The sequence below is a fragment of the Coffea eugenioides genome, chromosome 3, assembly GCF_003713205.1.
Source record: "Coffea eugenioides isolate CCC68of chromosome 3, Ceug_1.0, whole genome shotgun sequence".
In the NCBI taxonomy this organism is placed as follows: domain Eukaryota; kingdom Viridiplantae; phylum Streptophyta; class Magnoliopsida; order Gentianales; family Rubiaceae; genus Coffea; species Coffea eugenioides.
Genome location: NC_040037.1, coordinates 44,280,061 through 44,352,149, shown reverse-complemented (window position 1 = coordinate 44,352,149; position 72,089 = coordinate 44,280,061). Strand labels below are relative to the sequence as shown.

The 72,089-nt window shown below is 35.3% G+C and overlaps 4 protein-coding genes, 1 long non-coding RNA gene and 2 pseudogenes across 6 annotated transcripts in view; 4 read left to right on the top strand and 3 right to left on the bottom strand.

Moving 5' to 3' along the window:
• LOC113764490 (L-type lectin-domain containing receptor kinase IV.1-like) overlaps positions 1 to 297 on the top strand; it is a 4,689-nt gene extending 4,392 nt beyond the window's left edge. The window contains exon 2 of the mRNA XM_027308406.1: positions 1 to 297. This exon is cut by the window's left edge and continues 2,069 nt beyond it. Within this exon, the coding sequence (XP_027164207.1) occupies positions 1 to 77 (77 nt within the window). The 3' untranslated portion in view covers positions 78 to 297.
• A 19,826-nt stretch (positions 298 to 20,123) lies between these two features.
• On the bottom strand, positions 20,124 to 21,557 carry LOC113766859. The gene is made up of 6 exons (XM_027311018.1): positions 21,452 to 21,557; positions 21,142 to 21,348; positions 20,948 to 21,037; positions 20,751 to 20,846; positions 20,368 to 20,673; positions 20,124 to 20,285 (listed from the first exon to the last, which is right to left on the bottom strand). Exons 3-6 carry the CDS (start codon positions 20,993 to 20,995, stop codon positions 20,190 to 20,192), a joined length of 546 nt encoding a protein of 181 aa, XP_027166819.1. The 5' UTR covers positions 20,996 to 21,037; positions 21,142 to 21,348; positions 21,452 to 21,557; the 3' UTR covers positions 20,124 to 20,189.
• Positions 21,558 to 22,690: 1,133 nt separating this feature from the next.
• Positions 22,691 to 26,450, bottom strand: LOC113766722. The gene is made up of 4 exons (XM_027310884.1): positions 24,154 to 26,450; positions 23,797 to 24,081; positions 23,619 to 23,718; positions 22,691 to 23,515 (listed from the first exon to the last, which is right to left on the bottom strand). Exons 1-4 carry the CDS (start codon positions 26,448 to 26,450, stop codon positions 22,691 to 22,693), a joined length of 3,507 nt encoding a protein of 1,168 aa, XP_027166685.1.
• Positions 26,451 to 44,021: 17,571 nt separating this feature from the next.
• On the top strand, positions 44,022 to 46,945 carry LOC113767046. Of its 2 annotated transcripts, none has more exons than XR_003467844.1 (3): positions 44,022 to 44,184; positions 45,860 to 45,968; positions 46,470 to 46,945. It is a non-coding gene; the product is annotated as an uncharacterized LOC113767046 (long non-coding RNA). The 2 variants fall into 2 exon arrangements; XR_003467845.1 differs by having other exon boundaries at positions 45,860 to 46,005.
• Positions 46,946 to 52,734: 5,789 nt separating this feature from the next.
• Positions 52,735 to 53,192, bottom strand: LOC113766721. The gene is made up of 2 exons (XM_027310883.1): positions 53,091 to 53,192; positions 52,735 to 52,971 (listed from the first exon to the last, which is right to left on the bottom strand). The coding sequence occupies exons 1-2, from the start codon at positions 53,190 to 53,192 to the stop codon at positions 52,735 to 52,737; spliced, it is 339 nt and encodes a 112-aa protein (XP_027166684.1).
• A 7,640-nt stretch (positions 53,193 to 60,832) lies between these two features.
• LOC113766720 lies at positions 60,833 to 62,301 on the top strand (annotated as a pseudogene).
• Positions 62,302 to 66,070: 3,769 nt separating this feature from the next.
• Positions 66,071 to 67,977, top strand: LOC113766719 (annotated as a pseudogene).
• The last annotated feature ends 4,112 nt before the right edge of the window (positions 67,978 to 72,089 follow it).

The window sequence follows — 72,089 nt, the reverse complement described above, 5'->3', positions numbered from 1 at the left end:
AATTGTCAGCTGCAACTTCCACCGACAATGGTTTCTCACATTCTGTAGCAGACTCTCTTCTCTCTGGTGGTCGGTAATTAAGATGCTTCTCATTCTGATTTTGTCAATATAGAAAAAAATAAAAAAATAGAGTTTCTACTGCTGTGATTATTCCGCTGAGTGCGTTTCCTGACATTTCTGTTCTGTTTTTATTGTCTTTCTACCCACCAGAACTCCTTGTATTCTTCATTAGTGTGGCATCTCAAACATGCAATGTTTTAATATTGTAAGTTTGCTCCTTTCTCCTTTTCTGTATCATCTATTTTCTAGTTTCTGTATTCCTTGTAGAATAGATTCATTAAAAGCAGCTATTCATTAACATCTTTTCTCAGCGCAAAACCAAATCGTTGCACTAAAACATTCTGTAAATCATCCCACCACACCTATGAATAAGGGCAAAGATAGCCCAGAGCACAGAAGCCTCAACAATTAAATGCCCAAAGATTGGAACTATCTTTAAAATTCTTTGCTCCAAAACGTCTCACATTTTTGTCACATATTGAAGAACTCAATAAATCTTTAAAGTTCTTTGACGCTTACATTAAACTTTTCGTCCATTACAAAGCACACGTCGTTTTACAGCATCTTGACAGAAGACCGTAGACAGCCACTGAGCTTGGCTCAATGCCCATTAGGAAGGGTTTTAAATTCCTCCTTAGGCTGTAGGTGAGGGTTCAAATCTCATTGCAGTAAAAAAAATCCAATAATTATATCAAAACACTCTTTTGATTTAGTAAAGTTTGTATACCTGCTAGCCTCAAACACGATCTCTTTAGGCTACTTCTCCTTTTTAGTTTAGATAAATAAGTTATATAATAATTGTCGCCTCAAAAAAAAAAAAAGACGGAAGACCGAAGACAATTCTTTAATTAGTTTAGTAAGAAAGTCTTCGGTCTACAAAGAGTATTCCTCTGCAATGAATGGCAATCCGGCGTGGAACCCCAAAAAAAATTCACTCTTGAAAACGGAGCTCATTATATACATGTCTAAGGAGCTAAGAAAAGAAGAATGAAATTCGTAGTGTAATCAAAGAAAGGAACCGTTAATCATGGCAAAAGCTTAGAAGCTACCCATTTAATTTGCATGGAACATGTATAAAAGACGCACAATATGTCAATCATCTTTATATTGCACCCAGCTAGTTAACTAACAAGTTTGGCACTTGGACGTTACCCCAGTAATATCACATTCCAGTTTCCAGCATCTCACGAATCACGAGTAAATTCCAAAAAAGAGGGACTTTTAATTTAACTTCTCAAAGGGTGGTAATTTTTTAACTTCTTCCCAAAGGATGAAAAACGTATCCAAGAAATGCGTTTTTTCACATAAAAACGCATTCTTCAAATGCGTTATTTTTTTTCAACTACTTGGTTTATTTTTTTGTTAAAATAACGCATTTGAAGAATGCGTTTTTATGTGAAAAAACGCATTTCTTGGATACGTTTTTCATCCTTTGGGAAGAAGCTTAAGTTAAAAAATACCTCTTTTTGGGAATTTACTCCACGAATCACAGAAAAGTACTGGACAATTCATTGACTCGTCGACGATCCCAGTCTTTGAACTAACATTCTCGATTTGGGACTAATCACCTTAAACGCCCACAATTGACTGACAATTACAAAAACCCTTATGCCCTAACGTGCACGGTTTTAATTTGAATCATTTGGTACAATACAAGGCACGTCATTTTACAAGATCTTGCGGATGAGCAAGGACTTAAGACAAAGTTTTCGGACCACTAAGATTCTTCTACGTTTGAAAGGCAATCTAGCGACGTCCGGTCTCACGTGCACCACCCAATGTGGAAAAAATCTGACCCTATGGCCCCCAATCCCAGTTTATTGTAGCAGTTCTCTGCCGGCATTGATTTTTTATTAAATTTTCAAATTTTTTTTTTAAATCATAAGAATTATAGCAAATATCATGTCAAAAGAGATGATTGGTCTATTTTGGTGAATCTTGTGATTATTAGTATAGTTTCATTGCTTATTGATATTGTCTAATTTATTGAATTTAAACTTTGTGAGTGGTGAAATATGTGTTTTAATTGTTTCTAATTTTTAATTATTTTCATTCTTTAATAATACAACTTATATACATACATTTGGGGTATTTATAAAATAAAAGTTTCATCTCTCTCTTTAAAGTACTTTTTTAATATTACTTTTTCTAATTGGACTAATTTTATTATCAAAACTTTAACCTTAAGGGAGGTCTAATTTTAGGGAAGGTTAGTGAGATTGTTAGAAACCTTAGGAGAGGTTTTTGAAATTATCCCTAAGATTTACTCTTGATTTTTTATTAAACTTTTCTTTTTTGGAAAATTAAATTTATATTATACTTATATGACCAAAAAAATGATGTTACAGTCCCTGTTTTCCAGCGATTTTTGCATGTGTTGACTATCAAAATAATAGCTACAATTGTGTCATACTTGCATGACAACAATGTCCAACTTGGTGGGTTCCATCCCTCGTCAACTGTCCAATCTTGAAATAGTTTCCAATGGTTCTTCATGGCCGTTGATTTTTCTCCAACATTTTTTTAAGAAAAAAGTATTAACTAAACTTATGAGGAAAAAGAATCAATCCAAATGCTCAACTATAATATTAAATAGTAAGAAAAAAAATTAAAGCTCAATCTAAAATTCAAAGTATCACAAATCTTTACATAAAAGGTAAATAGCTAGAGAAAGAAAGAATCGAGTGAAGTTCAACAAGCATGGGGTAGGGTTGTCCATATCCGCACCCCAATACAATCCTCAAACGTTTCTTTGGCCTGAAAATGAAACATGACTCACTGAAACCTATCTGCCCATAAATGAATAGCCTAGTCGTGGAAAAGGTTAGGTGGTAGATTTGAATCATATTAGCATAGTGATTTACTAGTAAATTAAGTCACACACTGTGTTTGTGTGAACTCAATAATTCTCACAAATTATGTGGGTGCAAGGCATTTGTTGAAAATAAAAATATTTATACATGAGTAGTTATAGAACAGTTGCCTACAAGGACGGGTTGTTGCTAACATAATTGAACATTTTCTAAAAAAAATATAATATCAAATACAATCAATTCTCTCTTAAAAAAATTAAAATTATAAAGTAAAAACCCTTTTCTCAGAAAAAATTAAAAAATTTTGAGTTACAAAATTTTGTAGCTTGTGGGTTCTTTTTTATGTTATAATTTTAAAATTTTTCTTTTTTTTATGTTGATTTAATGATATTTTCTCAAAAAAATTTAATTTTATATGAATGGGTTTATTTTTTAGGTTATGATTTTAAATTCTTTTCCTTTTTATGTTGATTTAATGTCATATGCATATCAAGTATAACTAGATTTGAAAAAAAAATTAAAGTGATGTTCCAATTTTACCTCTCAAATCTATATTAAGTTACCATTTTAGCAATAATCAGTTTCATTTTTAGAATGTGAAAGACTAATTTGCTTCATTTTAAAAGTGAGAAGGAAAAAATTTTTTTTGCCAAAATGTGAAGGAGTAAACAACCATTGACTTTTGATGTAAAAGTAAGAAACCAGTAAAAAGAATAACAAAGCAATTTTTGCTGTTAGAGCGACTCTATACTGAAAGATAGAATTAACCCTTAAAAATTAACATTCATCGCCAGCAGCAAACAAATTTCTCGTCACTTTCTGTCTATGCTGTCGACCATTCTTCATGCTCCACAACGGCATCACCATCCTTCTAGAATCCGTCATGTTTTGTCCACCCCAATGCTAGTGTTACTATCGTCATAATTATTGTCTCTAGTGGTTTGAGTTTGAATGTTTTTATGAAGTTGAAAACTATGGTAGCGTGGCTATGATTTTCAGCTTACTTTTAATGGCTTCACCAATGGTTTTTTTTTTTTTTTAAAATGTAAGATAGTATTCTTAATCTGAAACTCATTCATGTGATTCGCACTGAAAATACTGCATGAATGAAAGCTTTCTCCGCTTTTCACTTGAATTAGCGTTATGCCCCGTGCAAGGCACGGGATTATTTCGTTGTTAAAAGAAAAATACTTCTTAAAAATTTGACTTCCAAAAGTACAATAGTTTTTTTTTTTTTTATCAGTATGATTAAGTTAAACCAAAATCTCTACTCTACTATACATAAAGTCCGTAGCAAGCTTTGGTGTTAAAAGAAAAGCGTTATTTAATATATTTCCAAATTAATTCCTATTTATGGACAGGCACCACACCTCCTTTTTTTTTTTTGGCAAAATGCCTCAATGGCCCTCAAACTATTACGAAATTTAACTTTTGACCCTCCAATTATTGACTGATAAGTTTTAGCCATCCACGTAATTAAAACATATAATTCAGGCCCTTCTATCAATTTGAGTCATTATTTTTAACAAAAATAGCACGATGTTCATAGCAGCAATCCTGAAACTATTATAAAGTTCAACTTTTGGCCCTCCAACTGTTAAATGATAAATTTTACTTCACTAACTAATTAAAATATGTATAATTCTAATCCTTCCATTAATTTGAATCATTATGTCAAATAAAAGTATCATCACGTGTGCCTGGCGCACGTCTAAGAGGCGTTTTCGTCTTTATAGGATATGTGTTAGGGTAAAATTGTTTTACCCTCATTTGACTCATAAAACTAATTTACAAAATCTCTAATTGCTGAACTTGACCAAAATCAATTGAAAACCCATAACCCAAAATCTTGAATAGAGAAATTCCAGCAAGGATAGGCAACTTGAAGAAATTGAGTTGTCTTCATTTGGAATTTTACTCATTTTTAGGTGGTGTTCTAGATTCATTGGCTTCATGTGCTTCTCTTAATGACGTAAATCTGGCATATAATTAATTTTTTGGGAATACTCGAACAAGCCTTGGTTCCTTTTTAAGTTTGAACTTTCTAAATCTCTCAAATAATCTATTTTTTAGTAAGATTCCTTCAAACTTTACATCAATATATCTAAATGTTTTTGATTTGTCAAACTATCAATTAATTGGGTACATCCTGGATTCTTTATCAATAGATGTTTCGGTTCAACATAACAACTTAAGTTGACTAAAAGCTTATACATTTTATTTGGTTGGAAAAAAATCTCACCCTACAGTGCCCAATGCTCCCAGTCTATTGTAGCAGTTTTTCGCAGGCATTTAATTTTTATTAAACTTTTTTTTTTGGAAAAATTAAAAACATCTTTGGGCCCTGTTTTCTAGCGTTTTTTGCATGTGTTGACAATTAAAATAATAGCAACAATTGTGTCATACTTGTATGACAACAAAGTTCAACTTGGTGGGTTCCAACCGTCCAATCTTGAATAAGTTTCCCCTTCATGAGCCCACGCACCAGATCTCTGTTTTTCCAATGGTTCTTCATGGCTGTTGATTTTTCTCCAACATTTTTAAAGAAAAAAGTAATAACTAAACTTATGAGGAAAAAGAATCAATCCAAATACTCAACTATAATTTAAACACTAAGAAAAGAATTAAAGCTCAATCTAAAATTCAAAGTATTACAAATCTTTACATAAAAAATAAATAGCTAGAGAAAGAAAGAATCGAGTGAAGTTCAACAAGCATGTTTAAGAATGGAACATGACTAACTGAAACCCTATCTGGCCATAAATGAATAGCCTAGTCGTGGAAAAGGTTTGAATCATATTAGCATAGTGATTTACTAGTAAATTAAATCACACACTGTGTTTGTTTGAACTCAATAATTCTCACAAATTATGAGCGTGCAAGGCATTTGATGAAAATTTAATATATATATATATATATATATATATATAAATGAGTAGTTATAGCACAGTTGCCTACAATAACAGGTTGTTGCTAACATAAGTTAAGAGTTTCTAAGAAAAAAATATAATATCAAATACAATCAATTCTCTCTTAAAAAAAATTAAAACTATAACGTAAAAACCCTTCTCTCAGAAAAAATTAAAAATTTTTGAGTTGCAAAATTTTGTAATTTTGGAGTTTGTTTTTTATGTTATAATTTTCAATTTTTCTTTTTGTGCTGATTTAATGATATTTTCTAGGAAAATTTTAATTTTATATGGATGGGTTTGTTTTAGGTTATTATTTTTAGTTCTTTTCCTTTTTATATTGATTTAATGTCATATGCGTATCAAGTATAGCTAGATTTGAAAAAAAATTAAAGTGATGTTCCAATTTTACCTCTCAAATCTATATTAAGTTACCATTTTGTAATATTCTGCTTCATTTTGCTTCATTTTAGAAGTGATGGGCAAAAAAAAAAAATTTCGCCAAAATGTGAGAGAGTAAACAACCGTTGACTTTTGATGTAAAAATACGAAACCAGTTAAAAGAATAACAAAGCAATTTTTGCGCTTATAGCGATTCTGTACTGAAAGATAGAATTAACCGTTAACAATTAACATTCAACGACATCAACAAACAAATTCCTCTTCCCTTCTGTCTATGCTGTCAACCATTCTCCATGCTCCACAACGGCATCACCATCCCTCTAGAATCCGTCATGTTTTTCCACCTAATACTAGTGTTACTATCGTTCTAGTGGTTTGAGTTTGAATGTTTTGATGTAGTTGAAAACTATGGTAGCGTGGCTATGATTTTCAGCTTAATTTTAATGGCTTGACCAATGGTTTTTTTTTTTTTTTTTTTAAATGTAAGCTCGTATTCTTAATCTGAAATTCATACATGTGATTCGCACTGAAAATACTGAATAAATGAAAGAGATTACAATGGCGAATTGATTAGTTAAATTGGAGCAACATTTGGATCTTTAGATTGGACGTTGTTTTTGAGTTTGGAAACTGGGTTGTGTAGATTACGGGAAAGGGTTTGGATTTAAAACCATTGACTTTTAAGCAGCATGCATTGTATTAGAGAAATAAAAGAGTTATCTCTGTCAGGTCGAGAAATTAAATTCGTTGTTCGTTGTTATACCTTCGTGAGGGTAACTTGGCAATTTAACTAAAAGTAGCTTTGACTATGAAATTTAATAGTTCTGGTAGTGTTGCCAGCCTTCTATGTATAGTGAAGCATATACATAAGTTGCTCGAGCTCAGTGTAAATAAAATAATGTCATGCACTCTTCCACGTGTACATGTACATGCACTTCCCTATTTTTTATTTTTTTTTGAGGAAAATGTACATGCACATCCTTAATTAGGTTCTGTGCTTCCTATATCACAAGCAACATTTTTTTGCCACAAGGATTAACTATATCAATCAAAGTAGACAATCATGGATTAGTTCCATTACATACTTGTAGCTTTAATTAAGTCATTCAAGACTTGTTCAATCAAAAGTTTTATGCACTCCACATGTACATTTTCTCAACCAACTTGATCAACAAAAATCCTAGTGGACGAAATTCAAGCACCAATAATGGTCTTTAATCTTTTATTGCTATATTTAACATTGAATGAAAGCTTTCTCCGCTTTTCACTTCAATTAGCGCCCCGTGCAAGGCACGGGATTACTTTGTTGTTTAAAATTTGACTTCCAAAAGTGCAATTTGACTTCCAAAAGTGCAATAGTTTTTTTTTATCAGTATGATTAAGTTAAACCAAAATCTCTACTCCACTATACATAAAGTTCGTAGCAAACTTTGGTGTTAAAAGAAAAGCGTTATTTAATATATTTCCAAATTAATTCCTATTTATGGATAGGCACAACACCTCTTTTTTTGGGCAAAATGCCTTAATGGCCCTCAAACTATTACGAAGTTTAATTTTTTCCAATTATTAACTGATAAGTTTTAGCCGTCCACGTAATTAAAACATATAATTCAAGCCCTTCCATCAATTTGAGTCATTAGTTTTAACAAAAATAGCACGACATGCATAGCAACGACCCTGAAACTATTATAAAGTTTAACTTTTGGTTCTCCAACTGTTAATTGATAAATTTTACTCCACCAACTAATTAAAGTGTGTATAATTTTATCCCTTCCATTAACTTGAGTTGTTATGTCAAATAAAAATATCACCGCATGTGTGCCAGGCGCACATGTGAGAGGCATTTTCATCATTATAGGATATGTATTAGGGTAAAATTGTTGTACCCTCATTTGACTCGTAAACTAATTTACCAAATCTCTAATTGTTGAACTTGACCAAAATCAATTGAAAACCCATAACCCAAAACCCTGAATAGAGAAATTCTAGCAAGGATAGGCAACGTGAAGAAATTGAGTTGTTTTCATTTGGAATTTTACTCATTTTTAGGTGGCATTCTAGATTCATTGGTTTCATGTGCTTTTCTTAATGACGTAAATCTGGCATAGAATTAATTTTTTGGGAATATTCCAGCAAGTCTTGGTTTCCTTTTAAGTTTGAACTTTCTAAATCTCTCAAATAATCTATTCTCTAGTGAGATTTCTCCGAACTTTACATCAATATATCTAAAGTTCTTGATTTGTCAAATTATAGGTTGATTGGGCACATCTTGGATTCTTTATCAATAGATGTTTCGGTTCGACAAAATGACTCAAGTTGACTGACGAGCACGAGGTATACATATATCAATTAACTCATCCATAATCAAAATTTACATTTATAAAATTCTAAATATCCTACACGCAATTTTTCACAAGTATATGAGTCGTTTATTGAGCATAGGGGTATTAAGTATCGATCCCATAGAGAAGATTGTCAATTACCGATATTTTTCGAACTTCTTATTATTTAAACTATGACAAGTACAAGAAATTAAATCTATCCTGTAAAATTAACAAAAATACAATAAAAAGCTTCTACAGGTATGAAATTCCTTACTATTCTTGCAAGTGAAGTTACCAATTAAGTGAATGCTATTATCTTGGCTAGTTATGACGTAATTTCCTCATGTATGTGAAACCTACTCTCGTAGTGAATCAACTATATTTGTAATTAAGTCATACCTACTATCGTGGTTATGAATGATCTACAAGTTCATTTTTTCTATTTAATTATATGAAACAAGTCATTAAAGCCACAAAGGTGCACCTCTACTTTCGTGAGTGTACTCCCTAGATCTATTACTTTTTTGAACTAATATTAAATTTCAATTCTCATTGCAAACTTAATACCTTAAGATTATCACAATTAATGGCCAGTTAATTTTGATTAGAAAAGCAAAAGTGATAAATAACATGTTCAAAATAATGTCATCAAATAACCAAGTAAAAATCACAAACAAGATATAGAAAGTTCATCCATAACTCTAAACATAAACTTTAACTAAACATGAAGAATAAGATCCAAACTTGTATTATAGTTAAACATGAACTTAAATACAAAAGAGAAAGTGATAGGAGAGAAATTACCCTTATCACATGAGTTTCAAACTCTCCATCTTTGCTTTTCAAATTTTCATCCAAATCTACCTACAAATACAAGATGGATAAACTATACTACCTATACTATACTGCTCTAACTAATGAACTAATGAAATTCTAGTAAAGACTACAATTTTGTGAAGTTTCTCTAGCCTTCCAAAGTTGTGAAAAATGTTCCCCAAAGGCTACTATTTATAGAGAAATTCCATGCAAAAGACAAAGTGTTAAATCATGTTAAGATTCCTCTTGAGCCCATAAACAAGCTAGATTTGAGTTGTAAAGCTTCTTTGGTAGCTGTTTTTGTCTGTTTCCACCGAAATTCTTGCAGGAAAATGGGTCAAAAAGCTTGTGTGAACATAGCACAAGTTACAGAGCAAGTTGCAGCCAAAATTGGAGAATATACGACCTCGAAAATGTGACCTTAGGTTGTGTATTGTACCCACGTTTCGCTCTTTTACAGGTTTGCTCATTCTGGGCAGATTTCATCCTTGCTCTGTTTTTGGTCCAACTTCAACTGATATTTTCTCAATGATAGAGGATGAATTGGCTCTTGTACAAAGAAGGAAATTGCAGCCCTTTGAGTTGGCTCTCCAATGCATCAAGAATCATCCAATTTGGAGTTCTGTGGATCGAGAAATGACAAAATACCATCGACTGGTCAGAACTCTGTTTCAGCTTTCGACCATGAAGTTGACTTCTGTATTTCGACTTTTTGACAAGGAAAATGACTGAACCGGACTTCGATGTCTTCATACCAAATGTAGATCTATCTCTTAGCTTCAAAATGGTTTAGGAATTACCTCAATCCAATGCTTGTAACTCAAGATATAGCTGAAATACCACAAGGTATCAAAGTTGGAAAACTTGCATTCCATCCTTTGAGTATTTTGCACTTCATGTCTTCTTTAAATCACTTTAAATCATCAATAATCATTTAATTATTTTCTTAATTCACTCCAATTGATGATTGAATTATTAAACCTATAAAAACATGAAATTTTCACCATTAAAATCCATAGAAATACAATTTTTACCACTTAAACTACAAAATGCATATTTTCACTAAAAACTTAGTTCATTAGCTATAAAAGTAGTTAGAACACATCAAAACTAATTAATAAAACACACTAAAAACACTCAAAATATGCACTTATCATTGACTAAAAGGCTTATACATTTTATTTAGTTGGAGAGTTAAAAATTATCAATTAATAGTTGAAGGGCCAAAAGTTAAAATTTGTGGTAGTTTGCGGGCTGCTGGAGCATTTTACCTATCTCATGAATCCAATAGCTCTGTTAGACATAACGACTCAAGTTGACAGCAGGGTTAGAATTGTATGTTTTAATTTGTTAGAGAGTTAAAACTTTTCAATTAATAGTTGGAGGGTCAAAAATTAAATTTGGTAATAGTTTTAGGGCCACAGGGGCATTCCTACAATAGTCAGGCACAAGAATCAAATCTTGGAGAAGACTCTAAGAGCTCTCTCCCAGCAGTTAGACCAACTCCAGCGGTTTGGCACCTTGCCACTTAAAAACAATCCAATGATTTAGTCCAAAAGATTTCCTACTTTAAGTTTTAACTATCTATGCATAACCAACTAAAAACACAATCAGTTGAGTTAAAATGGAGAAAAGAAAAAAAACACTTGAAGTCAATAAAATCATTTCATGTAAAATTAACTTTCATTCATTTTTTGGGGGTAAAATCATAGAAAACATTGGTAATTGGACACACACCAGTGTGGCAGTATCACTAGTGTTTAGTTGAATATTATGAAAACATGAACCTTTAAGCAGTCCAAAAAATTAATTGTTTGATACAAACTATTCAGAGAACTTACTTTCCGAATCCTTTTTGTGGAATACATTTACTCACAATTTTACACAAAAGCTTCTAATCCTACCGGAAGAGGGAGATACACATTTACTTAATTGAGATGTAAGAATGAATGAGATTTAGTACTTGCAAGTTATATAAATTGCTTTTTTAGTGGTTCATCAAATGCTTGGCATTACAATTTGTAAAATACCCACAATTCTTCATGCACCCTAGTTTGTGCTAGTTTGCTATTACGCTATGAAAGCGTATGTCCTACGCTACTGCCTTCTGTAGTAATTTTCATTCAGATGCATTGCTCTCTAATATAAACTGTACATGATCCCGTCTTCATGCCTCCTCCATTAGTGGAACTAGTTCATGGATATCTAGACATGTTGAAAACACATAGTACAAATTAAAAGAACAAACTGATAATGTCCAAATGTAGATTGACATATTTATGTGCAAAAACATATGCATAGAAAATCAAGAGAAACAAAAAACAAAAGTGCGTATTGTTGAAGCTGTATTTCCTTCTACCAAGTTGAATTAGACATGTAAGGAGAGGGCTTGATCACATGAAGACATAACTCTCTAGAAAACTTGCAAGGAAATGACAGCTTGTGAGAAGCCTCTGGTTCAAGTCCCCAATGTCACTCTAACACCCAAGTTAGTTTCTGATTAAGAAAAAATATATGAGTTTTTGAGTGGGTGTTATGTATCTCCAAAAGAAATCCCTCACCTTTAAGGCTGTACCTCCATATATAAGTTTTCGTACGAGAGAAAAAAAAAAGAGATAATGAGGTAGAGGGATAAAGATTAATTCTTTCTGCTTGGTTGGATAGACATTGGTTTAGTTGATGATCTTCCATCCTTTTTAAGATAAAAATAGTCATTGTCATTTACCAACTAAGATCACTCTTATCTTAGTGACGTATCATTCATAGTATGAATGTGGCGTATCATTCACAGTTTCGGCCCATCTCACTATGCAATGTGGCGTATAAAGTAATTACAAAAATTCTGGCAGAAAGAATCCGACCTTTGATGCAAAAATTGATAGCACCAAACCAAAGCAGTTTTATGCTGGGAAGGCAAATCAGTGATAATATAATACTAGCCTAGGAGATCATTCATAGTATGAAACGCAAGCAAGGGAGGAAAGGATACATGGCAGTCAAAATCGATCTTGAAAAAGCATATGATCGAGTCAGCTGGAAATTTCTTCAGGAGACATTGGAAATGGCAAGGTTCCCAGAAGATTTAATCTCCCTGATAATGAGTTGTGTTCAAGCCACAAGTATGGAGATTTTGTGGAATGGCGAACGAACTGCTGCCTTCTCCCTGACGCGGGGTTTACAACAGGGCGACCCTATGTCGCCCTACCTGTTTGTCTTGTGCATGGAAAGATTAGGCCATCTCATCAGCATGGCAGTGGAAGAAGGAAGTTGGAGGCCAATCAAGGTTGCGAGAAGAGGTCCGGCAATATCACACATGTTCTTTGCAGATGATTTGATACTGTTTGCAGAAGCGAGTTTGCAGCAAGCGGGTGTTTTACAGAGGTTACTGGAGCGATTCTGTGAGGGTTCAGGGCAGAAGGTAAGTATTGCTAAATCAAAGATGTATTGCTCAAGGAATGTTCCAACAGAGGTAGCTGAGCAAATTAGTAGGAAAACGGGAGTTGGATTAACAAATGATCTAGGAAAATATCTAGGTATGCCGCTACTACACAACCGAGTGAATAAGGGGACTTATGAAGGGATTCTTGAAAGAGTTAATAAGAGGCTACAGGGGTGGAAGAGCAAATGTCTATCCTTTGCTGCTAGAACATTACTTGTGAAGACTGTAGTGGCCACGATACCTATTTATGCTATGCAAACATCATGGCTGCCTAGCTCTCTGATAGATAAGATTGAGAAGAAGATTAAGGGCTTTATCTGGGGGAATGGAGATTCAAAGAGGCAAATGCATCTCATGAATTGGGACAGTATAACACAACCAAAGAGGAAAGGGGGACTGGGAATTAGGAAGTTAAGATCAGTAAATAGAGCTATGTTAGCTAAAACTTGTTGGAGGTATCTGACACACCACGAATCCTGGTGGGCAAGAATTTTAGGAGGCAAATATGAGGACAAAAGTGCAGGAGCCAACCTATTCAAGAAGAAAAATGGTCAATCCCATACATGGCGAAGTTTGAGAGAAGGAGCAGAATTGCTGCTGAAAAGGATACGATGGAGACTGGGGAATGGCAATAGAATCAACTTTTGGACAGATCCATGGATCACGAAAGAACCATTGATACAGTGGGCAATTACGGTAGTGCCAGAAATGGAACAGGCTAAAAAGGTGAAGGAGTACTGGATTAATTCCAGTTGGGACTGGTGTACACTAAGTAAATACCTTCATCAGAACCAAATCAACTTGATTAGAGCAACCATGGTCTACAGTAAAGAGGACAATCTGGACTCGATTACTTGGGCTCCGGAAGCTAAAGGGACTTTCACTACTGCTTCGGCTTATGAGTTAGATGGGCAGTGCGCACCTGTAACGAAGCAAGACATGGCATGGGAGAGGCTATGGAAACTCAAGGGCCCAGGGAGATGGCAATTTCTGTTATGGATTGTAAAACATGGGCGACTGCTTACTAACGCTGAGAAGCATAGGAGACATATGTGTCCTACTGGGCAGTGTGAAGTTTGTGGGGCAAAAAGTGAAACCATTCTTCATGCACTACGGGATTGTGATTGGATAAGCGCTATCTGGCGCAAGCTAGTTCAGCAGAAATATTGGAGGATATTCAAGGCTAAAACTCTGGACCAATGGGTCGATTGGAACGTTAAGGAAGGAGAAATAGGCAGACATCAGGAGATCTTCTGGCCTATATTGTTCCAGCGGGTGGTTCATTGGGCATGGACGGCAAGGAACGAATGGATGCATCAAGGCCTAGATAGGAAAATGGGAGTCAATGCAGAGCAACTTGTGAAGCATGTGATGGATGTTCAGGAACTAAATTCAAATTTCCATGAGTCTAGCAAAAAGCAGCTGCAATACATCAGTTGGGGTAAACCCAACCTAGGATGGGTTATGCTAAATGTAGATGAAGCGTCGAAGCACAATCCAGGGAGGGCTAGTGTGGGAGGCTTGATCAGAAATGAATATGGGCAGTGCATTGTAGGATTTAGTGCTAACCTGAGGCATGCCAATAATGTGGCTGCAAAATTTTGGGCTATGCTTATGGGGTTACAAATTGCTTGGAATTCGGGATATAGAAAAATTGTCATTGAGTCAGATTCTAAGACTGCTGTTTCTCTGCTGGAGTCAGCCTCAAAAGAGAGTCTACATTGAGATATAATAGCAGAGATTAGAGAAATGTTGAGCTGGAATTGGGATTGTAGACTGGAACATATCTGGAAAGAAGAGAATATGTGTGCAGATCACCTAGCTAAATTGGGGAGAAGTCTAGACTATGGTTTGACAATGCTTGGGGACTCACCGCAGACGGTTAAAGAACTCCTAGGCTAGGACGCATGTGGAGTGGCTTTCCCTCGTTTGACCAACTTGTACTGAGCCATTGGCTCTCCTTAGCACCCAAAAAAAGATCACTCTTATCTTTGAGAAGTCAGAAACTTATCCTATCCCCAAGGTGAGGGCTCGAGATTAGTTCAATTTATATCAAGTTGGGATAGCTTCAATGGTCATGTGGCATACATGCAATGTATACCTCTTTACTAGGCCTCCAAATCATTTTTTATTCTTATATAAACGAATTTGACCTTTAATGAACCAGACACATGGCAATCCGTCCTTAGCAGAGTTGGATCATTATTACTTACTGGATGCCTCGATCGGTACTCCTCACACCAATTGAAGACATAAAGCTGTCAAAACAATTCTTTAGAAATTGCAGCTTTTCTTTCATTAGAAGAGAAGGAAATGTTGCAAGTCAGAGTTTGGCAAGATTTGCCTTGAACTTAGTAGAGGATGTTTACTGGAAGGTTTCCTTCCCTCTCTGGTTAACTAGATTAGCTAGGGAAGATTTAGGAGCAGCTGCTCCTCCAATTTTGTAAATAAACTTTGACTCCGTTTGAATTAATTATTTTTTAGCGTGTTTTTTGTAAAGTTGTTATGGTGCAATTTAGTATATTGTTTACGTTGGAAAAAAAAAATAGAATTACCCTACTCATGAACTTCAATCCCGAGATAAAGGTTGAAATAGTCAAGCCCAAAAGGTTAATTTTGTCTGCAAACAAGTTTGAACAGTACTACACCAGTCACCGGCATTTACTTAGCTCCGTCTTTCTAAGCCTATCGAAGGGAGCCATTTAGGAGCCTGAAACACCCCAAAGGCCCGAACAGAGCAACTCGGCCAGGCAACGGCTGCCCACTACAAGAAAACTGACTTTTCACGACGCCAAAAATATGCTGCAAAAAGTCCAAAAACCGCCGCGAAAACCTTTTTGCGGCACAAATGCGACGGAATTAAATTGTGTCACAAAAGTAGCCGTTACAAAAGAAAACGACACAATTTTTCAACATGTCACATGCATTTGCATCACTCTTTGCGACGCCAATTTGAGTGTCACCACTCTACTTGCGGCACAAAAAATGCGCTACAAAATGTCCACAATGTCATGCGACAAAAACTTGCGTCGCAAAAAAGTCACCAATATAAAGACCAGAAATCAATTTTTTCATGGTACAATAATTATCATGCTCAAATATTATAACAAAATATAGTTCCACAATACACTAGAATAAAGTATCATACATTGTTTTAGTCAAATTCTACAAACTTTATCATTTAATATTGTTCGCTCCAATTACAAGATGTTTCATATATTCCAAAATGTGCTTGTCTTCAAAAGTACAACACTTCATCATACATCTCTCAAAAACATCTTCATATCTCCCAATCCGCGTGCTTCCTATGTACCATCAAGTCCAGGGCTGCAAAGTGTATTCTATTAATCTCCTGCTCATATAACCCCAGCCCATTAAGCATGAAGAAAACGTTAATATAACAATAGATACTGAAACGGAATTTGTAATTCAACCTTTTCACAGACACTGAAAATTAAGACCACTTCTACTACATTATGTCCCATAAATAGCTGGCTAAATCTTAACAAAAACAGCTCGTCTTCCCAATCATACAAATACTCAATGGAAAACTTGACAGAATAGAGTTATTTCAAGAAACTTTTCCAGTACCTCAAGCAAGTCGTTTGCAAGTAGTCCTGCTCCTTTTCTTCTTTGTATGGTGGTTCTGATATAACAAAAGACTAGTCAATTAAATATCAAGAAGGAGCTCATGCACAAATAGTTATCAACAAGGAAGTCATGCATAATTCAATATCAACAAGGAACTCAACAAAATTGGTCTTCTATAGAAGGACCAACTCAAAGTACGCATATTATACCTCAAGAATATCAGCAATTGAAGAAACTTTTTTATTCATTTCACACTTGTTTATTTCAGCATCATTTGTTCCAACTTTCTTGTACATTTCAGCATCATTTGTTCCAACTTCCCTATTCATTCTATCACCAACCTGTTACTGTGACAGTCCCACCTCCCCCTAAGGCGAACCAAAGGGTTCGGCGGACCGCCTGCCCAGCTCTCCCCGGGACTCAGTCGTTCACTCAAGCAAATCAGAAATAAAACCACCAGAAAGAGCAAAACAAGGATCCAAAACTTAAAACAAAATTATATACATTGTTATCTCAGAAGAAAGTACATCCGTCGAATATACAAAGGTTCTTAATTCACCATACAACCAGCCCGTGCTAAGCACTAGGGCGAGAACCATTACAAAACCAAAGAACTAGACCAAGTTAGTCTATACAGAGCTCTCGTCCTTGCTCGCCTTCCCTTGTTAAGGAAAACAAAACTAAAGGGATGAGCTAAAAACTCAGTGAGGTTCCGAACACGTAAGCAACAATCCATCCAAAACATTAAATATAGAATTTCAATAATTCAAGTAACATTTACAATGAAAAACGATAATAACACATACATTAAAAGGATACAGACTCACAAGGAGCCATTTGTTTGTTCGTTCGTTCATTCGTTCTCCTGACATTCCCCTTATTCCTCCATTTATTCACTTGAAAATACATTTTGTAAGTAAAACCCTCGTTCGTTCGTTCATTTCATTCACCCCCTTCCCAGACATTGGTCGTGTTCCACCAGATTTCAAGGTAATACTCGAGTATACCAAACGTTCACCCAGGTCACCATATCGCCTGACCGAATTCGTTTCTGGCTCGAGTCGATCGGTAACAAGGGGCAGTGGTCAGTTCAGCCAAAAGGCTTACATTCATGCACAAGTAACATTTCAATCGTTCAATCATTGAAAATTTCACAATCATTTAGGCTGAGTGCGATAAAGTACACACTCGCCTAGAAAATTCGTTTTGGCTAATCATTGAAAGCGTTTAACATGTTATCAGTCATATATACAAGCCATATAATCAAGAAACATAACAAACAAGGAACACTCACCTATTTACGTAAAACAACGTGTAAATATCCTTCCGGATATTACCTCAGTCACCGAGAAAATCTAAGAGTAAATGAGAAAGAATATTACAGTCTATCTAGCACAAACAAGCAAGTGAAATCAAAGAAAAACCGGCAATTGATAAGTAAAACGTATAAAGACGCCTTTATAGTGAAAAGGGGATATTTGGATCGGAGGACGAAAATAACTAGGGTTTCATAAACCAAACACAAAACTAACTCAAGCGGGTTATAAAATGTCCGGCGAAAAACACTTGGACCAAAGACAACTCGAACTCCAACGAGATAGGCTAAAAATATTGTTTTCGGAATCGTTTAGATAGTTCAAAATCACCTCATACCCAAGCAGCTAGTATAGACTACACGTCATGATAAAATCATGTGAAAAGGAGGACAATACTACCCTACGTTCACACTTAAAACCTCCCTTAAACGTGGTTCACTTGTGGCCGAGAAAACCCTAAATCATACCTCTATATTTTGGGTACGGAGTAAGTAAACATCTGGCGTTTCAAATCGAAGAGGCATCATGTTTTGGAATGGTAAAACGGAATGGTAAAATGGAATGGTAAAACGGTCATAGTATTTGCCAAACGAAAATATACAAATTCAAATAGAAACTTAGCCCTCGAGCGAAAATTTGGGCAGCACGCCCTTTGTATTTACCTATTTTTCCAGCCATTTATGGCTTCATTATTTTTCTCATTCAAGCCCAAGTTTATACACAACACAAATGCATTTCAATAGCCGTTCCATAGGCTCAAGACAATACAAGGACATAAATCAACTAATAACAAATGCGGAAATGAAGTTTACAAAAGACAGATTTGACGGATTTTTACGGAAAGAACACATCTGAGGCTAAGTTTATCGGATTGGTGTGAAACTTATACCATTTCGAAGCTAAGACAAAATCCTACAACTTTCATGAAGATCACTTGGTCAAATTTCCAGTGTAACCTGGTCAAATTTCCAATTTACAGAGCCAACTTCCAACTATACGGCTAATTAACCGCACTACACTAGAATGGTCATATCTCCGTCTACCAAGGTCCGTTTAAGACGTTCTTTGTGGCGTTGAAAAACTAAGACAGATTACTAAAACTTTCATGTTTTGGCAAATAGCTAAATCAGCACGGAACCTAGTGAATAAACATGATAAATTGGATGAATTGACTAAAACGGAACACTGGAAACATCCTAAAATAGTGAGGGTATTTTGGTCTTTTCACAAGCTACATTGATCCGATTGAGCTGAAATTTTGTAGGCACCTATAACATATCATTGTCTACAACTTTTATGTTTTATGCTAAGCCTAATTTGGCTTCTAACATGGTGCAATAAAACCGGACAGAATAGAGCTGAAATTTTCCAGAAACTTGGAATTTTGGGATTCAATGCAACCTTTCTTGATTTCTTGCTCCAATCATCACCACAACCACTTATATAAGCTTAAATACCACATATATCATCCATATAGCAAGGATAGGCAGCAAATATCTCAAACCTTAACTCACATAAATCACCTTTAAATCCTCATAACAACTTGTATCACCACTAATCCAACCAAAACAAGTATTATATAACTTCTTAAACCAAAATAAAAGAACCAAAGCCATGGTTTAGCCTTATACCTCAACAAATGAAGCTTGTAAGAGTAATACTTCACCTCCTCTTGGACTTCTTGGTTCCCCTAGCTTCTCAAGCTCACAACTCATCCTTTAATCGGTTTAGAATTTTAGTTCCTCACTTAACACTCACAAACTCAAGATAAAAATGGCAGCTCTCACTTGGGTTTTTCTCTCCCTCTCTCTCAGCCAAATAGCAGAAAAAATGAAGAAGAATTGCAGCTCCAAGGTGATAAGAAGGTTGGACAATTGGTCTTGGTCAAGACCCTTAATGGTGTGACACTTGTCACTACCAATTACCAAGCAAAATTTTCTTTTTCTTTCTTGCAATTTCTGCCCCAAAATTCGGTCAAGGCTAGCTGGAAATTAAGGAGATATTTTGCTCAAATATTAATGAGCTTGTATGGTAAGAAAGTGGTGGTCAAGTGGTGTGTTCAATCGGTAGTGCATGGTTCACGTCGGTTCGCACCGTTTTTCCTTAAATCACACGTACTAGGGTTTTTACTTCCTATTCACTAACTTTTTATCATTTCTTCTAATCACATATTATTTCTCACCCAAAAGTCACTCTTAAGCATCAAATTTGATCCTCGCTCCGTACCCGATAATTACACGACGGATACACGAAAAACCCTATTTCACTTCGAATTGAAATTGGAAAGGAAAACCCTAATTTTCTATGATCATTGGCACTTTTTCTAGGGTGATTAAGTAGCAATATGGTATAGAATAATAATTTCCAAATAATTTTCAAATAAAAGGAAATTTTCAAGAAATATGTAAGGAATTTGCAAGTCCTCACAGTTACATTATCAACAAAGTGTGAAGAAAAGAAAATCAGGCCATAGCTGCTGATATTTCAGAGAGTTTGAACACAAAATCGAATTGTATGAATTAATATACAACCTCTAATGAGTCCGAAATTTGAGATTGTTTTGCTGCATTCATTTCTCTTCTTTGGAGTGATGCCAAGTCACATGTGGATGCCCTCTGGAAGAACAAAGATAATAGTAACTAAAGCAATAAAAAAATTAGAAAAACTATAATATTTAACAAAATAGTTATCCCAAACCATTCTTGCTTCAAATTGAGCAATCAACTCCTCCTTAAAATCTGCCAATTTCGAATTCATTTCTTCTCGTAGTTCACCACGTATGATTTCCACTTTCTCATTCACTGCATCCTCAAATGCTTTCTTTTGTCCATCATTCATGTTATCTGACATCCTATACACGTCTTTTGGAGTCGCACCTACCCCATAAGTTCGAAGACGACCTGGTTTTTCAGGTCCAAGAATATTTTCATAGAGTATATCTTTCACAAAATTATCATCCCTGGATGTCTCTGGCAGTTTTTGTATTTCCTCATTCATAGTTGCCTAAATTGAAAAACAGACAGAAGAAAGAATTATTTATGAAGTAAAACCAATAAAAAGTGACTAAAAGCTATTCTTACAATTGTTTGTGAAGTCAACTCATCCATTTGTTTTCCTTGTCTTGAATGAATAAAAACGTCTAGTTTCGAAGGCTCTTTTCCAGTTTTAATCCGAAGCTGCCACATATTCAATGTACAAACTAAAGTGTTAATATTTCTAAATAAGACTATGTTCCAGAAAAAATTGCTAGAAACATAAGCATTAGAATTTAATATACCTCTTCCCTGAGGTTCACATGATCTTTTCGCCCTGTTCGATGTGGCATCTTTTATTTTTTTCGATTCTTGCTATTAATCTTGCTTTGCTTCTAATTATGTACAAAACAGAAAAAGGTAGTTAACAACACATCAAAATCATAATAGCACTAGAATTTAATTCAAAAGCAAAAGAGATGTGACAATAAATACATGCCTTGACATCTTCTGAGCTCCAATAATCAACCAAAATAGGCCATTGATCCTCCTCAACTCTTGCAGGACAGTGTGCTAATAGCCATGACCTGTGCCTCCTATAAGGAGTGAAATACATGCTCTTGACTTTTGATTTCCAATTTCTCCACAATTTGCTAACCCTTATCATTTGTACTTTCTTGCATGTATCATCAATATTTGTATTTCTCTATCAAAAATTACAAAACAAAAGTTTAAACATTCACAAGCTACAAGATTGTATGAAATAAAAAGAAAAAAATGTTGCTAACTTTGATAGTGAGTCAAAATACCTTAATATCTTCCCAAAATCTCTCCTTAGATCCTTCAGGCATGGCCCTCCAATCTGTGTACGTGAGTGGTAATTTATTACCATCCTTTACTAAGATTCCTACTTGACTTATATACTATGTAGCATTAGGACCAATTACTTGGCCCCGTGCATTCCAAACTAACTCCAATTTCTTTCCACCACCCCAACCAGCACTTCGTCTGGCTAGTCCTCTACCATTATTGTCTCCTGTGTACAAAAAACACATACACATACAAAAGAAGAAATTGTGATTCATATAATTTTTTTATGAATATTATACAAAGCTTATAATAAGGAATGCTAGACTCAAAACTATTTGTGGTAATCTTTTCTTTTCCAACCGACCTTCTTCACTAGAATCATCATCATCAAAAGTACCATCAAAGACATCCTCTATGTCTTCTGAATCATATGAAGAACCTGATCCAGCTTCAAAATCATTATTATCAAAGGAATCTGGTTGCTCACGATGGTCTACTAGTGGTTGAGAATGAAAGCCTTGACCGATATGTGAATTAGGATGGGAATTTAGTTGAGAATCAGCCTTGGAGTTCAACTGATATGAATTGGCTTTAGAGTTGAACTGAGAAGCAGAAATAAAGCTAGAAGCTGAGTTTGAATTTGAATTGGAGTCATGTGATTTCGCTTGACAATTAGGTCGAGAAACAGAGTTTGAGCTAGATGTAGGGTCTATGCGTATTCCAGGCATTGCCCCAATGAATTTATGTGCTGGAGGCTTTGAATAATGATTTGGGTGAGTCTGATAAGATTGAGAGCTTGACTGTGAAACAGGGTTCAAACTATTAGTGGACTCAATATGCGCTCCAGACATTGGCCCAACAACTTTGCGGGGCCCCTTCATACTTGGTGCCATGGAAAACCTATAAAAGCAGCTTCTGATTTTTGAAGGCAAAGTTAAGTAAGATGATTAATTTTACTGGCTTTTTTTAGAAACCAATCACTTAATTCAGCAAGAGAGTGTTGTATCATCTTACTTTTGGAGTTTAAATTTCTAAAATATGCAAACACAAAGAATATATTCATATTAAGGAACTATAACCCAATGAAACCAGCATTACCAACTTGCTAATATGAACATAAGGAATCATAAATTGACATCCAAGGCAGTGAAAATGATCCCACAATTAATATTTTTCATACTAATCAGTAACTTCATCTAATATTGGCATTCTAAACTTCATATAACAAAATGTTAGGATTATATTCCAAAATTAGAGTCAATCATCAGCCTTGTCTCCTTGTTGGGCTTTATCAAAAAATCATCATCATCACTTGTATCATCAATCGTATTGTCAATCCCAAGATTATCCTCATCAGAGAAGAATCCATCATCAACGTCAGCAACGTGTGCCTTGGATTTTGTAGTTTGTGCATCAAGTATAACTCCATCAACACCTTCCCTAACCCATGAAACATTACTATCCTCAGAATTATTGTTATTAACATGTTGCCAAGCAGAATGCTCATCCTGGATATCTTCACATATGTTAATTTCTGGATCAATAATGAAAAGATCTTGAGGGGTCATCTTGACAACTATATTCCATTCAGGTTCCAATGCATCCCGAACATACCAAGCTTGCTGTGCTTGAGAGGCAAGGATGAAAGGCTCATCATTCTTCGTGTTTTGCTTGTACAATATATGATCAAAGTTAACAAGTGTGAAGTTGTGTTCATCTTGTTTCATTCCAGTGACATTATCAACCCAATCACACTTGAACATCAAAAATTTAATGTCATTTGAGTATCTCAACTCAACAATATCCACTAAGACCCCATAGTATTCTAAAATTCCAGATATAGGGTTCTTATCCTTTGTACTAGCGAAACTATTGGCACTAGCATTCACAAATACACCACTATTTTGAGTTTGCCTTCTCATCTCACGCTTCTTAGTATGAAAACGAAAACCATTAACAATGTAACCAGAATAGCTTTTTGCCCATTTATCAGGACCAGCAGCCAAATAAGCAATTTCTTTATAATAATCATGGCAACTATTAGATTTTTCCAAATCTTCAACCTACAAGTTTTGAACAAAAACTGTTATTTTATGTTAACTCTAGAGAATATTAAATATATGAAAATGAAGCTCAATTAAATTCATTACTGAATTTAAAACTTACATGCTTCTTAAACCACTTGTGAAATGTTTCACTATGAATTTTCTCCCTTTCATAGTTTGACATGCGTGGCTTTTCCAGTTTTAGCAAATGCTTATGCTCCCTACATTAGTCATTAAATACTTTAATGAAAGCAATAATTCATGAGTTATTGATTAAGTTTGATAAACTGTGAACTTACCTGCGAAAAGGATCAACAGTTTCAAGATTTCCAAGAACATAACGATGAGCTTGAACCCAAGAGACATCATCTAAATAGATGACCTCTTCTTTTCCTAAGGGACGGCCAATCTGTCTATTTAAATATTCACCTTCATAGTTCCTAGGTGGGCAATTCAACTTTGATTCAAAATTTTCCAAGTACATGGAACAGAATGTCATACATTCTTCCGCCAAGTAGCCCTCTGCTATTGAACCTTCAGGGTGACTTCGACTCCGTACATAATTTTTCAAAGTACACAGATACCTATGCATAGAATTTATATTAATATCGGTGGTGATTTTTCAATGTACATAGATTAAGTTGGTAATCTTTTACCTCTCAATAGGATACATAGACCGAAATTGAAATGGTCCACCAAGTTTCGCCTCTTCAGGCAAGTGAACAAGCAAATGCTCCATGATATTGAAAAATGGAGGTGGAAACATCTTCTCAAGTTCACAAAGGGCCAGTGGAGTACGGTCCTCCAAAGTTTCACAATCTGCTACAGTAAGCACTTTCGAGTATAATTGCCTAAATATATCTCGTAACTCAATGATAATTCTGCAAACATGTTTAGGCAATATTCTTCTCACAGCAATGGATAACAATTGTTGCATTAATATGTGACAATCATGACTCTTTAACCCAGAGATTTGTCGTTCTTTAATATTCACACACCTCGAAATGTTTGATGCATAACCATCAGGGACCTTGACAGTTTTTAGCACATTACAAAAAATTTCTTTTTCATCTTTGCTCATTGTGAAGCATGCAGGTGGAAGAAACACTTTGTCACCCTTAGATTGTGGGTGAAGTGCCTTTCTTATCCCCATTTCTTTTAGATCATATCGAGCATTAATGTCATCATTTGTCTTGCCCATCCCCAACAGTGTCCACAAGAGATTCTCCAAGAAATTCTTCTCAATATGCATTATATCCAGATTATGTGGAAGCAAATTATCCACCCAATACGGTAACTGAAAGAATACATTCAATCTTTTCCAATTATACCTACATATGGGACTTTGTTCAAAGTCATTATTATCTTTAGTCCTCCTTTTCCTTTTCCTAGCTGAGGAAACTGGTTGATCCTTTCCAAATTCATTTCTAAAATCTCTTAGTTGTTCTAAAATCTCAAACCCATATAATCGAACAGGTCTAGAATGTTTCTCAATTGTCCCATCAAACTGCGCTCGATTTAGACGATAAGGATGATCAATAGCTAGAAATCGACGATGACCCAAATAGCAATGTTTTTTGCTATGCATCAACCATTGACTTCGAACATCTTTATTACAACAAGGGCATGCATACTTCCCTTTGGTACTCCAACCAGATAGATTTCCATAAGCTGGAAAATCATTGATAGTCCAAAGTAGTGCAGCACGTAAGTAAAACATTTGCTTACTAGCTGCATCATAAGTAGGCACCCCTGGATCCCAAAACTCATTCAATTCATCAATTACTGGTTGAAGATATACGTGAATATCATTACCTGGAGCTTTAGGCCCATCAATTAGCAAACACAACATAAATGATGTTTGCTTCATGCACATCCATGAGGGTAAATTATATGGCACTAAAATCACTGGCCAGGTGCTGTATTTATTGTTCATTGCTTTGAATGGGTTAAATCCATCCGCTGCAAGTCTAACACGAACATTGCGAGGATCACTAGCAAAGCTTGGGTGCCGGTCATTAAAATGCTTCCAAGCTAAAGAGTCTGCCGGATGCCTCAATTTACCATCCTTGATGCGCTCCTCTTCATGCCATCTCATTAATGAAGCAGTCTTTGATGACATGAACAGCCTTTGGAGACGTGGTTTCAAAGGAAAATAGCGAACAAGCTTTGCTGGAACTTTGTTAGCTTGTTCACTTGAATCATCGGATTGTTTTACAATTTGCTTATACCTAGGAGTTCCACACTTTCTGCAAAAGGTTTCATGTTCTGTCTCCTTCCAATAAATCAAGCAATCATTGGGGCATGCATGAATTTTATGGTAGCTAAGACCCAAGTCTTTAACAATTTTCCAAGCATCACGATAAGAGCTTGGAAATAATTCATTCTCAGGAAAAACTTCCTTGAGAAGCTCCAGTAATATTGTCATTGAGTTGTTGCTCCATCGACAAAGAGACTTGACATGCAACAACTTGATGACAAATGATAGAAGAGTAAAATTTTTACATCCAGGGTATAACTCTGTTTCGGCATGCTTCAGCAACTTAAAAAACTTATTAGTCTCTTCATCACAGGCTCCTCTAAGTTCTTCTAAATTTATGTTAGAATTCTCTTCAAGTGTTCTTCCAAGTGTTTCGTGTAGCAATTCATTCATGTCATCATTTTCAGTCTGCCTAAACACTCCATTGTTCATATTTTCTTGATTGAAGTCCGATGGATCTTCACCATGATAAATCCAATTTGTATAAGTGGTCAAAAACCCCTTCATTGTTACATGTGCAAGCACAGTTTCTTCCTTTCTTCGTTCTGAGTTTTTACATCTCCTACATGGGCAATATATTCTACTCCCAACCTCCTTCTTTTTGTAGGCAAATTTAAGGAAGTCACTCAGACACTTTTCAAAGTATGGATTATTGACTCGGTCTTCAATAAAGATCCAAGACCTATCATCCATTCTACAAGAAACAAGATTGAGAAGGCAAGAAAAGAGACCTTATAAACAGAATTGAAAAATAGCAAATTTATTAACATGCAAAAAAAATAAAAAATAAAGTGCAGCATGTGCATCCCAGTTTGCTATGCTCATAGTGGAATGCGATGTTAACAGTTAACCCAATTTCTCAATGCCAAAAGAATGTGGTGAATTTATGTCAATATGCAAACCAGTGTTCTGTTTGCAAGAAAAAGAAACATAGATAAATTAGGGGAGCTAGATTGTCTTACAAATTCCTAGTTGCAACTTGGTAGAACATTTAATTGCTAGCAAGCTACAATTGCAAGGCAGATAAATATGATGGTTATGGGCAATTCAGATAGTTAGATTGCTGTTCAACTATGTACAAGAACTTGTATACTGTATTGAAAAAGACATAATCCGGATAAAAGTGGCAAAAAAAAAGGAGAAGTAACAAATGCATGACAACATAACAATCTACACAGAAGTCCAAATTTTCAAACTGAAACTCTAGAATTCCACCTTAAGTCACATTAAGTCTCAAATAATTGAAAAAAACCATTAAAATCCACATTTAAAAATCATATAGTCGTTCTCCATCTTAACCCAAAAAAAAGCATAAATAACTCAAGTTGACCATTACTAATCACTAAATTCCTCTTAGTTTTTTGGGAGAACTGATAGTTCTTATTTCATATTAGGAATACTCCACATAGAATCAAGAAAAGAAAGCTTTCAAAGTTTCCAAACGATAATCAAGCACTAGCATGTGCAGTACTATAACTCACAAGCAACAAGCAACATATTGGTCAAACAACCACTAAAGATCAAATCATAACCAGAATGACGCATAACGAAGGACAATGAAGATGTGATATTATGAGAACAACATCTTAGCTTGTAACAAAAAGTAAAAAGTAGTCACTGAAACGAAACAGCATATGCATACGATGTGGCATATCCAAATCAGGTAAGAGAAGAGGATAAAAAAAGCAAGCAAATTAAGTATGAGACCAGATAGCCCCAGAAATTTAGGAGGAGACAAACAAAGGAATGTCAAAGAGCAATTAATCAGCAATATTGATAGCAAATACCACAAGTTGAAATGAGTAAAGTGAAAATATCACAAAGAAATTGAGCTTAATTACCTCGCTAGTACAGCTTCAAAAGTTTCGCTCAAATTAGATTGGTTTCATCAGTGGAGACTTGGATAAGAACAGAAGAAGAGAAAAAAGTGCACCGATTTTGATAGAACACGGCATCGTCTTTGATAAAACAATACTTCAGGTGCTATTGCTACTTCTCGTCATCGCTATTAATTGTAAAAACATCATGTGTCAATCTGCTACAGGATTAAGTAATTACCTGTTTCATGAAAAATAGAGAGATAAAATGAGAAATTAGGGATGAGCAGAGGCAAAATCGAAAGTTTTGGAAGAGAAATTTGAGGCATATGGTTCTCGGACTATAGAAGAAATTTAGAAAAATTGAGAGGGGAGAAGAAGTGGGAGGACTGAGAAAATGGAAAGATTACTTACCATGAATATGATTCAGCAATTATTCGTTTAATGCTTGGAGAGCTCACAACAACGACATCGTTTAGTTGCGCAATTAGTGGTGGAATTTAATTGTGCCGTTAATTTGCCACGAAAAGGCAAATACGGGGTCAATATTTCAGCATAATCAAAATAATACCACTTTATTGCAGCAAATTAGCTATGTGCCGCATTGAAAGTGCCGCAAATGGCCAATTCTGTTGTAGTGGCCCATTACCATTTACTTATTCTTATACTTTAGACAATAAGAAATTTTACAATTATGTTTCTTACAGCATTATAAAATTTTGAAGTACAAAAAAAGATAACAGTGTTGGGAATCGTGTAAGAATGACGGATTGTTCCTGGATAATTTATTTACATATCAACTAAATACTGAAAAGAAATGAAAAGAGAGCCTTTCTTCGTTTGGATTATATAGGAGGTATTTGAATTTATAATTTATCGATTATTATAGTATTTAAATACTCGGTGATGTATAAACTCAAATGTCCCCTAGGTTTTCCAAATAATGAGAAAAATTTGAAAGGATTTCAAAATTCAAATTTTTTATCAAATCCTTCAGTACAAATGCCGTAAGCAATTCCTTAGAGTAATTTTTTAAGGAAATCAATTACACAGCTACCTAGTCATAAAAGCCCACCCAAAACCTTTTGTAATAGACTTGACCAAACAATTAAAGCCTACTAGCCCAACGCCGTATACCCACTTGTCCTTCCTGTCGTTGCCCGCTCTGGCTGGTTCTAGCAACGGTTTCTGAGCAGACAAGTCTGGGCCGAAGATTGATATGTAGATTATTTGCTTCTCATTGTTTTGGTAAATTTCTGTTGCCTTGAATTTTTATCCAACGAGGTTTACCATTCTCTTTTCATTAATTTTAGTTAATTTTGTTGGCCTGATTTTCACAAAATACCTGATTTCATCATAATGTATAGGTTAAGGGAGAATGTAGAGAAATAAATGGGTAAGCATGGACCAGCATCATTCATCTTTGTATTAATTGTTCCTGGTGCAACAGGAAAAGACATGGCCGGTAAATTATTTTGGGGCGTTGAGAAGTGCCGGCATCTCCTCCCCCGCCACACTCCCCCGTTGGAGGTACTTGGAGTGGGGGGGGGGGGGGGGTGCGCTGCCGAACATTTTCTGCTGGGGGGTGGCAAGCAAAGGAGGGCTCCAAAGGTGGTGCAGCTGCTGAGGCTCCAAAGGCATCAATGCCCAACACAGAAGTCGAGTCCATTACGGTAGTTGGAGCCAATATTCTCAAGGATGGAGCAGTACCGAAAATCTTGCCAGACTCAAAAGAGTACCCTGAATGGCTGTCACACCTACTTGATGAGGTCTTTACTCTTGGATAAGGTCTTTATTCTTGTTTTAGAGAGATCAATGCTAAATAATTTCGCAAGTTAGCAAATATGGTTATGACTTGTAAAGCAATAAATTTCTACATTTTCTTAAAAAAAAAAAACAAGCAGACTTATTGCCAATGTCTTGAGTTTCTTACCATCCCCAAAAATGCATTTTTCCTTCATTATATTGCCAGAGGGCATTACTGCGTGCATGTCGTTCTACTTCCGTATAACTAGAAAATAGGCTTATTGTGACGCCAGAATTATGTTGCAAAAAGTCACAAAAGCGCTGTAAAAACCTTTTAGTGGCACAAAAGCGATAAAATTCTATAGTATCACAAAAGTAACTGTTACAAAGGAAAACGATGCAATTTACGAATGTTCCGCATGTATTTGTGTCACTTTAAAGCTAGCTTGAGTGTCGCCATTCTACTTGTGGCACAAAAAATGTGCCCCAAAAATGTCCATAATGTTATGTGACATAAGCTTGTGTCCAAAAAAACCACTAATATAAAGGCCAAATTTTTTGATGGTACAATATTTATCATGCTCAAATATACTAAAATCGAATATCAGAATAAAATTAAAGTTCCACAGTACACTGGAATAAATCATCATATACTGCGTCAGTCAAATTCTACAAACTTAATCACGTCATCATTTCAAAAAAAAAAAAAGGATAAACTTCTTAAAGAGTAATATAATTCACTCCAATGACAAGATATTTCATATATCCCAAGAAGTGCTTGTCTTCGAAAGCACAGCTTCATCACACATCTCTCAAAAGCATCTCCATATCTCAAAATCCTGAAATAACACAAAACAAATAGTCATAACCATTCTTGAATACTAGAGTTTGGAAATGTCTGCATTAATTCACTTCCAAATTTGGGAAAGTAACCCATATCCACTATCCAATAGAACTACACTCAATAAAATTTCAAGGTGGGAGGAGGAGAATTTAAGAAAAAGAATGAGCAGACTCCAAGATTAGGGTGTGCCCCACCATCTACAAAAGAAATACAATCTGAGGACCACACTAATCAATTTCAGAATGTTTTACCTATGAATTCAGTCAAAGAGTTAGGACCACCAGCAACGTGAAAGAACATGCACATAAGGAATGAAAGTTCCTAAAACATGTAATCAGTAAATTATGCAGTACGAACTCGGCAACCCCTTGTTCAATGCATGTTACAGTGAAGAAAGCAATGAAAAATTGTTAATCTTGAAGATAGGAATGAATTGTACCCCCTGTCACTTCACAATCTACAATTACAGATAGTACTTCTTCCTTAGTAATCAAGGAATGTCGTCCAAGATGGCATGCAGAGCTCGAGATAGGCACAGTCTCATAGCACAAAACGCAGGGTCTATGAACTAGGGGACTCTTTGGCTTACAACTCATCAAATTAATTTATCCATATGATACATTATTTTGTTTTCGATCAGGAAAGAATATGAGAAATGACATAGCAGAATTTTTTGCTTAAAGTATTGACAAGAATAAGTTCTCCTTGGTGTTCAAATTTGATAAGATTAAAGAAGACTATCATGCAAATGAAAAACAAGAAAAGAAAAAAGGAAAAGGAACAGATATATTGCCAACAAAATAAGCAAAATCCTGTCTCAATTAATGCATGAATAGAACATGAATTCATGTCTGATTAAGAAAAGGGCTACTGCTATTGCTATTGCAACTTTAGTTGAGAGATCAAATCAATTGAAAAATTGTGGGCAAGCATGCAATCTCAAGGTGTGCTTTTCCTTGAGAGCACCCAAAGTAGAATTGCAGAGCTTGGAAAGGAACACATTAGAGGATGAAGCTGGAAGGAAGCCATGTGAGGCCAGTGCAAGTCTGAAACTTACTCCTATTAATGTCAACTTAGCAAGACAGATATTTCAAGGTAAATATTCACTTATAGTGTAATTGTACCCAAAACCTCAAGGTTACTAAATCAGAAGCTTTACAGCAATTAGAATCTTCAAAACATAACACAAACTTCATAAATGAACTGATTGTTAATCTCTCACATTCAAAGAACAATAAGAAGAAATCATGTGCAAGAAAATTGTCAAAATAAGCATGGGGAATTATATCGACAGCAAAATAAGCATATTCTTAGTAAGTAAAATTGTTCTTTTATCACAAGCATGAAAAGAACAAAGTTATTTCCAGAAACTTTTCATGAAAGAGCAGAGAAAAGGACTTGAAAAAGAATTCCAATCACATAATTGACTCATATCCTGAACATATTTTCCATCTGTAGCGTTGGGAATCAAATGTTGTAGAACTTTCTTCTTTCTCCTAATCCGTTCCTTTCATATCTGCCAAATTCTATATAAGACCGAAAATCATTTAACTTTTAAAATAGAAAACCAAAACTAGAAAATACAGGGCAAACAAATAAATCTCAATTATTTTTAGCGGGCAATTAGAACTCTTCCATTTCAACAGTAACATATACAAATGAAACATTAATTATTGTTCATAACCATAATCGGGATTCTTGAAGAAGTCTCAAGAGAAGATAATTGAAAGAAAAAGGGCTTTTAAAACTTGGAATAGAGTGCGATTGTCCTCCCACGGGAAGAAGTATGGCAGGAACAAGAAATTGCAACAACAAAAAAGAATCAGAAATATGTGGTCAAGACTCATGATTATATGTGGTCAAGAAGTTTTCTCATAATTACGGACACAAACCTGTAGCATAGTCCTAACAATCCACATTTAATAACAAGGGAGAAACATTACAGTTCTATAGAAATTCAGTGAGCCAACAGAAAAGAAGGAGATAAAGCAATTTTCTTGGTACAGAACTTCAAGAATTCTGTCAAAACATCTGGGAGAAAGTACGCAACATAGTACCAGCAAGTGTAGGCTTCCATCAACATCTTCATTTTTTGTGGCTGTCAAACTACCAAAAATAAAATTTATATTAATATCTACCCTCAAAACTAAATGAGTATAGTGGTGAGTAGGGTCGTCTCCTCAGGGAATTGGCAGATTTATTACACAGATAATTTGGGGGTTTTAGGAAGGGAGATATAAAGAACAAATTAAAGATGTAAGGGTACTGAATTTCCACTTCGCAAATAGTGCAGTAGCTAAAGGATATAATAAATAATTAATTGACACAACCTAGTCAAAGAAATAATTTCGGCACCGACTCACGCAATTGATCATGGATACTTGGAATAATTCACACGTTCGTAAGTAAATTGGTTATAGCAATTTAGCAACCGCCAAACTACCAATCTCTCCTTAGTTATATGGTAGTCCAGAGACGCTCTTAAACTACTCCCTTGTAAAATAGATAACCCCAGAGACGCTTGTAGGATTTAATCTATTCATAGCTTTAGAAATTAGAGAGACCCAATTCTAGTTAACAAACACACATGCAGGTTCATTTAAACTAGATTAACTATTCCTACGACACAAATTAAATTACTTGCGAGGCAATTAAATTGTGCCGTTTGCCACTAATTTTAAGACGAGCAAGTGATACGCACCACCGTCTTAATTGGCAGTGTACCATTCAGACAATTGAATAACTGGCCACATTAATCCAATAGATCCAAATAATAATAGCCTATTAAAACAAGGAATAATTAAATACCCACAAATGCAGAATTTAAAAAACCGCTGAACAATTAAAAAGATCTCACAATTGTCCGTGCACCGGGCCTTGATTATTCCTCAACTAGATTAATGAACCTAGCCTTGCCTCATAACGATGCTGCAATAGAAAACTTGAATCGAATTGAATTGATGAAAAAGTAAAAGGTATATCTGCTAGTCTCTAACTCACGTTCCGAAGTAAAAGACAGAGACAAAAGATAAACTGCTAGTCTGTTGCTCTCCTATTTAAAGTTTTTCCGCCGCCGCCTCCTTTAGCCAAATACGTGTTTGTATCTATATGGGATGTCTTCCTTATTTTTCTCCTTGAGTTGTTGCCAAAAGTATTCTCTGAAGATGTCTCCTAATCCCACGCAACTTCAAAAGACATCTCCCAAAAATAGTGGCCAGCTTCCAGGGATAAGTTCCGTGGTCCGTCCTTTTGGACTTCCCTTTGCGGTCTTTGGCGTGGGCACGCTCTGGAATGAAAAGTTTTCTGGAAATTCGTCTCTTTTCATCATTTGTTAACACCAAGCACCTGCAACTGACACACATACCAATTATGAGCAGAAACCATTACTCTAGACAATAAGTGGCCAAAATCAAGACCAAATACCATCAAATACAATGCACAATTGTCTCGCTATCAATTTTATAAAGAAACTGCGCTATAAATTGTCTTGTCCAACACCAAAATGTAATGAAAGTGTTTCCCTAAATTGGTGACTTAATTTCTTAGTGTTGAATGTTGGCCTCCACCTAAGACTAATTAATAAATGCAAGTACAGTTAAAAAATTACTTGACTCCAATGTGCATCATGTTTTGATCAGAGGACCTGTGGGGAAACCATCAGTCCATTGTACTTTCAAATTCTTCAGGTACTATTTAGCTTCTGAGACCCTTACAAGTCCACCTTAGACCCCATCACAACCAAATAAACACATATAACCCCAAGTGATTAAAGAATTAGAAATCAATATGCCATATATTACAATGGATTTGATTCTTTTAGGATATACACATACTACTAAATACCTGCAACTTCAGATGTGTTATCTGAAGAAGTTGCAAGTGACAACACACATATTTATTGCTTGGAGTAGGAAAAGAATGAAAGGAGTTTACCTATCAATCAAGAAAAGGTATGATTGACTTCATGTGTAGAGAATTGGCAAGATACACAATTCATCATCCATAAGTGCACAAGTTTGATAACATGAGCAGCCACTACACTGCGACTCCAGAACCAAATCTTCATACCCCAAACCCAAAACCCCCTCTGCAAATATGATCTAAAATTTAGTATCCATTGCACAATCTCTCTGCTAGTTAAAAAAAATGCTTTTCATTAAATTCTGGTTAAGCATTGTTAAAAGATACCATACCAAACCACAGTGCAAAAGGCTAGTGAGCAAGGACAAGGAACACAGTAGCAATACAATGAATCCACCTACTTAAACTGTTTTCATTGTTGTTTCAAGAAGGTTTGGTGTCAAATCCTCAATATCCTACAAAAGTATTTCCACCCAAACGAAGATGGCAAGTCAAAAATCAAGGAGTTTCACTAAATAAGACATAGGCAGACGCACAAACTAATGTAAGGGCAAGAAAAGATCTCAGACTCACATGTAATACACACATGCCAAATGCATTTATAAGAATCCTTTGAAAAGCTTATACAAGCAATATGTGATTCCTACAATTTCAACGGATTGTGAAAAAGGATCAACTTTCTCCAGATCTAGAAGTCCTCTCTGCATCAGCGTCTTTATTTGCTTTGCACATTTTTTCTTATGATTAGGAGAAGCAGTCAACTTCAGCAACAAGATTAACAAATATTTTGCAAGTGACACCTACAATCTAGTTCACAAATAAAATATTCACTTCAATTACATGGATAATCACTACAGGTCTTGCGGATACTCAAGTGGTAGATAATACCAGACATAAAATAAATTTCTAGATTAAAGAAATGCAAGAATATTTTCAAAATTGTTCAAGAAAACATATTGGGTCAAAAATACTTATCTAACTTGATTCAGACAAAAAAGCACAAGCAATTGAGGATACGCGCATGAACTCCATCCATTATCTCATAAGAGTAGGTCATTCCCCTCCCCAAATAGAAAAAAAGGAACTATGCTGCACTATCTAAATTCTAATATACCATCATCAAATATGGGTATATAACCATAAAGTTAGGACTTTTAGAAATATATTCACTAGCTTAATCTATGAGAAATTAATGATTCTCTTCTAGGAAAAAAAGAAAACCAATAATTACTTCAAGGATGAAGCGTCACTAGTGTGTCACTTTCCAATAATAGCTCAGTTTTAGCACAAAAGACATGACAAAATAAACTAAACAACAAATATGGCAAAAAGTTGATAGTACCCATAGGTTTTAAAAAAGTCCATAGAGAGAATGAAATTCGACCTCAAATCAAGTTAAATTCATGTTAAGAATCGAGTAAGAATCAAAAAGTCGATTCTTAACATGAATTTAACTTGAGTTGAGGTCAAATTTCATTATATCTATATATTGCAGTGAAAGAGGGAGATAATTTGAGCATAATTATCGTGAGTGTGAATTGGAAAATCTCTGAGAAAGACTTCGATAAGATTGGCCTAGAACTCCTGTCAAGACCAAAGCTAGGGTTTGGTTCACCAATTAATAACTTAGAGTAGTGAGCATACCAGTGAATATCCACTCCAGCTCTTCCCGCTCAATGACTTGAAAATGAAATAAAATTAATAGAGAAATTCTCGAAAATCAGCTGCAATCATTCAGAATGGAAAAGAGCAAAGACGTTAAGGTTAAGCAAATTGTAATTCTTCAAAAAAAAAAAAATCACAAAACCATGTAATGAGAAAAAAAAAACTATGTGACTCATAAAATCTATCGCTTATAATTTATCAGTTGCTTGATTGATTCAATTCATCAACACTCTACAGATAGAATCAGTAATATTTAACCATTTTTCAAATCAAATAGAACTTTATGAATAGAATTACCTAAAGAAGTGTGCGATGTCCAATTCCCGCACTTTCAACGCATCGACTTGAAAATCAAGAGGAATTTCCAATTAATTTCCTCAAATTTATGCTATAATTAAATGGAATTAGTACTTGGAAGCAATGTTTTAAAAAATCGGACCGAACCGGCCGGTTCGACAGGTTGAACTGCGAACCAGCCATGATGCTGGCCCAGTTCTATACTAAAGTTGACTTTGTAAGAAAACCGGTCAAATCTGTCAAAACTAGTGAACTGATGGTTTTCGGTTTTTCAACATTCCCCTCAATATTTTTTTAAGTTTTGCAAAATGCAACTACTAAGGATCGAACTTAGGACCTTTGTGATAGAAGACCAATGTAATAACCATTGTATCATTACATCCTATTAGTCTTTTTTGATAACTCATTTACATAAAACAAAAGTCCATCTTTCTTTTCTCCGTTTTTCCTACAAAATCTCATCCTTTATGACTCTTTCTTTCTAATCTTCAACTCTCTCTCTGTGAGGACCCGTAATTTTCTTAATTTCTAGGTTTTATTTTCTTTTAATTGCACTTTTTCCACATTTTCTTTATTCGAAAAATTATAAAAATAATTTTTATGAGTAAATATAGTTTTTAAATGATTCTCCTAGTATCGGTTAGTTTTGAGAAATTAAGAGCGTATACCGGACGTGGGACCCGTTAGGGCGGAAAGTTCGGTAAAATTCGGCCAGTTAGGTTAAGTGTTGGATACCGGGTTTATTTTAGCAGGTGTTAAGAGATGATTAGAGGATACCCAATGGATGAGAGTTGAAGAGACAAAAGGATAGCTACGCATTAATGGTAGTGACAAGTGTCACTTGGTGGTTAATTCTTGACTTTGACCACTATACACTACTTTACCAATTAAATCAAAAATTACCCAAAAATCATCTTCATTTGCAAGCTTCTTGGCCGGCTATCTTCAAGGGAAAAAGAAGAGAAAACTCCCAACTTTCTTGCTTCTAATCTTGCTCAATCCTCAAGTTCAACCGATTAAACTTGGATTTCCTCCATAAAACCTCTTAGTTTAGTGGTATTAAGGTTGGTTGTGAAGTGGTTTGGGAGACCAAGGTGCTAAGTGCTTCCTTTCTTGAGTTGGTAAGGTGAGTAGCTAAGGAACCTCTCTTTTCTTCTCAATAATGTGTAATTAGTGGCTTATGTGAGTTAAAGAGATGGTTTGAGGTGTTATTTCTTGACTTTTGGTAGAAATTGGTGAATTTTATATTTATCCATGATTTTTTTCTGTTTTTATATGTTTAGTATTGGTTGGTCATGGATGATGGTTGGGAATGGTTTAGAATGAAGCTATAGTGCGTAAATTGTGGCTATTTGCGGAAAATTTCCGCTTTGAAAGGAAATTTCGGAATTAGGGTTTCAATTAACCCCATTCTGCCTGGTACTGTTTCTCCTAGTTATAGGCCGAATTATCCTTGGGTTAAAACATGAAAGTTGTAGAGAATGATATTTTATAGTTTTCTACAAAATTTCAGCCCAATCGGAGCAACGTAATCTGTGAAAAGACTGAAATACCCCTGCTGCCCTGTTTCTGTCCGAAACTGATAATCAGCTTCTGTAATTGGTTAGTTTGACTGTAATTTGGTTGTCAATGTCTTCTTAAGAATTATAGCCTTGTATCTTATCTTTCAAATGGCTTTGGAATTACCTGAATCGGAGTTGTGTGTTCTGAGATATGATTGAATGAATCAGGACTGCTAGTTGAATTTCACAGTGAGTTTCGAACTGGAAAATCTGGGGTTGTTTTGGTAAATTTGACCTAGTTAGGGTGAGAACTGGACTATGTAGTCTTCATCAAAGTTATAACCCTCTGTCTTAGCTTCAAAACGGTATAACTTACACTTTAATCCAATAAGCGTAGTTTCGGTTATGTCCGATACGCTAAGTAGCGGTGAATCTGCCTTTTTGTTCCTTAGCTTAAAGCTCATTTCCGGTCATTTTCCTAGCTAAATCTTGTACTTGAATGACTTTGAGCCTATTGAATGGCTGTTGTGATGAATTTATATTGCGTATGACTTTGGGATTGATTGAGGAAAATAATGAAGCCATAAGTGGCTGGGAAAATAGGTAAATACAGAGGGCATGCTGCCCAAAATTTTAGGGCTACGCGATTCCTTCAATTGAGTTGATCTTAGTACAAATGAAGGGTTTTGGGGGTTGTTTGTAACCCTAGGACCAACTGTTATCTTTTTGCTCAAAAGTCATATTTTATTCTTTTGTACTAGTACTTAACCTGGAAAGGCGTACAACATGTAGTCGAGCCTCACTTGTGCATTCCGTTTACTCGATTTTGGATGTGAAACCTTCAATTGTTTTACTTTGATGATTTTAGGGTTTCTTGGCGATTAAAGCCAGTATGAAGTGAAAACTTTTGAAGTATCTGTACTTGAACCGGTGAATATACCACTCCCCTCATTTGCTGCTTAACTTGGTTTCTGCCATTGCCATCTGCGATTTAAATGACTGCACTATCTGTTTATTCTATTTGAGACGAGAGTGCATTTTATCACACTCGTTCTCTTGTCTGTCCATATGCCTATTTACTGTGTATAATCTGTTAACTGTATCTGAGTCTGTTCGGACGTCGTTTGGAGGCTGGTATCCAACGACCTTTCTGTGACCTCTGAGCTCAACACCTGTGGCTAGTTACTCAAGTCGGGCCGGTAAGGGCTTGGTCGATTAGATAACGAACCACGGTAGTCTGTTTTGGGAATCTTTGGGTATTGAGACTCTTGATTCCGGTATACTCGAAGATTACCATTACTGTTCCTGAATGGAGTTCGGGCCCGGTAGGGGTATGTTTGGTGGACGAAAATTGGTGTAAAGTGGGGTCTTCGGATATGTTGGTTCTATGTACGTTGACGGAGAGTCAACGGGTTCGGATCAAGTACTGCAAATGGAAATCTGGCTCCTGAGAGCCACCTGTATCCTTTCCCTTTGAATCACTGTGTCTAATTGCTTTCCTTTATATCTGGTATATGTATCTGACTGGTTAACGTGAAAGGCCATGATTTTACCCCTATATAATTGGTACCTCATTGAGCGTAAGCTCACCCCTTTCTGTTGCCTTTGTTTTCCTTACAGAGAACCACTTTTGGGGACTATGATGTTTTGAAGCACGAGTTGTGCTAGTTTTAATATATTTTGTAAAGTTCCTCGATAGTTGAAAAAATCCTAAATGTATTTTGATCCAATTATCTTCCTTTTGTTTTGTAAATTACAAACGTATGTGTATAACACTGTTTAACCCTGTTTATGTGTCCTTCCGAGTTATATGACATGGCACCCACTATTCATCGACGATTTTTTATTTTCGTTTGGCTATTTTGCGATTTTGACTTGTTTGAGCGCGCTTTTATTTTTCCGGAACGTTTTAGATCGTGTTTAACTGCACCGTTAGTCCTGGCGAGAGTTTGACAGGCAGTCCGCTAACCTCTTTGTTTCGCCTTAGGAGAAGTGCAGCGTCACACTCTCTCCGTTCTTTGTCACTCCCTTTTAATTCAAACCTCTTTAGTTTTAATTTATTGATGTTTTCTTTCATCTTTTAATTTAGTTTTTGCCCATTAAATTGAAAAAAGTTTAAAAAAGAATTATTTTTCTTTAACCCTAAAGACTAATTATTAAATGCCACAATCACCCACTTTTATCTCATTTTTTGTTGCTTATCAAGTTTGTATTTCTATTTCCGATTCTCCTGACTTCCTTCAAACTCCAAACTTCTTTTTCTAATTGCAATTTCTAAAACCAAAAAATGTAAATTAAAATTTAAACTCACGATGTCTAAATTCCCATAGACATGAATTTTGTATAATTTCAAAATATTGTGATATTTTTGAGTTGGATTTAAGATTATTTTTTGGTAGATATAATTGAAATTGAGATGAAATTTATTTGTTTCAACTTATAATTTTAAAAAATTATTTTTGAAAATCCAAAGTTATTCGAAAATATTAAACTTTTCATTATATAAAGTTTTAAATTAGTCTATTGCATGTCTTATTTTGTACATATATATATTTATATAAATTATTTTTTAAAAAAATTCATTGAACCAGGATTGAACCGATCCGACTGGTTGAACCTTGACCTGAACATTTCGCCGGTTCAATTAATCTAGTTTTAAAACATTGCTTGGAAGAGATCGAGGAAGAGAGAAAGAATAGAAAAGTAATAGAGAGAGTCTTGACTTCTGAGACGTGGAAATTAAGAACGTTTGAGCGAATGCGTAAAATTGAGGAGTAAGTTATCTAATTTGTGATTAAACCTGATACTACGTCGTTTACTTTCAAAACTTGGTCTTGGGATTGAATTAAACTGAAAACTACATTGTGGCATGAGTGTTATTGTTCTGGTTTCTATTTGCACCACAATTGTGCCGTAAAAAGTCAGGACTGTTGTGAAATTTGTGGCACAATGATGATTGTGCAGTTCATTTAAGGCAATTTTGCACCGTGTCACATGAAAAATGCGGCAATAACACTCCTGTTTTGTTGCAGTGCAGGCTGCATCTTGGACATGCATGTGTTAGGATGTTCCTACTAATCCGGATGATGAGGGCATCTTTGGTTACAAATTATCATGTTATAAATTATCATCATGGAAAAGCATTTAAGTTATGTTCTCCTAATAAATCATGTTACAAATTATCTTTGTACTTTGCTAGTTGTGCAGTTTTTAAAATTTCAAACTCAACTAACAAACTGTTGAAATTTAACTAAGGGACAGTAATAGAAAGATGTGCTTTTGTAGTTGATATGTCTTACTTTTTTTTCTAAACTGTGTGTAAGATTGGCCATGAGACCCTTGACATATAAAATATGATGGAGGAAATATTTTAAAAAATTGGTGGATTACATATCTAAATGCTCTCCAAGTAATTATCACAACCTAGAGAATTTGAGAGAATGTCAAATATTTTGTCAAATTCCTCAATTCAAACGCAGAGGTAATGAATTAGAAATGCAAAGCCTCATTAATGATCAACAAAATATTATCAAGAGTTAAAAAACTTTTTAATGGCCTTCAGGCCCAAAATCGACCATTATTCAGAGATATCAATCTTGTCAATATGTATATGTATCCCAACTTATTGCAGTTAGCAACCAATTCCAGAGTAGTTAGAGAAATCAGATTGGCCTTCCTTGACCGCCCAACTTGGCAAGGTGCCCCTTGAGAGGTACTTCTTCAATAGAGTTGAAAAGTGAGACTGGCTAGCTGTGGTTGCATGAGGGCAGTAAAAAAAATATATAAAGCGTAATTATAAAGACAAAAAGGGCAATAGCCTGATGAGCCATGAGAGACAGAGAAATTGATAATCTAGTTGTTGCAAATAGGAAGACAAGGCAAGAGGAACATAAACAAAATCTCCTCTTTCCCAGATTGAATTAATCTTCTAGAATTTTATATAGATTGTGCTTGTGTGAACTAAAAATTTGTTAACCAATTGTTCCTTAGTGAAAACGATAATCGTATCACGTTCTCGCTATTTTAGAACTGGAAAATGAAGAAACTCCACTTTTGTTTTAGATTATGAACTTTCTAAACAAAGCTATCTAATGGATGTGTCATTTCGAACGTTGATTTCGTAACTTCCCATATTGTTATTCTTAACTAGAGAGAAATGAGGAATCCGCTAAATAACCATGATTAATTCACCCTCATTGTCAGATTTAGGGTTTGAATTTTGGATCTCACAGTTGAGAGTAGGTTGGGTGTGAAGAAAGTTGGGAGGTTAAAAAAACAAACCATGATTAATTGACAAGTTATAACCATTAAATCAATAGATCCCCATAAACATGAATATTTTGGCACACCATCATATAATATTTTTCTAAAATGTAGAGTGAGCAAAAGGAGGGAAACTAAATGTGTTTGTATCCATATTTTTTCCGTCTTTTCATACCTTTCCATATTATAATCATAGATCTGATAATGTGTCATGTGGGTTTTTCGTCAAGAATTAAGAGATTGTAGTTTTGACGGTGATATTATGCCGGATGAGAAATTGTAGGAAATCTTATTTTTCTTTCTTTTTCTCATAGTGACATACTTTCTTTTTTTTTCCTTTTTTATTTATAGTTGCACATAGATTTAAGATTTAGTTGAGAATTTTTCTTGTGTTGTGTAAGGAATTTTACCTTTTTATTTAGTTTGTTTAACAATTTTTTCGCGCTTCTCCTTTAAGAAGAGTGAAGATGAACTAGACATTTTTTATTATTCCTTGCTTTGCTCTCAATTCTCCATCATGAAAAAAAAAGTAAGAAAACAAAGAAGATGATTGTTATGGTAAGTCGAAAAAAAAAGGAAAAGAAAAGTCCATAGGTTAGTTGTTTACAACCATCGGATGCATCTCTCTTTCTCCCTAACTCCATCTCAAACATCAGACTAGAAACATCTTTTTATCTTCTTCCTTTTTCAACCAATTTTCTCTCTTTCTATCTGCTTTCTTTTTCTTTTTTTTTTTTAGAGTTTTTTATTTCTTGATTAATTCTTTAGTTCTGCCATTCCTATAACCTTATTTTGCTGTCCATTTGATAGACTCAGGAAAGATGCACGAAAAACCCACAAGGAGAAAAAAATCCTGCTTTTCAGTTTGTGACCTTTGCTTTGAATTTGCCGATAATTTTTTCAGATTACTCTAAGTTTGACTTTCAAGTTTCTCATTTATGTGCTATTAACTGGATTTCACAATGTTTTTTATATGTATTGAATTTCTTAATTTTACCTTCCTTTTTATTATTGCCTTCTCAACACGAATTCCAGACGAATAAGTTAAATCGTCAAGACTCATTCTCCCCATACTTGATATTTTTGTCCAAAATAGTGGTTTTTGCTGTTCTATCTGCTCTGTGTTAATATGTCACACAGTTAGCAACCACTTATATAGCTAAATCTTTTGGTAATGTTGCATGGCATATATGGTATATAAGCATATAATAGCAACTACCTATGTAGTTAAAATTTGTAGACTAAACTTACTCCAACAGAATAATCATGATTAGGTAACTGTCCGATATACAATAATTGTGATTGTGAATATTATAACCTCACTAACCTATCATATTACTGGCGTGATGTATTTATTATATGAAGGCTAAAGTTTAGTTTACCAAATTAGAGTAACTATTACAAAAAAAAAAAAAAAAAACTTTGCATTCTAAATCGAGATACATATATTGCTTTTGTGTATTTTACCTCTGCCAACAGATTGAAAAGTAGTCATATTTACCAACTAATCCCATTAAATATGGGCACCTTAATTCAATGCATGAGGTCCCTTATTAACTAGAATTTCTACACTATGGATGAGAATTCTATATGCTTCTGAAAGGAACAATACATCAACTCAATATTAGTAGCTTCATTGTAAATTGTGTTTGGATCAGTCATTCTCCTTTCTCTTTTCTTTTAATCTATTCTTGGGCAGGATTCTTTATTTTTAACTCTGATTTCTAAAATAAAATGTTTTTCTTATAAAAGCTTTATCCTCCTCTTTTTGTTTTGCATAAAATTCCTATCTATGGTTTTGCAGATCTACTCTCAATGAAAGTGGGGACAATCTAAAAAATTGAGTGATAGAATTTTTAGATTGAGCTTATTAATCATTTCTTCAAGAATAACTAGCATGAGACGAGTTGAGGTAGTTAAATGAAGGGTTAATTCCACTTGGACCCCTCAAACTATGCCCTGAATCCCACTTAACTCCCTAAACTTCAAAATGGGACACTTAAGTCACAACAAAAAATTATTTCTTTCGTGACAAATTTTTCCTGACAACAAACTTATTTGTCAGAAAAATCACACCTTTTATGACAATTCGTCAAGCAAATATCCTTCAAAAGGCACTGCTACTTTAAACATATTTCCCTACTTTTGCCCACGTCAATTCGTCAGGAAAAGTTTTGGTTCTCCCACCATTTTTTCCCACCAGTTTTTTTCCTTTTGGACCAAAAAAGAATTTAGAAGGACATTAACTTGTAAAATAGAAACCGGGAAATAAAGAAACACTTTTTCCATCTCTCTTTCTTTTGGAGCAACGACGACAAAGAAACACTTCTCCAAATCTGTAACTTGTCTTCATCTCCAACAACAAAGAACGACAACGAACTCCGAACTTGTCTTCATCTCTTTCAACAAGAGAGACAACACGATGGTTTAAGGTGATGTAAAAATCAAATAATCCTTCAAATTTGTCTTGAATCGGTTCCCTTTCTCCAAATCCCCCTTCAATTTTGTCCTTAATTGGTTCCATTTTTTTATTTTTATAGTGGGTATTTTATTCATCTCTGCCTTTCTCTATTCGTCAAAACCTAGGAAGATGCTTCAGTTCTTGTGCCCGGGGATATAATCAGTATAAAACTTAGTGATTCTGGTTCTGATAACGATTTGGGGATGCTAATTGGGGATGCTTCACTATACAATTGAGTTCAATTGGGGATGCTAATGATTTGGTTGATTCTGGTGACGATTTTAGGGTGTCAAGGCTGCTAGTAGGGAAGTTCAATGCGTAGGTGCATTATTTGCTTTGTTCGAATTTCTTTTGGATTTTTGTATGCTTTAAGGATTTCATTTGTGGGTGTGATACTTGTGTTGATCTTAATCTTGATTTTTGGTGAAAAGGATTCTTTTTCATGTTCGTTGGCAAAAGCAATTTGGGAAGCTTCGATTGAACTTTGTGTTTCATTCTTTTTCATGTTCGCTCGTAGTTTCGGATTTTTGAATTTCGGCTCTGCTTGATCATGCTTTTTATGCCCATTCTTGTCACATTTCTAGTTTCTTGATTTTAGTTTGTTCTACTGTGTTAGTTTTTGTTAGTGTTTCAGATAAGGAAAATTGACGTTTTATTTTTGTTGTAAATTAACAATGTACCGTTTGTTTTGCTTTCGTGCTCATTTTCTGTATTTGCAACTGTTGCTAAAAAAATTGATTCATGTAATTGGCAGTGATTTATGTATCTTTTTGGTGTTGTCTTGGTGAATTGCTTGTAATAAGCATAGCAATCACTTGTTTTCTCGTTTTCTATGGTATCTATTCTAGATCTTCTTTCACATGTAGATATGGCATTGAGATAAGTTTCCGACTAAATGAGGAAAGGTGCAATTTTGAATGGTAAACCTGTGACCAAATTGCAAATCACATGCCAAATTATGAACTAGAGCTATAAGTTGGCATTTGCAGTTGGTAGTGGGTGTTTCTGCAGGAGTTGGGAGAATTTGATTCACAATTCTACACCATTTTAAAAGGCTATGCTACGTGCTCAGTAATTAGACTAGAGAGGATGATGAGTGCTAGAGCTTAGTGCAAGAGGATACTGCTCTATTATTTGTGATATAAGTAATTCTCAATCAACTTGCACAACGGTGATCTTTGTGCTAGTTTTCTAGTTCGAGTAAGAATAAGTACTTTGTAAAATCTGTTTTGCTTGGATCCAAGTTGTGAAAACAGATACTGTAGAAGACATTTTTCTGATTCTAGAAACTCAGACAATGTAGTTCAAGACACGGGTTCCATTGTTTAGTTTAAAACTGAGCACATAGAAATACTCTATCAGTTTAAGTCAGTGCAACAAGTTCCTTGTGTCACTCTACGAGTAAAGTTGTTCTTTCATAATATTGAGACTTGAGTCATTTTCTGATAAAGTATGAATAAGAAAAATAAGAGAGCATAGTAAACTTAGACTTGGGTACTCTCACTGAAAGGGCTGCTGAGAGAACATTCATTGAAATGTGATTGGCAAACAAATCCTACTGGTCAAGGTCCCCAAGTCTCAGAGTTTTAGATAAAGATATTTAGATTGTTTTTCATTGTTTGCTTTTGTTTTTCTTTATCTTGTAGATATGAGGAGGCAAGCATATGAAACCGAGGAAGCAGCTGCAATACCTATCACTGTGAGGCAGCTGGAAGCTGTAGTGAGGTTGAGTGAAGCACTTGCAAGAATGAGGCTGTAAGTTCAAGGATTCTGAAACTTGCCGATAACACATGTATGTTTAATGTAACTCGGTTGGCCTACTTTACTAGGATTCTGTGGTAGTCAAAGGAGCATGGTTTTATAATGGAATGATTGGCATATGTTGTCATTGGGCATGAGTTTGGCTTCTTGCATAGTACAATTAAGGTTTGGACTTGTAAGAAATTCTTAAGGTCGACAATTTAACAAAGTGGCAGTTTGTTATCTTTTGCAAAAGAACAAATTTAATTGCTAGATCTTAGCTCAAGTGGCTATGACAAATGAGTTTTAGTCTCTTTTTGATTTACTACGAGGTGCTCTGTTTTCTTTTCAGATTCCTAATGGTATATACAGTGATAATTTGTTGCACTTGTTTCAGTTGAATTAGTTTGTAATATGCAAGTACAAATAAAATTGACGAAATTTCATGGTTATTCGGTCATGTTCTTATGTTATATGGTCTTGTTGAACTTACTCTCAACATTTAAAATCACGCAGATTATTTCCGTCAAAGTCATTCACAATAAGCAGACTGGTCAGTCAGAGTGATATGGATTTGTGGAATTTAGTTCTCATGCAGCAGTTGACAAAGTCCTTCAGAGCTACAATGGTTCACCAATGCCAAATACAGAACAAGTCTTCCACCTTAACTAGGCAGCCTTTAGCATGGATAATAGTCTTCCTTATTTTATCCTTGTTGAGTAAGGACAGACGTATTTCATTGTGTAAGCATTTGGAAGTAAAAATTTGTTTTGTAATGTTCTTTATTCTTTCTGTAAACATGAAAGTAAAAATAAACTTCATTGTTTATAAATAATGTTATCAATATTTCGCAGATGTGTTAATGTTATATAACCCTGCGCTTGTGATAAAGAGGCCATTGTTTTGTCCTCCTGTTTTGTCATGTAATATTTTCTTGTCCTGTAAGGATATGGATGGATGTGGCTCTTTATTTATGTAGCTTCATATGATTATTTTGGTTCTGCTTGTGGGTTGTTTCATTTCTACCTTTCGTTGTCTTGTGTAAAAGAAATCAGGAGTGCTCCAATTCAAAGCAATTGCTTTTGAAATCAGGAGCAATTGCTTTTGAAAGCTGTTTGCATGTCCCATGCTCCAATTCAAAGTAATATGTGACGTATTCTTATTGTCTACTTTGTCTTGTCATTGCTGGTTTTTCAAATGAAGCATTAGTCTGCAATCTGCATGCACACACGGCACAACAGGAGTCTCTGTAGTTTAATTAGATGGTTTTAGATTCTTGACAATTGAAAATTTAGTGACAAAGTTCAGGGTCTTTCCCGACAAAGGCTCGTCAAGAATATGAGGTCTTTCCCTGACGACCAAATCATCACTATTACCTTTCCTGATGATGCGTCACGGAAAATGAAACTTTTCCTGACGAAAATTCCAATAGTTGTCGGGAAAACCTTTTGCCGACGGCGTATAGGTGACCAATCTTCTCTGACGACGTTGGTGTCATGAAAACTTTTCCTGACAAAACACGTACCTTTTCCTGACAAAAATTGTTGTCACTAGAAATCTTTTTTTTTGTAGTGAGTCCCTAAACAAAAAATACCGTCTCACTTAAGGATATATTTTGACAGAATCTGGGGTGTCGTCAGTTTTCCTAGAGCATGCAAACACGCTCTGTTAACCGAGACAAGTGACTGAAAAAGGCGAGGACATGAAGGTAAATTCACCTGTAAATACTAGTAGATTGAATGAAGAAACCATTTGCTTTGCTACATCCGTCTGAAAGGGGACGAACAGAACGGGAAGGATAGGAATAGGAAAAGCAAAAACAAAAAACAAAAATCTAGCATTGATCGGGATTCATGGCTGGTGATATGGGAAGGAAGACAGGGCATCGAAAGGCATCTGCAGTGAAGGCAAAAAAAGGGAATGTGAAGATGGAAACTGGTAAGAACCTTCTAAATTTCAATTTAATATTATTAGGTGGTTTGCAATTGCAATATGTTGATGGGTCGGGATTTGTATTGAGATAGAAAAATGATAAATAGACTGATGAAGTTAGGGATTAGTGAAAACTTAGGGTTTGTGAAAATATTTAAATATGTAATGTACTTACTTGAAAATTTTTTATTTAAAAAATGATCTGGAAATTTGTGATGTTGGAACCCCAATGCTCATTCGTTGGAATCCTAATGCTCCTCCATTGAAGACATTAGGGTACTGATCGTACAACTGGAGTATTTTTAAATTAATTTTTCTGATTAAAAAATTCTTGCTTTTAATAATAGATGGTGGTAATGGAGCAAATTTCGGTCAACCATTCACTTTGGAAATACACCATCAAGGTGAATTCACAGATCCTCCCAATATACAATACTTAGGAGGGTAGGTGGATTATATAGACGGCTGCAACCCAGACGAGTGGTCCCTGGTAATGTTGGATAAATGTGCGTGGAAACTTGGATACCCAAAAGACTCAGGTTTTTTATGGCACTGTAGAGTAGCAGGGATGCCATTGGACACAGGGCTGTTTTATTGCTTATGTGATAGAGATTGCGAGGTAATGGTGAATACATTACCAAATAATAGAGTCGCAGAGGTGTATCTAAGGGTTGTACCTGGAGCAATGAAACAGATGCCTCATACCCAGCAGGCATACAATGAAGCTAAGTCAAATCAACATAGGAAAGATGAAACCACACATGAGGGCAATAGTGACATTATGATATTAGAAGATTGGGGACCTGATGATGAAGTAGCAAAAGATGAAATAACAAAGAAAGAAAAAGCTGCCTTTGGAGAGTCGAGAGTTGACAATAGTAATGAAGTGGAAGGGGAACCAGTGGAGAAACATGACATCAATAAAGTTGATGTGAATGCTGAGAAGGGAAATAACAGTAGCAAAGATAGTGAAGCGCAACCTGCTGGAGGAAGCAAAAATGACAACCCAGGTGATGATCAACCCAAGGAGGCAATGGAAAATAATAATGGTGAAGGTGAAAACATGCCTACTGAAGAAAAACTAGAGGACTCAGACTATGAAATGGCAACAGACGAAGCTGATATCATGGATGAATGCATAAATGTTGGGCAACAATTCGGCTATAACCCCACAGAAAATGAAGCCGAGCCTTCTAACCCAAATGTGAAAACAAGGAAGAAAGTAGGCAGAAAAAAAGAAAAGGCAGTCGAAGACAATGGTTGTGAGGATGCTGATGGGATAAATATTGATGGCATGCAATCAGAATATGAATCAGATGCTTCTGCAGAGTTGAAGAGTGAAAGTGACTCAGATGAAGAATCTGGGCTCCATAGAAATAAGAGGCCTAAGTTTCCAGTTTTCAATGACAAAACTGATATGAAAAGTGCTAAATTTACTGTTGGCCAGCAGTTCACATCAGTGGTTATCTTCAGATTGGCAGTTAGAATACAAGCTATTATGGATGGGAGGGATGTTTACTTCACCAAGAATGACACAAACAGGGTGCGAGTGAAATGTAGAGGCTGTGGGTGGGAGATTGTTGGCTCAAAAATGCAAGGTGAGAGCACTTTTCAAATTAAAACACTGAGTGATGAACATAGTTGTGGTAGAGTATTCCATAACAAGAATATGACCTCAAGACTAGCCAGTAAATTGTTTCTAGATGAGGTGAGAAAGACACCTTCAATGAATGTACATGAGCTACTTACCAAAGTGACTGAAGAGCTCAACGTAGAATTTTCCTTAAAACAAGGATACAGGACACTGCGAAAAGTTAGAGCTGCAATTGAAGGGTCCCATGAGAAACAGTATGAATTGCTAGAAGACTTCTGTGGAGAATTGAGAAAAGCAAATCCAGGGTCTACTGTCTTTGTAGAGTCTGAGGTTGATGATGAAGGAATTTCTAGATTCAAGAGGTTGTATATGTGTCTAGAGCCATTGAAACGGGGATATTTAGCAGGATGTAGATGTTGGATTGGAATGGATGGGTGCTTCTTAAAGGGCCCTTACGGTGGACAGCTTTTGACAGCCGTCGGCATGGATGCGAATAATAAAATGTATCCTTTGGCAATAGCAGTGGTAGGAGTGGAAAATTATGATAACTGGAGTTGGTTTTTGGGATTACTTGTCCAGGACTTGAGAATTTCAAATTCAAAGAATTGGTGCATAATGACTGATAAACAAAAGGTAAATGAAAACTGAAATTAGCATCCTAGACTTACTAATTAGCTATTAAACCTTGTTGTCATATTGTAACTAACTATCTGCTTTTGACTTGGATTGGTATAGGGATTGGTCCAAGCAGTTAGAGACAAACTCCCGGAGGTTGAACATAGGTGTTGTGCTCAACATTTGTACTCCAACTTCAAACTCAGTCATAGGGGCTTGGCACTAAAAGATAGGTTGTGGAGATGTGCAAGGGCATCATATGTGAACGAGTTCAAATGTGAAATGGAGTTGCTTAGGCAACAATCTGAACTTGCACATCAATGGCTGGCTGACAAAGACCCTAAAACATGGTCAAGATCTCATTTTAGGGTTGGTTTGGACTGTGACATTCTGGTTAACAACATGTGTGTGTCCTTCAATGTCGTGCTATTAAAAGCTAGATCACTACCCATAATAGGCATGTTGTAGACCATTTACCTGTATTTATTGAGGAGAATGGAGATAAATAGGGAGGCAATGGCTAAACATGAAGGTTAAGTACCTTGTTGTCATCTTTGTTGATGTGTTAATGCAATGATTGTTAGCTGCCCTTATTTATAACTACAGTTGAAATTAACAAAATATATTTTGCTGTTGTAGGTCTCCTTTGTCCGAGAATTTTTGAGATACTTGAGAAAGCAAAAAAGGATCAATGCATGTGTATTGCCTCTTATGCGGGGACAAACAGGTATCAAGTATTTTGTCCCTTTGGTGAGCAATTTGTTGTTGATATGGCTGGCAAAACTTGTAGCTGTCGCAAGTGGCAACTGAGAGGAATTCCTTGCGGTCATGTTGTTGCATGCATTAATAGAAGGCATGAGCAACCTAAGCAACATGTATCTCACACATATTTGAAGACTACTTATGTGGCAAGTTATGAGCCCATCTAAATCCTATCAATGGCCAAATTTGTGGGAGCACATTAATTTACCACCAATGAAGCCTCCCAACTTTGGAAGATCACCTGGTAGACCCAAGAAAATGAGAAAAAAAGGGTCCAGGTGAAGAGGCAGCAACTTCTAAATCATGTGTCAATCCAAATAAACCTCACAAAGTGAGCAAGGTTGGCACTAAGATGAGCTGCAGTTGTGCAAGAAGTATGGCCACAATAAGAGAAGCTGCCCAGCTAATAAGAAATCTGCCAATGAAACAGGTGCTACCCAGCAACCTGTTACTACACAAGATGGGATGCCTAGTATGGCACATGGTGCTGCAGGAGATGAACTCCAATCTGGCTTCCCTTCTAACAACAATTCAACTGCTCAAGAGCCATCTAAGAGTGGGTTAACTGCTGATGTGGGTATACCGAATCCCCAAGAGAGCATATCAAGTATGCCCCAAGATGAGCCATCCAATCAACCAACTGGTGCTGAAGGACAACCAGCTATTAAAAAAGCCAGAAAATGCTCATTTTGTCATAAATATGGCCATAGTAAAAACAATTGCAAATATTGACAGTGGACATTTAGAAACTAACTTGATATGACAGGAGAACTTGGCTTGAAAGGGGCTACTCACACAGGTGATAAGCCCTCTAACCCATATATAGAAGGTGCCAATACTGGTGTGATTGCGAAGGAGGCTACTGGTAGTACACACATAAGTCAAGTGGCTGAATACAATCTTAAATTTACTGCTACTTTGCCTAATCACTTTCTTATTCATTTGTTATTGTTTAATGAATGCAGTTGAACTCCAATGCTGCAGGTATAGTTTATTCCCACAGTCTCGGAGTAACAATGAACGCTCCAGAATCATACCTAGATGAGAGAAACACAGAGGACTTATCTGCAAATTTCCATCTTGCACAGGGACTGCCGCTAGCACCATTCACTTGGAGGGGTAATATGTGCATTAACTTATCTATGTTACAGAGGGTTGCAGGCCACCACAAGCATTCAACTGGCATTGACAATGTGCAGCTCCATGGAGATGGGAACCAACATGCTAGTTTAGGGAATTTAAATGCCAAGAACAAATAGGGTTGCTTTTGGCGTTAGGGAATTAACAGATTGCTTTTGGTGTTAGGGAATTACTTTTGGAATTTGCTACTGGTGCTTAACGATGAGCAGTTTTTGATAGTACTAACCACAACCTGCTCTATATTTGTAAATGGTGACTATTTTAGTAGTAACAGTTTACTCTTTTTTATTCGTGTAAGGCTAAGCTTGCCTTTTTCTCTACGAAATGCCCTGGTTGGTACCATGTTATAATGAACTTGATAAGACAATAGGGGACAATTTACAGGAACTATTGTATATAAATGCTGAGACATACTTCAGTTATAAATAGACTTCTAAAAGGATCATTTAAATACATCAATTTTACTTGTTAGGGACACTTAAATCCCAGGTTGGTACAAGGGTACACTTAGGCTCCACTAATAATGCATTACATCCGAAAGTAAAAGCTGATACTGCAAATTACATAACCAGCAAAAACACTCATCCATTGTAGTATTGCAGTATCAACACCAGAACCAACTTATGTACATAGTTCACTACACAACCTATTCCGAATACCTACAACTATGAAACTTGGATAACCTACCTCCTAATGACCTTTGATCCCAGCATTAGGCAAAAATAATAATTTCCCACATCATAGGGCAGCTTCTTCTCCAACTTCATTTTCACCTTTTGCCCCAGATTTGAAGAAAAAGAGCCACAGGAAAATGACACCCCAATGAAGCATCAAGTACATCTTCAACCTCCTCGCATTTCCTTGCTGTACCTTGGTCATCTCCTTCCACGTCTCGACCTCAGCTGCAATCTTGTTCTTGGACCATAACAATCCAGGTATTATTTCTTTAGACCTTTGACACATCTCAGGATCAACCTAGTCCCAATATTTACTGCCTCCCGATTCCTATTTCATACCACAATATCATCGAACTACTCACAAAACCACCTAAATTCCAACAGTAAGCCAAATTACAAAAACATCTTGTTCATTACCTTATACTGAGGACATTGCACAAATCGTCTTCCTGGGTTTGTGTCTGTCCATGATGTCATCAGTAGTGTTTGTCTTCCACAATTACAAGTTTCCCTGACCATCTGCCCTTATTTTGTCGTAGCGTGCTTCTTTTTCTTCTTTCTTCATTCTTCCCCTCCCCTTTGATGAGTCCCAATTTGTTCTCATTTTGATTAGGGCACATCCGACCCTTTTTATTATATGGATTTGGATCGGGTCATGTAAACACAATACAGGTATTAGTCATATGGCGGGAAACTTTCCCTCTCTTGGCTCATTTTATTTTCCTTTTTTTTGAAAATTTCATCTATGCCCTTCGGTTAATAGAGCGTGTTTGCACGCTCTAGGAAAACTGACGACACCCCAGATTCCGTCAAAATATTTCCTTAAGTGAGACGGTATTTTTTGTTTAGGGATTTAAGTGTCTCATTTTGAAGTTTAGGGAGTTAAGTGGGATTCAGGGCATAATTTGAGGGGTCCAAATGGAATTAACCCTTAAATGAATAAAGATCCATTAACTTGGTTATCATGTATATGAAATTGGTTGATGTGACTCTTAAAAAGATTAGCTTCTGTGTCTTGTTTTAGTTACATCGCTTGCAGCTCCATTAGTGACTCTGTGAAATGAATGACAATCTGGTGATACTATTTGTTCAAGAAATTGTACAAAATTTTTATGTTATTAAAGTTACTCGTGCAGCACTTTTTTAGTGAAATAGGCTGCAGTGATTTCACTTTGCCATTCGATTGTCTTTTGTTTTAGTTCGATTTTGTGCTCTACCTTGGTTTTTTTTTTCAATTGCTTTTCTGCATCTGACGCTTCATATTGTTCTTCACATTTCTTCATCTTGAATGTGAAACGTAGAAGTTCTAGTGTTCTATGACTAATGACCTTTTCTAGCATCTGATTAATATAATTAGTTGTTAAAACTTTAATCCCAGTCCTTGAATCTTTTCATGAATATTTTAATTGTTCTTAATTTGTTCAGCCTTCAGCTACAAGTAGCACCAATGAGAACTGGGAGAAGAGAAAGGAAGAAACTTGTAAATAGTCATATTATAGCACCAATGACAAATAAAGGAAGAGAAAGAGAAGAAAACCGTAAACAATTATATTTATTAACTTTATACAGTCGTTGAGATTTAGGTCTGATTTGAAATAGTGGACATAAGCCATATCTAAGTTGGAATTGGTCAGAATATCACAAAAACTCTTGTTCAAGCATTAAGGTAGACACTTATTAAACTATCCCATCAACCTTCTGGCTGTACTTTGTATGTGGATTTTTATTTTTTATGTGATAATACTACTTTTACCCTTTTCAGGCAAAGCACAGTGAAATTCAGGCTCTTCTTGCATTTCAAAATAAACTCAAATTCTATCATGTGTCATGCCTAATTAGTCAATTATTCTGATTTAGCTTTTCATAGCACCGTATTTATGTTCTGCAAACAATGCAAGTTTCTGCAAAACAAAAAAAAAATTGGGTTTCTATCAGACACTTATTAAACTAGCCCATCAACATCTATATAATCAGATTCTAAATAAAGCTTATACTACATTTTTATCTACACTTTATATGGGTGTGAGTGGGGAAAAAAATAGGGTTATTACTTATTACCATAAAAAAATTGAGTTGAACTGGCTCAGCTCGAACATTTTCAAGGAAGAACTGACCCGAAAATGAAATGCCCTGTCCGTTTGACGGCCCCCACGGTCATTTGATATCACAAAAATGAGCTAGCAAATTTGCACGACCAGCAAATGATGGAATTTTCGCTCCTTGTTCACTAAGTGTATGGGAATGGACGCTTTTCACCCGAAAACCGTTGGAACATTTTCTTGGCCAAGTTCATCTTTGGGATTGAAGGAAGCTTTGAACCTGCTTGAATTTTCTTCTCATATATGAAGTCGGTATATGTAGATTCAAAATCTGATCTAGATGTTACTTATTAATTTCTTTTTTACTTGATTTGATGAGCTAAGTTCACGTTAACTTCTGATATATAAAAATACTATGTAACCAACAAGATTAAATACTACAAATATTTTTCTCGTCCTTTACATTTGTAAAATTATATTACTAATCTCTCTAAGTGAGGTGCGCTAGCTCTAAATTCTTCCACTCATTGGCCCAGAAATAGTAGTTTCCAAGAAAGAAGGGATATGGAAGAAAACAACCTTTGAGGGTTCTAGGAGTTTCTCTTTTTTACATTTTGGCTCCAATAATGAAAGACCAATAATATATACTACCTATTTCTTCTAGTTTTGGGAGTTTTGAGTTCAAGTTAGCTTGAGAGAAGAGAGAGAGAGAGTTTGGAAGACAAGAAAAATAACTAAAGGGTTGTGTCTTGCCCTTTGAGGCAAGAAACATGCCCTTAACAAATGTAACTCTCTTTATTTTCTCTTGTTTTGGTATAGGTTAGTGTAGTAGAATCTAGTTGTGGCTATCCATTTTTGTATTGGCTTAACAAGGAGGTTAAGGGATATGAAGAAGGAGAGGGTCAAGAAGATCTAGTGACAAGGGTTTTCTTTTTTTTTTTCACATTTTTATCTTTGTATTGAACTCTAATTTGTTAATGCAAGATTTGGATATTGTGTTTATGATGTTGATTTAAAGTATATGTCTTAGGTAATTGATTGAAATTTATATAATTGTTTGGTGTTGATTTCTTGGCTAATTGATGCTATTATCTTGTTTGAGTTATTTCGCACTTTTGCTCTTATAATCATGATTACCTGACCATTGATTATGATCATTTTAAGGTATTAGACTTACAATGAGAATTGAAATTTGACACTAGTTTATAGAAGTGTTTAACCTAGGGAATACACCCACAAAAGTAGAAATACACTTTTTTGACTTTTGTGGTTTTGTTCCATGTAATTTCATAGAAGTTAATGAACTTGTAGTTGATTTCATAATCATAAAAGTAGGTATGAATTAATTATAAGTATAGTTGGTATATCGGTGAAAGCGAGTATCACGTATATTAGGAATTACGTCATAACTTAGTCGAGATTTTGAGATTCATTTGGTTAGGGAGTTGTACTAGTATGAATAAGTAGGAATTCGATTACCCAATGAACTTTTATTTGTATTTGTCTATCCATTTATTGCTTAATTTATTTGTTTTAATTTGTTGATAGTTTAAATAATAGAGAAGTTATAGTAGTATCGATAATTGTCAATGTTTCTTGTAAGTTCGACCTTTAATACTCTATACTCATTTATAACTCGTATACTTACGAAAAATCGCGTGTGGGATATTTAAAAATTTATAAATGTAAAATTTAATTGTGAATTGAGTTTAGTTATTATCTGCGTATCTCGCACTCGTCATAGCTTGTGGGTCCTACATATCATCACTTGTCACTTGTGCCAACCGATTAAGAGCTTCACAAAATTGAACAATCAATCGGGGCACAAGCAACCGTGATTCTGGATGCCACTTCGTTCATGTTTCAAAATAAATTGCATTCATGCATTCTTTTTTTAAAGAGAGACTAGCCACGAAGCCAAGCATAAATCACCACATGAATTGAACAGCGACTTTATCAAAAACATAATCAATTAAATTACTTTAAAGCCACAATTCAAGATTGTCAACGTGGCACAATCAAAACAAAAATAATTGTAGTTAAAAAAAACTTGAAAATTACGACTTATCAAATCAGTATTATTTCCCAATAATCAATCATATTTAGCTCTGATACCACTAGTTAGTAGTTATTTATATTAACTTTTGGTGAAAATCATCATCTATTAAATCCAAAATCTTTATGGTGATTATTAAGAAATAAATTAATCGCAAAATTGCGGAAACGTACCTGAATTTATATTGACTAACTAGTACTTGAATCCATTTTCGGGTGACTTTTCAACTCAACACGTATTCACCGATCTCCTAAGAGAGCCCTTTATTTTCTTTTTGATAATTTTCGTGACGATGGGATATCAGAAAATAATTATTTTGTGGTACCCAAAATACGACAATAAGATACATGTGATTCAGGGGCCATAACCCTATTTATAGATAATTTTCTTGTTATCTTTTGGATTCCTATTTCAATCCATCATAAAAATAGAAATTATCCTTAAATCTCTACACATTAAAGACCCACATCCTATTAAATCTATTAAATTCCAAATTATAATTGATCACTTTAATTAAATTTAGTTTTATTTGACAGTTGCAACACATAATTATTCATGTATAAGTCCATCACATCACAACCACAAAAATCAACCAAAAAATTAAGAAGCCCTCAACCATCATCAGCGAAATCAATAAGAAAAGAGAAGAAGCAAGGGGCTGAGCCGATGGCTGACTTGGGTCCCATCTCTAAGTTGGGTCATGTGGTTGACCTATGTCGGAGCAGAGCCAATGGCTTAAGAGAAAGTGTGGCAAGGAGGTAGAAACACGGGGAGGTGGGTGGTGAGAATGTGGCTGGAGAAGTATCAACAAAGAGAGAGAGTTGTGTGCAATGGAGCCTAAGAATATTGTTTTCTTTTATTTTTGTGGCTTGGTCGGTAATCAAGGCAAAAGTGTCGAACTCTTTGGAATGGCCATTGAAGACTTTTTGATCTTCCAGTACCCTAGATTCATTACCATTGTAATTGTAGGGTTCCAAACATTATCAATGACAATCATTGATGGTCATACCCATTGCCTTCCCCCAAAATCCTCCAACCAAACGGTTGGCAAATGTATATCATCCTCGTATGACCAAGAAAAAAAAAATTAATGTGGCGGGTTTCTATCCCACTTCCACATCCTAATCTTGAAAACATCTCCACATAACAAAAAAAATTCAATGTGGCTGGTCTCTTCTCATGCCCACTACCAATCTTTAAAAAGTCTCCCCTTCTGGTGCCCATACCCCGGTCCTGTTTTTCCAACGGTTCGTCACAGCTGTTAATTTTTATTCAACTTTTTTTAAAAGTAATAACTAAACTTATGAGGAAAAAAAATCCAAATACACAACTATAATATTAAATACGAAGAAAAAAAATAGTTAAAGCTCGATCTAAAATTCAGACTATTACAAATCTTTACATAAAAAGTAAATAGCAAGAGAAACAAGGAATCGAATGAAGTTCAATAAGCATGTATAGGAATGAAGAAGAATGCCCCAATCCCCACCCCAATACAATCCTCTACATTTCTTTAGCCTGAAAATGAAACCGAAACACTATCTACCCATAAATGAATAGTCTAGTCGTGGAAAAGGTTTGGTGGTAGATTTGAGCCATAAATAACGTGTGTGCAAGGCATTTGTGGAAAATTAAAAAATATATATATATACAAATGAGTAGTTATAAAACAGTTACCTACCATAATGTGTTGCTGCTAACACAAGTTAAGATTTTCTTTAAAAAAAGGTTAAAATACATTTTTTTAAAAATAATGTACAAAATATTTTTTAAATAAGTGTGGGATTATTTGACTTTTGATGTAAAAGTAAAACATCAGTTGAAAGAATGACAAAGCATTTTTTACCGCGAGAGCGATTCTGTACTAAAAGACAAAATTAACCTTTAACATTCAACAAAAAAATTTCTCCCCTTCCCTTCTCCATACGCCGTCAGCCCTTGTCTATGCTCCTCCACGGCATCACCATCCCTCTAGAATCCATCATGTTTTTCCACCCTAAGACCAGTGTTACTATCGTCACAATTATTGTTTGTAGTGGTTATTGTTTGAATTTTTTGATGAAGTTGAAAACTATGGTAGGGTGGCTATGATTTTCAGCTTAATTTTAATGGCTTGACCAATGGTTTTTTTTTTTTTAAACGTAAGATAGTATTCTTAATCTGAAACTCATTCATGTGATTCGCGCTGAAAATACTGAATAAATGAAAGAGATTACAATGGCGAATTGATTTGTTATATTGGAGCAACATTTGGATCTTCAGTTTGGACGTTGATTTTGAGTGTGGAAACTGGGTTGTGTAGATTATGGGAAAGGGTTTGGATTTAAAACCATTGACATTTGAGCAGCATGCATTGTATTAGAGAAATAAAAAAGTTATCTCTGACAGGTCCAGAAATTAAAACCTTCCCGAGCCCAAACCCAGGGTTCCTAATTTTTTTTTTCAGCGGTTTTTTACAGGTGTTGATCTTAATTCATCTTTTATGAGAAAAAATATCAATCCATATATCAGCTGTAATGTTAAACACTAAGAAAATAATAATTAGAACTCAATCTGAAATTCAAAGTATTAAAAATTCCTACTTAAAAAATAAATGCCTAGAGAAAGAAAGAACCGAGTGAGGTTCAAACAAGCATATATAGGACTGGGGTAGTGGTGTCCCCCATCCCTACCCCAATACAATCCTCTACGTTTCTTTAGCCCGAAAATGACATGACTAATTGAAACCCTATTTTCCCATAAACGAATAGTCTAGTCGTGGAAAAGGTTAGGTGCTAGATTTGAGTCATATTAGCATAGTGATTGACTAGTACATTAAGTCACACTGTATGCGAACCAACTGATTCTCAAAAAATCGTGTGTGCAAGGCATTTGTTGAAAATAACAATATATATCAATGAGCAATTATAGAACAGTTACCTTCCATAACAGGTTGTTGCTAACAAAATTTACGATTTTCACATAAAAATAATTCTCTCTTGAAAAGAAAATAATTTTAATTTTCTCTCTTAAAGATTATAATTATAATTTTTCTATTTACGTTGATTTAATGATATTTTCTCAAAAAAATTTTAATTTTTTACGTGGATGGTTTTTATTTTTTTTGCTATAATTTTCAATTTTTTCTTTTTTATGTTGATTTAATGTCAAGTGCAGATCAGATGTAGTTAGATTTGAAAGAAACTAAAGTGATATTTCAATTTTACTCTTAAAATCTATATCAGACTATTATTTTGGGACTAATTTACTTTATTTAGAATGCGAGAGACTAATTTCCTTCATTTTAAAAGTGATGGATACAAAATAAATATTGTCAAGATGCAAGGGACTAAACAAATCATTTTCCCTTGGACTTTTGATGTCAAAGTAACAAACCAGTTAAAAGAAGGGAGAATTGTAGTTTTAGTCCCCAATGTATTACCCAAGCGCGGACTTGATCCTCAATCTATTTCAAAAAGTAAATTTGGTCCCTAATCTATCCAATTTTGCGTAAAATTGGACAATTAACAGATTCCTTCCAATTGAGTAACGGAATTTGGCGCGTGCAATGCACTCACTGTACCAGAACGTTCAAGTGGTTCCAATTTTGCTGGCCCCTGCAACGGGGCAAAAAGGAAATAAGAAAGAAGAATTGGAAGAAGGAGGGTATATAGCAGGCGGGAGTAATCAGAAAGAAAAGAACCACACACTAAGTGTACTAATATTCAAGGCATCCATTATGAAATCTTTGCTCGACATATAAATTGAGATGAGAAGGCGGTCACCTTGCTCTCAAGAATTCTGTAACGTTGGCTTCCAGTTCCGGACCGGAGAGAGGTGAGAAGGCGGTCACCTTGCTCTCTTCCAAGTTAAACACAAAAAGGAGAAGCGGCCGAAGGAGAAAGAGGAGAAGAATAATTCAAGCCAACTTTGGTCAGTCCCATCTCAGAACTCACATACCATTCTCTGTTTTTTCTTTTTTTTTTTCGGCCTTTCTTTCTTTCTTTAGTGCAATTTTCCAAGAGCCCCTGAGTTCTTCTTCTGCAACAAGCAACATTGAAGAAGAAAAAGAAAATTTAATCAAGATGGTTGAAGGGGGAGTCTCAAAAGCCGGCAGAACTGAATTCACGAAGTGCTGGCGCACAATATGGAAGGCACCCTACATCATGAGATTGGCCTTATCCGCTGGAATTGGAGGTCTCCTCTTTGGTTATGACACAGGCAATCCAGAAAACCACCCCACCCACCCCCCTCGTGCTTCATTCACAGAAGATTGCATCCCTTTTTATTCGCCTCTTTTAAGTTGCATCCCTAATTTGCTGCAGGAGTTATTTCCGGTGCCCTCCTTTACATTAGAGATGACTTCAAAGCTGTTGACAGGAAGACATGGCTCCAGGTACCACAACTTTCTTCCACTTTCCATCATCCTCTCTCAAGAATTTCTCCTTGTTCAATTACTACTACTCCAGGTAAACTGTTCTTGTTCAAAAATTTTCAGGAGACAATTGTCAGCATGGCTGTTGCAGGAGCTATTCTTGGTGCTGCATTTGGCGAATGGATCAATGACAAATTCGGTCGCAAAATCTCCATTTTGGCCGCTGATATTCTCTTCTTTGTTGGAGCTATCGTTATGGGCGTTTCTCAAGCTCCTGGATGATCATTGTTGGGAGAATATTTGTTGGCTTAGGGGTTGGGATGGCATCCATGACTGAGCCTCTTTACATTTCGGAAGCCTCACCCCACAGAATCAGAGGTGCTCTTGTTAGCACAAATGGTTTCATAATTACCGGAGGCCAGTTTCTTTCCTATCTTATCAATTTGGCTTTCACCCATGTAAGAATTGGCCATCTTCTTGCTCCGTTGTTGTCCAATGCATAAAGAGAGAAGCCGCTCTTTACTCGATTACATTTTTATCGCCTCAATCTACTTTTGCCTTTTGTCATTTGTGACTCCCCTTTGCCAAACAGGGTAAAGTTGACGAGGCCAAATCCATATTACAGAGGATTTATCCTACTGAGGAAGTTGAGGAGGAAATGCAGGCCCTGAAATCATCAGTTGATGAGGAAATGGCCCAACAAGGTTTTGTAGGAGAAGGCAGCTTGCTTTCAAAAGTAAGGCAAACCTTGAGTTATCCTGTTTTCCGGAGGGGACTATATGCTGGGATTACAGTTCAGGTGGCTCAACAATTTGTTGGCATCAATACTGTCATGTATTATAGTCCAAGCATAAAATAGTTCGCTGGTTTTGCTTCAAACCGGACTGCTTTGGCACTGTCCCTCATCACTTCTGGTCTCAACGCAATTGGGTCCATCATCAGTATGTGTTTTGTTGATAGATATGGAAGGAGGAGGCTTGTGATCACTTGGTGTGTGGTTCTTTTCTTTCTGATTCCTCCCGCCTGTTATATACCCTCATTCTATCAATTCCTCTTTCTTATTTCCTTTTTGCCCCGTTGCAGGGGACAGCAAAATTGGAACCACTTGCACGTTCTAGTACTGTGATAGCACGCGCCACGTTCCGTTGCTCAATTGGAAGGAATCTGTCAATTGTCTAATTTTACGCAAAATTGGATAGATTAGGGTTCAAACTTACTTGTTGAAATACATTGAGGACTAGTTCCGTGCATGGGTAATACATTGGGGACTAAAACTACAATTCTCCCTTAAAAGAATGACAAAATCAGAGTTATTCTGTACGAAAAGACAGAATTAACCTTTAACATTAAACGCCATCAGCAAACCAATTTCTCTCCGTCCCTTCTATCTACGCCGCCACCCCTTCTCCATGCTCCACCACGACGTCACCATCCTTCTAGAATACGTGATGTTTTTCCACCCATTCCTATCCTCACGACCATTCATTCTTGTCCTCCACTGCCAGCAGGTCTTCTCATAAATCGCCCACGCGCACTACACTGCCATAGTGTACTATAGTTTTCTCATTTTGATGGAGCAATGATGCGACAACTATCATGTTAAATAAGTATTATATTAATAAAACTTATAAAGTTTGAACTATTCATTCCAATATTTCCTTAAATACTTCCTATACAACCTCAATTGAAGTTTGATATTTCCACACAACTTCAATTAAGGTTTTACAATAAATTAAGGTTTGATGTCCACGTAGGAAGTGATACTTTAGTGACGAGGAAACCACAGATATGTAGCAGGATGCTTTTAATGCATGCTCAAATTCAGTACTCTTAAATGATTTAGGAAAATGAACGACCCCCTCACAGTCTATTGATTAATTATCCTGGAAATTGCTTGTAGTCTAATTTAATTATTCAATATTTATACAGAGTTGCTTAAATTATCTACACTTGACATGGATAAAAGAATTCGGAAGATGGTAGGTACAGTTTTCGGAACAATGATTTAATGATATATGAAATGTTAAAACTACAATATACTCCCTCCGTCCCACTTTGATAGTCCTGTATTCCTTTTTCATCTGTCCCAAATTGTAGTCCACTTTCCAATTGAAGAATGTAGTTGTATTTTAATTTTCCTAAAATACCCTTATTCAATGTAAGTTGTTGTTACTATAAACCTACCCCATTTAATGAGAGTTGATTCTTTTTTTACCATCAATTCAAGTTCCCATAAAGTTGTACCATATTTAATGTGAGGGTATTTTAGGAAAATAACAATTTAAATTTACTTTTCCAACAAAGTTAACTACTTTTTCTTAAACTGTGTGAAAAAATAAACAGGACTATCAAAATGGAACGGAGAGAGTATATGAAATGATATATGAAATGTTAAAAAAATTACAATATATAAACATAATTTTTTTAGAAAACACGGTAATAAAGAGTAAACTATCAAATATAACATTCATCCATTTACACACTGCAATTGGTCAAAAAATGATGGCAAAAAATACCATATTATATTTATCAAAGGTTAAATTTGGAATGAAAAGTCAAATTGCGCTAACATTTCAGATAATAATCACAATTTTTTTTTTGAGAATATATTTATAGATAGTTATGAGCTTTGACGAGGTGGTTTGGAAGCTCAACTTTTGCGATTTTTCCTGCCTCATTCCTAGAAAAGAGTTTCAACCCAGCATTTTCGTCAACATAAATGGATTGTCATATATCAAGATTATGCATGACAAGTAAAGTTCACTGTTAGGCTTTAGCACAAATTTCTCTACAATTGTTTCTAAGCAACAATGCCCTGTTTTCGTATTGAACTACTATAAAAGGGTGTTCACACATATTTACGAACCTTCGGTTGCGGATGTGGACAACAATTTAATCTCAGTACAAGAGCGACTTGCATGATCAGGGCTTACAGTATTTATGCATCGTTTTGTCGTTTGGCTTTGTTATGTTTATCTGATTCCTGCTGTCAATTTTAAAATGGGATAATTGCAGAAATCTCCCCTGAGGTTTCTGACATTTGCACTGACCTCCCTTATGGTTTGAAAAATTACACTGTCCTCCCTTGAAGTTACTAATCCTTTGCAAATTCAGTCCAAACGATTAAAATATTATTTTAGGGAGTGAAATTAGAATTTTTTATCAGATTTGCTCTTTGTGATACATGTCCAATGAATGACGAAGTACTATAAATCAATTAAAATTTAATAAACTTTAAAGAGTATAATTTATGAGCAAACATGCATTACTCATTTAAAATACCGACTCTTTACGGGTATTTTATTTTCAAATATTTAATTTGTGATAAATATATCAATATTTGTAAGTAAAATTCAAAAAGTATTACAGTAATATTCTTGCAAAAGGAAAATCGGTAAGTTATTTATTTAATATAAATTAAATATTTTTTTTTAAAAAGAAATGACCCATAAAGTATTAATTTTTTATGACTTTCATCCATTACATGAGTAAAGTATTCGCTCTTTATGTGCATTTTATTCATTTAATTTATGTTAAATATATAAATATTTGTAATTAAAATTGAAAAGTATTATATTAATATTTTTACGGAAGAGAGATTGGTAGGTTTTGTATTTAACAAAAATTAAATATTTGAAAGTAAATACAAATCTATATTTGAGCGTAAATATTTGTATTAAATTAAATGTTTGAAAGTAAAATACCCGTAAAGAACCGGTACTTTAAATAGTTACCGGCTCTTTATGGACAAACACGCATTACTCATTTAAAGTACCGATTTTTTACGGGTATTTTACTTTCAAATATTTAATTTATGATAAATATATCAATGTATGTAAGTAAAATTGAAAAAGTGTTACAGTAACATTCTTGCAAAAAGGAAATCAGTAGGTTATTTATTTAATATAAATTAAATATTAAAAAAAATGGCTCATAAAGTATTAATTCTTTATGGCTTTCATCTATTACATGAGTAAAGTATTGGCTCTTTATGGGCATTTTATGCTGAATCATTTAATTTATGTTAAATACATAAATGTTTATAACTAAAATTAAAAAAATGTTATATTAATATTTTTACGGAAGAGAGATTGGTAGTTTTTGTATTTAACAAAAATTAAATATTTGAAAGTAAATATAAATCTGTATTTGAGCGTAAATATTTGTATTAAATTAAATGTTTGAAAGTAAAATACCCATAAAGAGCCGGTACTTTAAATAGGTAATGTGTATTTGCTTATAAACTATACTCCTTAAAGTTTATTAATTCTTAATTGATTTGTAGTACTTTGTCATTCATTGGACATATAGTATAAAAGACAAATTTGGTAAAAAAATTCTAATTTCACTCCCTAAAACAATATTTTAATCGTTTGGACTGAATTTGCAAAGGATTAGTAACCTCAGGGGAGGTCGGTGTAATTTTTCAAACCACAGGGAAGGTCAGTGCAAATGTCAGAAACCTCAGGGGAGGTTTCTGCAATTAGCCCTTTTAAAATAACATATTTGTAGGGATTTGAGAAAGATTCACATAACATAATGCTTTTACCAAATTCAGAACTATCTAATGCAGTAGTTTTGAAACCTTAATTTTCACAAAGAAAAGAGAAACTAATACTCACAAACTGACAAACATTGAATAGTTCCGCATGGTTATAAAACCGGGGCACTGAGGGACTTGTATCATATCAACGACAAAACGGGAGAGTCAGAGAACTGTGGCGGAAAAGGAATCACAAGTTTTTTTTGAGTGTCCCATCCCAAACTTCACTTTCTTGAAAACTAAAGTCTATTCATACTCTATGTTCAATATGGTGTGTGAAAAGATTGCAACGCTAGATCGTAAGATATAGGCTGCAAAATCAAGAAGGATTTAGCAATTGGCATCCGAGTCACAGCCATGCCATTCAGACTTGTAACAGCAATCTTAGCCTATTTTCTAGTTCACATGGCAGCAGCTTCTGACCATGTTGGGTTCATCTATCAAGGATTTCAACGATCAAACCTAAGTCTGGATGGATTAGCCAAAATCACCAACAATGGCCTCCTACAAATAACCAACACCACCAGATTGCAGACGGGGCATGCCTTCTATCCTAATCCCATCAATTTCAAGAGCACATCTAATAGTCCAGCTTTCTCCTTTTCCACCCAATTTGTGTTTGCCATGGTACCTGATGTCCCAGGCATACCTGGTGCGGGAATGGCTTTCGTGATTGCACCAACAAGAGACCTTCCAGGAGGGCCTTCCACAAAGTTCCTAGGCCTCTTCAACGAAAGCACTAATGGAAATCGAACAAATCACGTTTTTGCAGTGGAGCTTGATAATCACCAAAACAAAGAATTTGGAGATATCAATGACAACCATGTTGGTATTGATATTAACTCTTTGAACTCCACTGTATCCCGGCCAGCAAGTCACCAAGATAATAACAAGAATTCATTTGACAACTTAAATCTTAGCAGCGGTAAACGGATGCAAGTTTGGGTGGAATACGATGGGGTGGATGGGAGAATCGATGTTACATTAGCTCCAATAGCAGCTGCTAAACCAAATACTCCTCTTTTGTCTTTGTCATGTGATCTGTCGCCAATTTTACAGCAAACAATGTATGTTGGCTTTTCTGCATCCACTAGTCCAATCGACATAGGGATAGCATATTTTGTACTTGGATGGAGCTTCAAGATGAATGGTGATGTGCAACCGCTTGATCTCTCTCGGCTCCCCAAGCTACCTCGGTTGGGACCTTAGAAAGTTTCTAGATTTTTCACTGTGGGATTGCCCCTGCTTTCCATGCTTTTGCTGTTGATTGTAGCTTTTGGGGTAGCTTATTATTTAAGGAGGAAGTGGAAATTTGCAGAAGTGCTGGAAGAATGGGAGCTTGCCTATGGACCTCACAGGTTCAAGTACAAAGATATATACATTGCCACCAAGGGGTTTACAGAAAAACAGCTGTTAGGGGAAGGCGGATTTGGCCAGGTCTACAAAGGCGTTTTGCAGACAAACATGTCTGAGGTTGCTGTCAAGAAGGTCTCTCATCAAGCAAGACAGGGAATGAGAGGTTTTATTGCAGAAATCGTCAGTATTGGGCGCTTACGGCATAGAAATTTAGTACCGCTCTTGGGTTATTGTCGGTGTAAAGGAGAGTTACTTTTGGTATACGAGTTCATGCCCAATGGTAGTCTAGACAAGTTTCTGTACAACCAACCAAAGTACATCCTCAACTGGAGCCAAAGATTTCGAGTCATCAAAGGTGTAGCATTAGGATTACACTATCTACACGAAGAATGGGAGAAGTAGTGATCCACCGAGATGTAAAAGCCAGTAATGTATTGTTAGATGGTGAACTGAATGGAAGATTAGGAGATTTCGGCCTGGCAAGGCTATATGATCATGGAACTCTTCCTCAAAGCACCCATGTAGCAGGGTCTCTTGGCTACCTTGCCCCTGAGCATAATAGGACTGGGATGGCCACAATGAGCACTGAACAGAACCAGAAGAGAATATAATTTTGGTTGATTGGGTATTTTCGTGCTGGAAAGCAGGTTGTATACTCCAGGCAGTTGATCATAATTTGGGTAATGAGCAAAGAGGAAGCGGAATTGGTGTTGAAACTGGGCTTGTTATGCTCTCATTCAGAACCAACGTTTAGGCCAAGTACGAGACAAGTTCTGTTGTACTTGGAGGGATCAGTAGCCTTGCCAGATTTATCATCTCTAGCCGTGGGCGTTTCTGCTGTTGGCCTTGGCTTCGCCCATCCTGACTTTGAAGAAATTACATCGTCACTTGCAACTTCCACTGACAAATCTTTCTCACATTCTGTAGTAGACTCCATTCTCTCCAGTGGTCGGTAATTAAGATGCTTATCTTTCTGATTTTGTAAATTTAGAAACAAAAAAAAAGAAGAAGAAAAGAGCTTCGACTCCCGTAATTATTTTGTTGAGTGCATTTTCTAACGTATCTGTTCTATTTTTATTATCTTTCTACCCACCAGAACGCCTTGTACTCTTTATTAGTGTGGCATCTCAAATATGCAATGTTTTAATATTGTAAGTCTGTTCTTTTCTCCTATTATCTATTTTCTAGATTCTGTGTGCCTTGTGAAAGGATTCATCAATAGCACTTATTCATAAACATCTTTTCTGAGAGAAAAATGAAATTGTTGCACTAATCATTCTGGAAATCGTCCCATCATACAGCTGAATAAGAGCAATGATAGCCCAGAGCACACTAGCTTCACCCATCAAATGCCCAAAGATTGAAACTATCTAGTTATTTACTCCAAAACGACTCATTTGAAGAACTCAATGAATCTTTGAAATTCTTTATTGCTAGAAATTAATTGTTCATTTCATTTATATATTCCATCAAATTTCAAAATTAGCTTGATAACGATTTTCTGTGAGCTCATCATGTGTCTAAGGAGCTAAGAAAAGAAGAATGGACTTCATAGTGTAATCAAAGAAAGGGACCATTAAACATGACAAAAGCTTAATAGCTGTCCATTTAATTTGCTTGGACTAGATATAAAAGAGGCACAGTATGTAAATATCTAATGCTTCTTTAGTACCATGAAAAACACAACTCAGACTTATTACATTGTACCAGGATAGTTACCTAACAAGCTTGGTATTTGGAAATTTTTATAGAAAAATATACTGTACAATTTGATATATGTGAGATAAAAAGATAATTGAAAAATATATTTACAAAAAATATAAAATTTTTCTATGAAAAATTACAATCCAGACAAAGCCTTGGTTTTCAGCATCTTACGAATCAGCGTGTAAGTACTAGACCATTCATTGACTCGTTCCCTGCGAAAGTCTTACGAATCAAGCACGCAATTGACTGACAATTACAGAGTCCCTTAGAACGAGGGGCTTACAAGTTCTAATTCAAATCAGTTTGCCCTTAAGGTGTAAATGGTGTCGAATCTATTCAACAATAGAAGTCCTACTCGAGAAAATATTAATTTTGTATATAGCAATTAGTAGGGTCATCTTCATAGGGATTGAAGAGAAATTTAACTCTTTTTAGAGTAATAATTATGAGGGGATTTTTGAAAATTTTGAAAATAACTAATTAACTAATTATAAAAGCAATTCACAGAAATAAATAAGAATTAAATCAATAATAACATGATCCTAACCAAAGATGCAACTTTTCATAAACGGTTTACACAACTGATTATGGATGCAAGAATAGTTCAATTATTCATTAATAGATTGGTTATATCCATCAACAAGTTTTGACAGTCAACTTTTCCTTACTTTATCAATAGTCAAAGTACGATTATTAACTATTTTCCTAATTAATAAATAATTTTAGGTACGACCGTAGAATTTAATTTCTCGATTGCATTTAAAAATAGAAAAATCCAACCCTAATCAACAAACACACGACAAGAGTTTGTTTAACTTAGATCATATGTTTTCCTAACATGAAACAAATTACTCTAGTTACCACTAATATTAACCAATCAAACAATTACGAATTTAACTGGTTAGTATGGAAGTAGATTATTAGGTTAATTCTAATATTGGGTTCTTGACATTCAAATAACAAAAGAATCGTAAGAAATTAAATCAGAAAACTTATGAATATCAATGAATTAAAAGAAATAATTAAAAATCAATTCGATCTTACAGATGTTTGAAACCCCGTCTTCAAGTTGACCTTTGACTAGAAAAGAAAATTAGTTGTACATCATGTACAAAACTTCCAATGCAAAAGATGGAGTATTACAAAGCTGTCTCATCCTCTCACAAAAGAAAAGAAAGATAGATATTTGTTTCTTGCTTGGAAGTAAAGAGTCAATAGCCAGCCATCCTTATTCCTCGCAAATCTCCTAATTATAGCTATTGAGATAAAATATACTTCCTATTTGGAAAAGGAAATGCTAAAAAGATAATGCCTATTGTTTACTAATTGAATACTCTATCTAATAAGGGAAGAAAGCCACCCAATCTTCACCAAAACGTTCGCTCGGTATTCGATTTGATTAGGAAACTTCTATGCATAGGAAAATCCCGAGCGTTCCGCACTTGACAACAAGATTTAGATGCGCCCACGCCAAACTATGCATAGGTCTTCAGGAAAAATCGCCCTTTAACATCTTTTTGCTCTACATTTCCACAATTTGTACCATTTATCAAATATTAGTAGAATATATCAATTAATACAATATTTGAGGGAAAAATATTCACAAATTTACTAACAAAAGACACCCTATCAATCTCCTCCACACCTAAACTATACGTGTTCTCAAGCATATCCAAACTTAGATGTACAATCATGAGAGTAGCATTTCATAGCAAATCATACTAGCATAAACATTCTGCCCGCTTCCACGTCATAAGTTCCTTTCAACCCATGATGCTTGTTTGCAGCAACATTCAACTAACCCCTGCAATTAAACTTAGGAAATTCTTGCACAACGGGATTGATAACATTAACTGCGAACACTGAATGAGAGTCATTGGAATGTTTCATTTTATCAAAAAATATTAAAATAACTACTTTTCTATCAAATTCTATCGTAAGTATACCCTTACTAACATCAATTTTAGTTTGGGCAGTACTCAACAATGGTCTTTCTAATATAATTGATGATGGATTTGAAGAGTTAGCATCTTCCATGCAAAGCACATAAAAACCAGCCGGAAAAACTAATCCATCTACTTGAACTAAAACATTTTCAATTACCCTATCCAGATAAGCATATGTACGATCAACTAATTGAATTATTACCCATGTTTCTTTCAAAGGTTATAGATTTAGGGAATCATAAATAGGTTTGGGCATCATATTAATCGAAACCCTTAAATCTAGTATGGCATTTCTTATTCTAGAATTTCTCATCTTAAGAGGAATAGTAAACATACATGGATCCTTGCATTGAAGTGGTAATTTTCCTTGTAAAATCACTAAGATATTCTTACCTACCACAATTTGCACACCCCCTCTCAATTTCTTCTTGTTAACGTACAAGTTCTTCAAAAATTTAGCGTATTTTGGCACTTATTTGGTCATGCCCAACAAAGAATATTGATTGTCACCTTCCGAAACACTTCTAAAATCTCCCTTTCTTTGTCTTACTTCTTCAATTTCTCTAGCTTTCTAGGAAAAGGAGATGGGTTAATTAGATTTAACTTGAATCACAGGATTAGAAATTACCTTAGGGCTTGTATTCTTCTGTCCTTCTTCTTTAATCTCCTTTTTAATCTGAACTGCACTCTTAATCTTTGGATTGATCAACTTGGGTCCCTCTATCTCTTTGCCACTCCTAAGGATCATAGCACTCATGTTCTTGGGGTTCACCTCAGGTTGTGATGGCAACCTTTGGTCCATTTTGGCTTCTAGGTGATTTACCATAGTTGCCAATTGACTCACTTGATTTTCTAAATTATGTATGCTTGACCTCGTTTCCTGTTGAAATTGTAAAGTGTTAGAGGCTAATGTTTTAATAATATCTTTTAAAGAGTTGCCTAAATTAAAAGACACAGGTTGAGAACTTGAGAATTTGGTTGGTATTGAGACTTTTGAAAAAAATTTGGTTGCCTATTTCCTTCATAACTAAGGTTCAAATGATCCCTCCAACCCGAATTATTGGTATTGAAGTATGGATCATATTGCCTACGTGGCGCGTGCATATTACCAGCCATATTTACTTATTCGACACCGTCCTCTTGAAACATTGGACACATATCCACAGAGTGACCTATATTTGTGTAAACCCCACACACCTTGGCTTGTTGCGAATTCCCTACATCCCATTGTTGCACAAAAAGGGTGATTTCAGATAATTGCTATTGAATAGATAAAGTATCTAACTCATTCACTATACGAATAAGAATGCTATTGCAAAAACCAAATTATTATGAATTTTTTGCCATTTTTTCGATCAAGTCCCATGCCTCTCTTGGGGTCTTATTCACCAGTGCTCCACCACTTGCAGTGTCAA

Excerpts from the sequence above, each read along its gene's own strand:
- LOC113766859 (XM_027311018.1), bottom strand. The coding sequence starts at position 20,995 with ATGCCACATCGAACAGGGCGAAAAGATCATGTGAACCTCAGGGAAGAG. Across the intron at positions 20,847-20,947 it reads ATGTGAACCTCAGGGAAGAG|CTTCGGATTAAAACTGGAAA; the intron begins GTATATTAAATT and ends AATATGTGGCAG. Across the intron at positions 20,674-20,750 it reads AGTTGACTTCACAAACAATT|GCAACTATGAATGAGGAAAT; the intron begins GTAAGAATAGCT and ends TTTTCAATTTAG.
- LOC113766722 (XM_027310884.1), bottom strand. The coding sequence starts at position 26,450 with ATGGATGATAGGTCTTGGATCTTTATTGAAGACCGAGTCAATAATCCA. Across the intron at positions 23,719-23,796 it reads ACTGTTGATCCTTTTCGCAG|GGAGCATAAGCATTTGCTAA; the intron begins GTAAGTTCACAG and ends TGACTAATGTAG. Across the intron at positions 23,516-23,618 it reads ACAAGTGGTTTAAGAAGCAT|GTTGAAGATTTGGAAAAATC; the intron begins GTAAGTTTTAAA and ends CAAAACTTGTAG.
- LOC113766721 (XM_027310883.1), bottom strand. The coding sequence starts at position 53,192 with ATGGTCAGGGAAACTTGTAATTGTGGAAGACAAACACTACTGATGACA. Across the intron at positions 52,972-53,090 it reads TGCAATGTCCTCAGTATAAG|GTTGATCCTGAGATGTGTCA; the intron begins GTAATGAACAAG and ends TATTGGGACTAG.